This window comes from Sinohyriopsis cumingii, chromosome 15, assembly GCF_028554795.1.
Source record: "Sinohyriopsis cumingii isolate HCF-2022 chromosome 15, ASM2855479v2, whole genome shotgun sequence".
NCBI classification, from domain to species: Eukaryota; Metazoa; Mollusca; class Bivalvia; order Unionida; family Unionidae; genus Sinohyriopsis; species Sinohyriopsis cumingii.
This window is the reverse complement of record NC_142975.1, coordinates 17698156-17770244: the sequence shown is the minus strand read 5'-3', so window position 1 is coordinate 17770244 and position 72089 is coordinate 17698156. Positions and strand designations below refer to the sequence as shown.

The following is a 72089-nucleotide window of genomic DNA, read 5'->3' as shown; positions in this document are numbered from 1 at the left end:
ACCGTAAACTGCAACACCGCATAAATCGTAGCGATATAACTGATTTTTTTTATAAAGCTACGTTAAAAATCCAAATCACACACACACACACACACACACACACACACACACACTTAGTAGTACCTCAAAAATATCACACACACACCACAGACACACACACAAAATACTATGATGTTAAGAATATCACATAATAATCAATAATTAACCGAATGTTGATGTGCATTTAACCACCAACAAATCAGATTTCTAGATTTCAGAGCCTTCGGAATAAGTTAGCATGCATAAATAAACATGCTTTTATGAGGTTTGGCAAAGGCATAACTCTTGTAGCCTTGAGTTGAGAGGTCTGTCTGTGATTAGTGTGTGTGTGTGTGTGTGTGTGTGTGTGTGTGTGTGTGTGATTTTTAACGTAACTTTAACAATGTTTCAGTCATATCGCTACGATGTCTGCAGTGTGGCAGTTTATAGTGATGTCTAGCACAAGGACATGCAGCATGATGTCCCACCCAGTCACATTATCCTGACACCAGGCCGACCAGTCCTAACACTAACCTCTTAATGCTGAGCGCCTAGCGAGGCAACTGTTAGTACCATTTTTTTAAGTCTTTGGTATGACTCAGCCGGGGATCGAACCCACGACCTCCCGCTTCCGAGGCGGAAGCTCTAACCACTGTCTGTGATTAGGATTTTTAACGTAGCTCTAAGTAATTTCTTTTTTGGTCATATCGCTACGACGTCTGCAATATGGCAGTTTATAGTGATGTCTAGCACTGGGGCATCATGCCACAGACATTATCATGACGTCCCACCCAGTCACATTATCCTGACACCAGGTCGACCAGTTCTAACACTAACCTCTTAATGCTGAGCGCCTAGAGAGGCAGCTGTTAGTACCATTTTTGTAAGTCTTTGGTATGACTCGACCGGGGTTCGAACCCACGACCTCCCGCTTCGGGAGAGAAGGCCATAAGCTCTAGCTGAATGGGCAGTATTACGACTATATGGTGTTAAAGCAAGTAATAGAAAAGTTCAAAAGAGTGAAAACCAACAGGTTTTGTAAACTTCAACAAATAATTTCCCTCGAATACAAAGTGACAAATGTATAAATAACGTGCGGTATTGCGAAATAAATCCCAAATTATCATAGAATTGCTACCAATAATAATTAAAGTTATAAACGAACTTTAGTGGTATTCTAAAAGAAATTCAACGCTGGAAGTGTTGATGTGTCTGTGGTGGCCTCTGTCACAGTGATGTGCCAATAGTCTTTTACTAAATCACAATAATACAATCCAAGAATATAACCTGATTTGAAATTTTACTATTAATCAAAGTCTCCATTTCCAAGAATGTTATTTTTGTACACTTTCCATTTCCAGAGAAGGATCACTTGAATTAAATATTTTGAATAAATAAATTACCGCAAAATTGAAATACTGGACACAACAATAATGCAAATGATTCTGCTCAGACTTTACAGCACAAATAAATAAGTTTCCCAGTAACAAGATTATATAGCCCTCTACCTCACTTCAAGTCACAATTAGCTTTTTCTAACAAACAAACAAAAAAATAGTAACCTAATATAAGATTTTATTCTCAAAGGTTTCAAATGTTAACAAAATAAAATCATAGTTATAATTAAAAGGTCTGTTACTAAAATTATAGGGGGCCCCGAGTGGCCGAGTGGTCTAAAGCGATATCCGTTACGGATCACTGCCATCTCACCTTTGTCTGCGTGGGTTCGAGGCTAGGATTCGGCCAATGTGGGTATGTGAGAAAGCTTACCAGTAGCTTCTCGTGGGTCGGTAGTTCTCCCTGAGGTTTTCCCGGGTTCTCCCTCCACCATTAATACTGGCCGCCATTTAGCCTATCGTGTGCTGAAAAATGGCGTTAAACCCCACAACAAACAAACAAACAAAACTAAAATTATAATAAAGTGCATGGAAAACACAATGTCTTTGACTCAAACCAAGATAAATATGTTTACTTCTATTAATAACAAACCTACTTTCAAACCAATACTCGAAGAGAAAACATTCGCTATGTATCAGTTGTTTACAGAATTTGAAAAATCAACGATTCAGGTCATGTAGAGAATGAACTTGATTTTGGACAATGTCAAGTCGAAAATACAACTACCCAGAGCAAATAAAAATAAAATTTAAAAAAAAAACCAACAATGAAAATTAATTAAATAGACATAACAGTAAGTAGATAACTAAACCGTCTCTATTCTAAACGTTTGAGTTGTCCAAGGGAGTTTTCCTATCCCTAGCATTTATTTCAGTGGTTGAATGGAGCAAAACGTGCTTTTACATACATTTATCAAATAATTACCTTTTGAGTTTAAAAGTTCTACTGAGTGCGGCCACCACCATCACCAATTAAAATAGAATAAAGGAACAGGAAAACAAGAGCAAAGAAATAATACCAAGAAGAGGAAACGATTAGCAACCTGCCAAGCCGTGAACAAAGGAATTGCACAGAACAAAGGAACTCTCAAACAAAGGAACGACAGGAACACGTAACAGAAAACAAAGGAACAAAGGAGAGACTTCTAGCGGAGGAGCAGACTGGGTTAGGACAAAAACAAAAGATAAGTCATCATTCAATGCTATACGCAATTTAAGCAGAAGAATGCAAACTAGGTCCAAACAAATGGCTCTATTCAATCCAAACACGCAAACACACAAACCACCAAACAACCCTATCAATAAATCAGTAAAAATACTGGCTGTATCACAACTCCAAACAGCACCAATAAAGCATGTAAAACAAGCAAGATTAACGCAAGTCGTACCAACCACAGCAAACTCGAATTCAACCAACATCACACTGGGACCCCAAATTCTGGTCACAAACACAGACCAAACAAACCACAAACCAGCAGACATAACTAACACACCCCCACCCCACCAACAGAAACTACTAGAAATACAAAACTACACTCCAGGGAACAATATAAATACAATGCCAATTCTATCGCCAATCCTCTTCAAGGAAGCGGAAAAACCAAACACAAATGAAGATATAGACACCACTATTCCAAACCTAACAAATGCATTTGACAGTAACCTACATACCTTAAACTCCCCACAATTAGACCACATAACCATAACCAGCACCCCAAAATTCACCAAAAATGAAATAACCAATTCTAGAAACATGCAAACAAACCAACAACAGGAAATCAAGCAAACAACAATAAATCAAAACATTAGGAAAGAAACTATACACTCAAGCCAAACTCCTGGACCATCTGGGATAATAACAGCAAGGGAACCACCAACCTATGGGAACAAATCCAATGAATTAGACACTACAAAACTACCCAGAAGCATCACTAATATGGCAACCCAAAGACCCCAAACAACCCAAAACACCCAAAACACATACCTAGGTAATGGCAAGGGCCCGCTAAAACCCCAAAACAATCAAAAAACCCACAAGTAAGGTTAACTCAAAACAGGAAATAAAACAACAACATAACCCCCAAAACAAAATTTACAATTATCATTCCATCCAACACACCATATATATAAGCAGCAGGTGCAACAGAATTACTAGTCTAAGTACCAATAGTATTATGACAGCACTGGCCAAAATTCACACTGGACAATTCAAACTGATAAGACCAAGGCGAAACTACCTGATTGTCCAATGCAGCACAATTCAACAGGTGGAAAAATTCATCCAAATTGAAACTATAGGCCCAATAAAGATCAAAGAAGAGAGACAACATAGCACTCAGAGGAAAAAACGAGTCACTTCGAACTCCAAACACAGCGAAACCACAACTAATCTGGCTGAACCCACTAAAACCACTATCTTTAAAAAAGTAATAGCACTAAACGGATACAACAAGGACATAAGCAATGAACTCCTACTTCATAAACTCACAGCAAATGGAACACAGACCACCAAAGTATATCGTCTTAAAAATCACAAGGGACAAGGAACAAACAAAGCAGTTATAGAGGCTACCGAGCCAATACCCTCAATAATAAAACTCATAAGCTGGAAAACTACATAAATAGGCCAAGATTTTGCACCAAATGCCTGCACTGGGAACACTATGCCCTCAGATGTAGATTCAAACCAAGATGTAAGTACTGCGGAGGTCAACACAAAGGAGAATGCCACACAATTAAACAAAAATGTGCTAACTGTAAAGAAAACCATTATCCTAGATCGGCAGAATGCAGATTTGCAATAAAAGAGAAACAAATAGTGGACTTAATGAACGAAAAACACCTCACCTACCATTCTGCCAAAAACATTATTTGTAAAAACAACCCCAACACACCAAAATCTACCTCTGAAACAATCAATGAGCACCAAAACTCTTCACGCAGAATCAGAAGGGAAAACATTGCACCACAAAACATACCCTCGAATCAGGAAACAAAAGAACCAAAAACTACAACCCACATTGTAACAAACCATGACCACCCTGATAACACTCCAGATACAAACAAAACTGTCACCCCAAACATCCCTAAACCTAACACACACCCCAACACAGAATTAATACAGGAAGTAATGAACCTAACAACAGGAACCCTAATGCAAGATCTCAGTAGCATAATGAGAACCCTCAAAACCATTTTCACCATGCTAGCTGATTCGACCACAAGACTAACAGATAAAGACAACGTCAAAAATGAATAGTACAAAAAATAGTAAAATCACCATCTGGCAATGGAACTGCAGAGGAATCTTTAAAAACCTATCAGAACTGCAGAACAAACTGAATAATACGGCCGTAAAACCAGACGTAATCTGCCTACAGGAAACCTTCATAACACAAGAACACAAAAGCCTGCCCAAAATACAAGGCTATACCCAGGGAATCTTTAAAAACAGACCCATGGGGCAGAAAGGGGGTGGACTAGCAATTTTTTTAATAGATACACTAATCTACTATGAAGTAATAGCTGTACCCCCTAACCTAAACATCAATAATAGCATCGAAATAATGTCAGCAATGATAAATATAGGAACCACAAACATTCAAATAATAAATACATACGACCCAGGGGGTACCTTCTGCCCTACTAACCTAATCTCACTAAAGGCAATCACTAATAACAACAACAACGATCTAATGATCTGTGGTGACTTCAACGCACACAGTGAATTATGGGGAGGTAAAAAGAAAGATCAAAGAGGGAAAATGGTTGAAAAATGGATAACTGAGAACAATCTGGTCATCTTAAATGACGGGTCGAACACTAGATTAAACCCTGAGGATGGCACTCTCTCAGCCATAGACCTAACCATCACTACCCCAAAATTGGCTCAAATCACAAATTGGTGGGTGGATCAGGAAGATACGTTAGGAAGTGACCATTTTCCCATCACAATCAATATTCAAACAAAAACTCAACACATTCCAAACGAAACCCCACCTAAATGGAGGTACCAACAGGCAGACTGGGACCAATTCCAATTATTACTAGCTAGAGTAAACCCAGATAACTTAGAATGCCCAAGTATTGACATGTATTATGATAACATAACAGACACAATCATAGAAGCAGCTAACCGATGCATACCAAAGACAACTAATATCCAAAATAAAAACCCTGTACCATGGTGGACTAAACAGTGCACTATAGCACATAAAGACAAATAAGGGCGTTAAATAAATATAAACGCACCAAAAATTCTATCTACTTCCAGCAATATAAAGATAAAGAAAAAGCACTAAAACAAACTATAAAAACTGCTAAAATTAATCTATGGCAAACCTTTTGCTCTAAACTGAGTCTAAAATCAAACTCAAAACAAATATGGGACAAGATAAAAGCCATCAAAGGGAAAGCAACTACCTCAGCCCCAAAAATTAAAAATGCCATAACAAATAAAGATAAGGCAGACCTCCTAGCGAAGCATTTTTCGAACATGAGTACCAACAATAATCACACCAGAAACTTTCAAGAACACAAAAAACTAATGGAGGGAACCCAACCTCAAATGTTTCAAGACCAAGGAACAAAAGAATCTCACCTAAATAGCGACATCACAGTATATGAATGGAAGATAGCCCTACGATCCAAAAACCAAACATCCCCTGGTAAGGATCAGTTAGGTTACATTATCTACAAAAAACTACCTATCAATATAACAATAGCCATAATCAAACTCTTTAATAGGATATGGGATAAAGGCCAACTACCCACCAAATGGAAACAGGCCATAGTAATACCAATCCCTAAGCTAGGTAAAGATCCCAACAACATAAATTCGTACCGACCCATCTCCCTTACAAACAATATTTGCAAAATAATGGAGACAATAATCGCAAATAGGTTAAAACACCACCCAGAAACCAATAACCTACTCTCCATAAATCAATGTGGCTTTCGGAACAAACGGTATACCACTGACCAACTTCTCAGATTGGAAACAGACATCAAACTCGCTTTTAACGCACATAGGAAAACTGATCGCAACCTCATACCGGTTTTTTAGACCTAGAAAAAGCGTTCGACCTAGTATGGACCAATGGACTAATAGCCAAATTAAACCAATTTGGAATAACCGGACGCTTGTTCAACTAGATTAGCGATTTCCTCACAGGCCGGAAAATTACCACAAGAATAGGCAACACCCATTCGGAAGAATTTTCACTTGAAAATAAAACACCGCAAGGCAGTGTAATAAGTCCCTTACTATTTAACCTAATGGTAAACGACCTTGACCTCAGTGCAGCCTCCGCAAAAATAAACTTGTCACAATTTGCAGATGATAGTGACATATGGAGGAATGGAAATCCTGCCAATAACACAGTAGTTAAAGAAATCCAGCAGAGCCTAGACAACATAGGGAGATGGGCGGACAAATGGGGTTTCAAAATATCTCATGAAAAAACTGTGGCAATCATATTCACCCCCAAACGAAATAACAACCTAGTCTATCCAAACTTCTATATACAAAATCAATTGATCAAATACGTGACAGTAGTAAAATTCCTAGGAATGTTCTTTGACAACCACCTCACATGGAAATAGCACATTGAACAACTCAACCAGAATTGTAACAAAGATCTCAATTTACTCAGGAACATCACAGGGACTGACTGGGGTTCCAACCAGGAAACCCTCCTTACGATATATAAAAGCCTAATTAGATCAAAACTGGATTACAGTTGCCAAGCATAAAACTCGGCTAAGCAACCTGTACTACAAAAACTTGACAGTATTCGGAAAAAAGCCTTACTATTATGCACAGGAACACTCCCCTTGACATCATTAGAAGAACTACAAGCACTAACAGGAGAACTACCCTTAAAATTACGTAGGCAAGAACTGCTCCTCCGATACTCCATTCGATTAGATACCCACCCAGACAACCATCCCACCAAAATAGCTATAAATAAGTGTAAAGTTGTCTTCAAACCCAAAATCATACCCACCACACCAAGTGGCAAAGTAATCCTTGAACTAAGAGAAAAGATACCTTTACTAAAAAAACAGGTAACTAACAATACAGACCAGAACAAATCACCATGGTTACAAAAACCACCAAGGATTAACACTGAAGCTACCAAATTAGGCAATAAAGAAGGACAAGAAAACTTACTAAAACCTGTACTGGTAAACGAAATCAACCAAAAATACCCGGACTATGTTAAAATATATACCGATGGATCAAAAACAAACTACCCATCAAGAACAGCAGTAGCAATAGTCATCCCTGAATTCAATATACAAACGGGATCCAGATTACCTGACTATTGCTCCATTTACTCCACTGAATTCTGGGCTATACTTGAATCTCTACAATGGATCAATGACAACCAAATACCTAAAGCAGTCATTGTAAGCGATTCCCTAAGCGTTATCAAATCGATCCAAAATCGCAATACACACTCTAGGGAACAATTCCGGGACAGAGCATGCCAATTAATCGACGATATCACCACAGCACATCAATTAGTCGAGCTCATGTGGATACCGTCGCACATTGGAATCTCTGGCAACGAAACAGCAGACAAAGTTGCAAAAACCAAACTAGGAGATCAAAACTCTATCAAGCGTAAATATAGCTCTACAGAAGCAATAAGCTTCGCACAAACATATATAGACCAAACATGGCAAGATTTTTGGAACTCCTCCACAAAAGGTAAAAAGCACCATGAAACCCAAAAAAACGTAGATAGAAACATACAGCTACCTAAGGGTACCTATTTAAAACAGAAAACCATAAGCAGGATAATAACTGGAAAAACTAAACTAGCAAGCAGTTTTGGAAGGTTTGTAGGACCCAAACCAGCAACCATTAACTGATTTAACTGCCACACCACCGAAGATCTACACCACGTATTCAATATATGCCCAAAATATCAACCCGCTCAGAAAATATTTATCAAAAACCAAAGCGAGATTGGATCACCACACACATACCCAGAGTTACTGACTCTAATAAAAATAAACAATCAGCATATAAAAATATAAATCAATTCATAGACTCAGCAGGACTTAGGAACAAAATAAAATTACTATCCCCACAAAAAAAGACCCAGTAACTAGCCAAATAAATTTAGAAGCCACCACATAAAAACCCATAACATATCATTCAACTTTATAAAAGTATTAATAAATAATTCACTTACGAAGCACCTATAAAAAAAAACTAAGGAAACCGCAAAATCGGATGTCTTAGATGTCCTTAACGAACCGAGTAATCAGCTAGGATTCCGGTCCTAGATGTCCTTAACGAACCGTGTAATCGGCTAGGACTCCGGTCTCTTGTTAAAGAAAGTATAAATAACATTCAATCTCTAAAAACATTAATTAATAAATAACTTAAAGAGGTAATATCTAACAACTTATAAATAACATAACGTAGGAAACACACCCTAAACACCTCGACTAGTAATACCATAATAACCTTGAAAATCTCTCTTCATACATGATTTCTACTAAGAACCTCTATAAACAGCATAGAACATCCCCCCTCCTTTTAGAACATTTTGAAGAAAAAATTCAAAGAAAAAAAAATTCGAAAAAAAAAAAAAATCGCAAGTAACACCAGGCAAATGCAACAAGAAACCAGCGATGTAAAGCAAGCAGGACCGTTCCCGAGCTCTCCTTCCCACTAATGACAGCCAACCATTCAACTGTAGGGACCTTTATGGACCCACAGATTGAGGCCAAACTATCAGGGTTCTTTGAATCCATAAAAGCCAGGGGGAGGTGGCACCATCCCCTTCCCCAGGAACAACTAGCAGGCTGCGGTGCAGTCAGAAAAAAGTGGCACATGCACAATTGTGCGCACGCCACTATAATTAAACTCAACAACAACAACAACCTTTTGAGTTTCAGGCCCCTCCGTCATAAACGTTTAATCAATCCAACATATTCACCCTGTTCCTACCAGTTGCACTTGTCAGTTTTGATTAATGTTTCCATGTCTGTAGTAACATTCATTACTCGAAATGCTGAACAAAGCTAAGCCCCATATTGACGATACTCCTCAGCTTCATTTTTTAACCCAACAAAATCCAAAATATACACACTACAATACTACGGATTTGACAGTTGATGCTGAACTACAAAAGCATGTTGCTTGAAAAAAATTAGGTTATTTTGAGGATATTAAATTAATCTAAAACCCCAAAAACATCAACTTCCAAAACACAAAACAAAAACCCCCGAAAAAAACACAACAAAGAAACAAAAGTATAAGTTGAATGTGTAATCTAGTTGATGACTTTTGTGATTTTGAGGCCTGGTCTTTTACATACTATACACGACCCTGAATAGACCTGCAGTACGCACAACAGTGTGATTGGACTCTTAAGCGCTGAAGAAAAACAGCACTAAAATTACATTTCTAGCACTCTGTACCATCGCCACTAAGTATAGAGACTCTGCTATCCACTTCACAATGTTCGAATTCACGACACTTGATTTATTATTAACTTTCTTAATTGTTATATTTTTACTATCAAGCTCTTGTCCACTTACGTCCATCCGAGTGGTCTAAAGCGCTCTCCGTTACGGATCACTGCCATCTCATCTCTGTCTGCGGCGGTTCGAGTCTCTGATTCAGCCAGTGTGGGCATGTGAGAAAGCTTGTCAGTAGCTTCTCGTGGGTCGGTGGGTTCTTCCTCCATCATTAATACTGACCGCCATGTATAGCCTATCGTGTGCTGAAAAATGGCGTTAAACCCTACAACAACAACAACAACTCACGTCCACACGTCTTTGTAAACACTACCTATTAGCCACATAAAATTGTATATGGCCACCTAAATTTATAGCAAGTTTATTGTTTAAGTTTTAGTCGTTGTAAATAGCCTGGTCTACTGCACCACGTTTTCATGTTTTCTACCAAGATTTTAAACTAAAACCACTAGGGCCTCTTAAACACAATTGTGGTACTGTTGTAGTAATTAATTTTTTAATATATAATAATATTTGTCTGACCTTGAGCTACGCCATATATACACGTTTCAGGTATTCCCTGAATAGGTATTACTTTTCCGTCTTCATCTTTAATGCTTATACTCGGTTTGTTTGTAATACCACTTTTTATGGTACTCCGTGAAATAGTAGATTTTCCATCATATAATTTTGATAATTCAACCCAATTAATTAGCAATTATACTTTTTGACTCCAGCTACAAGTACTTCGCCGCCATAGAAACGGTCCTGTGAAAATTATTTAAACTTGTTTTCTCGTTAACATCATATCTGCTGCCAAATGCATTTGTGGAATATACTTCTTTCTCAAGTTGCTCGTCAGTGGAGTTTGCGACTGCAAAACATTCCATTTATGTTGCATAAAAATTGAATTAGATAACATTCAAACAACCAACAGAAACTGATGTGCGCTGAATAGCTTCGCCATTTATGTTGCAGACTTTGGCATGCTTCACACGACAGCAGTCTTCTCCAAAATTCTTTTTCAAGTGCCTCCTGTATTTTTTGAATATAAAAAACTTTAATATTTTGGTTGCAGTGTTAGCAACTTTCTTCTTGACTGCATTCTTTATCTCCTTGTGCCTGTTGTACATGGCAACTACCATATTAAATTCCTCGTTGATATTTCATTCTCGTGCATTAATTTGCACGCCACATCATCAATACCGTTTACTTTACTTATATTAGAGGTTGCAATCCCATCGTGTTTTATAACTTTACTGTATACTAGCTTATCTTTGAAATTTTTTGCAACAAACCCAAGTACCTTTGCGTCAAGCCTGATAAAAACTACCCTGCGACTCCTGAAATAGCAACAGTAACACCCATACCACCTGACGCAGTCGCCATGTTAGTCTCTACCCAGTAAAAGAAATACGAATTTAAAAATAATTTTAAAAAAAAGCTTCCATCCGGTTCTGTAAAAGAAAATTCTGAATATCGACCCCACTGATTACTATTACACCTGGTTGAATTCAACCCTCATTGAGTACCAGACAAAAAAGATTTTAGGATACTTCGGAAGCAATCCAATTTATAGATCACCTCTGTCTGCGTGGGTTCGAATCTAGGATTCGGCCAATGTGGGTATGTGAGAAAGCTTGCCAGTAGCTTTTCGTGGGTCGGTAGTTCGTCCCGGGTTCTTCCTCCACCATTAATACTGGCCGCCATTCATAGCCTATCGTGTGCTGGAAAATGGCGTTAAACCACGCTCATATAAATTCGTTTTCCCGTTCTCAAACACCTTCATACTGAGGTCTCACTGGATAGTTTCGTATCTTGACATCTCCCTAATTTTAAGGTAGAAGACATGAACCTAATTATGATAAGCCTAGCATTTAAAAATTCACACAGAGGCTAAATATGATATGTGGTTTATATTTACTTTGAGTTAGGCTTGAAAATCGGTTGACTTATTTGGTGACTGCCTGTCACAGTTAGACAAGTACTGGAGATCAAATGCGTAACTTGGGCTGCAAATGAACAGCCGATTTGGCTTACGTATTTCTGCTACAGAGGTAAATATCTAAAAATCGAGATGGTTGAGGGGTGATCAAAAGTATGCTAATTTGTTATCGTACTAGTGAACTTTATTAATGACCAAGGCACATACTGATTCTTTTAGCTGCATTGTCCTAGGAAAATAGTCAAAATAGCTCTTTGCTGTCAAAAATGAATGTAAAAAAGAGGGGTTGGTGGGAGTGTTGGTTCAGTAAAAAAAGCCACCAGTTGTAAAAGGAATTAACCTGATTGCCGCAGTCAAAGTCTCACATGCATGCTTTCTACAAAAATCATTAGTTTGTTTTTATTTGTATCTTCAGTGTAAAATTGTTCTCATTTTTCTGCAATAGGTCATTGTCGGATGAAAATTCACCAGATAAACTGTCCAGTGAAACCCGAAGAACGAGTTGATGCGAGATGAAAATGCGCCCCCCCCCCCCCCAATAAAAAAGAGAAAGAAATATTACTTCAGTCATCAGTGAGTCGCGATAGATAGATAGATAGCATCGCTTTAGAATCAATGCGCGCATATGTCAAACGCTTTCTGTCATGTCTAACGATTCACTTAACAGAGATGTATACTTTAGCGGTAATGACATTTAAAATAATGGCATAAAGCCTTTAATCATTACAATTTTTTAAATAAAAATTTGCAAAATCTTTCTGCTATTCATTTGTCAGTCCTGGTGTGAAGAATATACACCATTGAAAAATAACTATCCTTTAAAGTAGGTCCTGCTGTAAAGGTTATGTGGTAGTGGTGGTGGTGGTCTTTGAAAATGAAGACAACGTTATTTGTGGCCGAGTCAGGAATCATAATGTTTTAAAGAAATAAAAAAAATGTATCATTGGGGACAGTGTTCTTGTTTTGTTTTTTTGTAAATTTTGTCTCGTGGCGGGTATGGTGTTGACTTTTATTTTTAGAAATAACAATATGGCTATTTTTGGCTAAACTAGGAAGACAAAATTATCATGGACGGCAAGCGTTGGTCTTTGAAGGAAAGCAATTGCCTGGTGTGGGGTAAAGTGTTCGTGTTTAAAACTGAAAAGATTGTTGCGGCCTGATGCAGGATGAATCGTATCAGTAAGACTTTGAATTTCTCGTAACTCAATCGGCGATTGTTGGCCATCTGAGTCTCCCTTACAAAAACCACCTCATTCAATGCCATGAATAATATTTTTTCTCGCTAGGCGCAACATATTTGCGAAACAAAATTAAAATCACTATGCTTGAAGAATTTACATACGTGTGTTCAGCTTTGTCAATAGAACCCTTAATGAAGAATAAAGGTCGCATTTTCACTCACCTCAAACGAATAATACATTACCTTAAAATACCCGGATGTAAAAACGGTCCTGCAGAAAACGTACAATTTTTAGATCTTTTACTGTGTGCAGCACACGAAGTTGCAAGATCGTGTATGGTTATGGTTACGTAGCCCCCTCCGCCCCATTAGTACTCCATTACATTATTCCGTTTTGTTTGTTTGGGAGGTGTCATAAGAAAAGCCTGTGTCAATGCTAAATCAAATTTAGACAAATTAATCAATCCATATAGTATACATTTTCAGAACCCCAAAAATTATGCTATTAATAGTCAATTGGAAATTGATGGGAAAAAAATAACTACGAAATGCCTCTAGCCCTCCCCTCAATAAATTAATTTAGAAAAGGATCACTTAAATCGTGAGCAATTATGCTAACAAGGTTTTTAAAAAAAAGAACATAAACTGTCTAGAATGGTGTACAAAAACAAAAATTAAGTAAAAATAAGAATAAAAGTAAATATCTATTTCTGCATACTCGTGTTAGCTGTTTTTTATTTTTATTTTGTGTTAGTCCCTCCAAAAGGTCTAAAAATTAAGATATATAGTGGTTATTCGGTCAGACGGCGGACTGACACATCAAGGGGTGGTCCACAGCATTTATGTCCAAGTCACACGGCTTTCTAACCATCCAGCACTTCCGCGACTGACTCTGTTGGGGATACTGGGTACATGTTTGACTCCACTGAGTTAATGGCCAAACATTATCGCTACAATTTTATTATTTTTTATTAAAAAAATCTAAAATCGGTCAACTTACGATTTGTTTCTTTTATTTAAAAAAAAACGTAACTGCATTATATGTTAGGATAAAATCTTTTAAATATTTTCTTTTAGGTAAAAAATATTGCCTTCTAAAACTACCGTGATAGAAATACAAAAATTACATAAATCCCCTAACCACAGATTTGGTAGCTTCTGTGTATACTGTGTGCGTTGAAATTGTTTGGGCCTATCCAAATAAGGCCCCAATGACCATATGCGGGAGACTGATCCCTACGAGTCGCTCAAACATGGGGAGAATGCTCATCCCTACGAGTCACTCAAACATGGGGACAATGATAGCCAATGGGATCAGCAATGCCTATACATACATGTACTGAGGTTTTCAAAACCAAGAACATTTCCAGAGGTTGTTGTTGTTGTTTTAGGGTTTAACGCCATTTTTCAGCACAAGATAGGCTATACATGGCGGCCAGTATAACTGGTGGAGGAAGAACCCTGGAAAACCCAGGGAAGAACCACCGACCCACGAGAAGCTACTGGCAGGCTTTCCCACGTACCCAGGCTAGCCGAGCCTTGGACTCGAACCCACGCAGATAGAGGTGAGATGGCAGTGATCCGTAACGGTGAGCGCTTTAGACCACTCGGCCACTCGCCCCCACCCCCCTTTCCAGAGGTAAGAATGAGATTATATTCATTTAATTAATTAAATGTTCTATAAGAAATATTTCAATTAATTGTTATGTAATAATGATTTCAAATTTTAAATAAATATACTGGACCAAGATTAAAGGGTAATATCGCATAGAAAATATAGGTCTTACTTAAATGAAGGACAAATGGGGTACGATTATTGCATTATATATATATATATATATATATATATATATATATATATATATATATATATATATATATATATAGAGAGAGAGAGAGAGAGAGAGAGAGAGAGAGAGAGAGAGAGAGAGAAAGCAAGCGTCTCTTTCACTACCACCACCACCAGAAATAAAAAAAACAAAACAAATCCTAATCACATGTAAAACAAAGCTTCGACTACGTTCAGGCATTCAAACTTTCATTTCAATCACATTCTTTACGTGACAAAAACAAAACAATAGACACGAATTATGACTCATCATTATATTGTAAATTACATTACCCTGGAAACATATCTATGTAAACCCGATTATTCACACAGAAAAATTAACGGGTCTAACCCTATTTATCCAAGTCATTTTTGCATTTGAAATTTCTGCCGTCATTATTCGGCAAACGTCTCCAGTCAATCTAGGACATAACGACTTTAGGACTATTAGTTGGCACTTTATTATTAGTAGTAGCAGTTGTAGTGAAAGTTTTAACGCCAACTATACGTACACACGCAAAAGATGTGTTATGGAGAAAAAACAAAAGTACGCAACGTAGAAGATAGGACAATGAGTTGACGTCAAGTTGGTTACTTATTCCTTATTCCCGATTGAATAAGAAATAAGTAACCAGTTACCGATTGAATAAGGAATAAGTAACCAGTTACTTATTCCCGATTCAATTATTTATACATACATTTGGTTACTGATTCCTTATTCACATCCAGTTGGGTATTCATTATTTGTTTATAGTTCCATAAATAATTGGTTATAACTTCTTAAAGATTAAAAGCCCTTCAGGGCATGCATTGGTGTTATTCTAACCCAGTTACAGAAATAAGAGTGTTCTTTGGTACCAGCTATATATAGCTGACTAGAGGCAAATCACGGACTATGTGGAGGATGGGGTTAGGATATTGATAGGTATACATAATTACTAATTTGAAAAAGGATTTATATGTTGTGTTAGCTGTTTTGGTCGCGTCCTGTTTTGCATGGCGCGAAATATTAGTATTTGTATCCAAAAGCTTACTAATGGCTCAAGTAAACGTGAAACCACAAAAAACCAAACAAGTGTGAAACTGGAGATTTCTCTTATGTGGTCCTAATGTGGTTAGAGAAGAATTATTTCAAGTATCTTCGGGTTTCGGAAACCCTCAGTTGTCATCGAATGTTGTATTGAAGTCCTTGGAACTGGGTAAAGAAACATACGGGTAGGTGTATGAAACACGCTCAGTGTGAGGCAAATCTAATAATACTTAGTGCGAAGTAAACGCGTACCTAAACGATTTCGACTGCAACTTCTGATGAACAGTTTCTATTCAGGAATCTGTTCCAACATAAGCCAAAGTCTTTGAAAGAATTTGTTTAACCGATTTCCAGAACTTGTTGCTACTTAAAGGGGGTGGGTGGGTAAAGGATATGCGGCAAGCAGATAATATCTTAATTATACAAGTGGGCCAGTAGTCTCCTCTTTGCAGAGTTTTGACATGGACTTTTCACAGACATTTTATATCTAGGTGGTAGTGTCGAGAGTAGTAAAGTGGGGCACCCTAGCGACAATGGGAATTAGCATTACAGAGACCCCTGGGTCACTCTAGCGACAATGGAAATTTAACATGGAGAAAAATCGTGGGTCACTCTGGCGACAAGGGAAATTTAACATGGGGAATAGACTTTGGGCTTGTCTAGCGACAAGGGAAATTTAACATGGGATTTTTTGTTTGCTTTTTTTTTTTAAAAAATTTTTAAAAAATTTTTAAAAAAGGGGTAGGCAATTCAAAGGCTATCTCTTTTCGAGAAATATGGGGGCCCTGAAAAGGGCTTTTGGGTTTTCTTCTTCTTCTTCTAATTTCTTCTTTTTCTCCACCAAGTTCTTATTTTATCTCCTACACTCTTCTTCCCTTTCTTTTTTTTCTTCTCCTCCTCTTCTTTCTTCTTCTCTTCCTCCTCTTCTTTCTTCCTCTTTTCATTTTCTTCTTCTTTTTCAATTTTTTCGTTCCATTTGCGTATTCTTATTCTTTCCTCTTCATCCTCCTTCTCCTCCTTTATCTCTTTCATCACACCACTAATCTTGTCCTTTGCTTTTCTTAAGTTATTAATTTCCATCTTTACACGATGGGGACTATAGGAATAATGGTCTTCAACGAGTCTTATTAGCATCTGTTCCATTATTCCTAAGTTGTCTAAAACGTCTTGCAAGGTTTGTATTTTGTCCATTTGGTTTGACGCCATCTTCTTTTTATTCTTTGCAGAATGGTTTGAACAACGAACACTGTGGGTTCTTATAGTGAAAGCGCGGACGTGAAGGAAAACATCCCCCTAATAACATAAAATTGATCTTACCTAGATCATGACCGAACATCACGCGTACGTGAAGGAAAACATCCCCCTACTTTCTCATTTCATATAATATAACCACAACTATACTCTCTACATACGCTAAGAATCAATAAATAAACCCATAATCTACTATTCACACAAACTTACTTCATCATTTACAAACACAAACACACAAACTTACTTCAACATTTACAAACACATACACTTCCACTATTAATAAAGAGTTAGTGTTTATATTCACACTACTCTACCTACACACATTGGCAAATCGATCGTTATTTCTTTTCTAGAGTATTGGGTAGCCCTGAAAAGGGCTGTTTTTGAACTCCAGATGCACCTATCTAATGGTTGCACCTTCCTGGCCTGGCGCCACACACGCATCTTCTTCCCCAGTCTTCTTTCACCTTTCTTCTTGGAAGTGCAGAGGCAGGATATGTGGCTTCAGAATCCCAATTTTCGGTTTCTGGGATTCTGAAATTTCTTCTTCTCTCCTTTTCCTCCTCCTCCTCTTCTTTGTTTCTTCTCTCCTCCTCTTCTTTTCTTCTTCTTTCCTCCTCCTCTTTCATTCTTGCTTCTTCGACAATGGCCTCCGCGGCCAGTTCATTTAGTATGCGCCTGGCATATTCCAGGTGCATCTGGAGTTCTAACAGTTTCACTATTCTGGTGTTCATTCTTCTGGTGTTGATCAATCAACAAGGGTAGCTAGACTGCCGAACGAGTTTCAATTTATAGTGAAAGCGCGGACGTGATGGAAAACATCCCCCTAAAAACATAAAATTGATCTTACCTAGATCATGACCCAAAACAACAACGCGCGGACCTAAAAGAAACACTCACTTTTTTATGCTACCCATCACTATTTTAAAATTTTTATAAATCACTTCAATAGACTATCCACATACGCAAAGCAATCCTATCTAACCCCAAATATACACCTCTAACAGCCAAAAAAACAAACATCATTTTAATCTACTATCCATACCAACGTACGTGAGCACTTACAAACACAAACACACAAACACATACCCTCACATTTTTTTAAAAAAGAGTTAGTGTTTATTTTCACACTACTCTACCTACACACATTGGCAAATCGATCGTTATTTCTTTTCTAGAGTATTGGGTAGCCCTGAAAAGGGCTGTTTTTTGTTTGCTATGGCATTCTTTTTTTAGTTTCTAAGAATGCGATGTCCTCTGAGGATAGACTTTCTGGCGATAGGTCTGCTTCTTCGGAAAGAGAAGAAGAACTCTTTAGTGTCGATACGACAATCGACAAAACCTCTGTCAGCTTCAGGTTGCTGCTGCTGTTGTTGCTGCTGTTGCTGCTGTCTCTGAAGTCTGTACTTCTCTGTCCATTCTTCTTTTTCCCTGTTCATTTCTTCTCTGAAGAGCTCTTCTATCAGGTCTTCAGTGATTTTTAACATTCTCACATTCACTATTTCTTCTGGCTTCGGTATTAGACTGTGTCTGACCCTATGCAAATTCACGTAGGCTTCGTTGAGCTTAGCTAGTTTGGAGCACATCTTCGTAGGAGGATGAGTCGACAATGGATGGTTAGACTGGAAACAAACCGGTTCTTAAAGTCAAAGCGCGGACGTGAAGGAAAACATCCCCCACACGGTTTTCGAGCCGCAACGTTTAGTGAGTGTCATGAGAGGGATAGTAAGAAATGAAAGAGCATCAATCCAACATTCTTATAGCTAAACAAAAGACAAAGACATTTTTTTTCAAAACACAACATTTTTTATTCAAAAATCACTTAACACTAAACAACAACTCTAACATTTTTTAACAATAATCCAACACTATAACATCAAACAATTTTTTTTCAAATCACAAACATTTTTTTCTCATTAGACAATCTACTTTAAACAGGGCTGAGAACGTTGTGAATGAAATTGTGATTTCCACTGTTGGAAATCATTAGGCCATTGATGGACACTACGTTTCCTAGCTTGAGACAAAAGATAAGCATAATGGTCACAAAACCATCGATCTACTTTCACATCATTTCTAGCAGAAGAACGAGGATCGAAATGAGTCACTAAATGTTCTAAGGAATAGCCCAGGCTGCGATGATGCAGAAAATACACACAATATTGTCCGCACACCAAGGAATCTGTGCCTTGTAATTTCACATTATTGAATCGGGTGGTTTGAGCATTTCTTCTCATAAAGTCGATGATATCGTCTTCCAAAGGGGGCAATCCGTACGAATCGAAATATTCCACACATCCTTCTTGAGGAAAGTAAACGGCTACCCAGTGGGTTCCTGGGAGATGACTGTCGTCCGTGTTGATCACGTAAGCTTGATGGTCTTTAGGTTTGCGATGAGGGAGTTCATCTTTAGCACAGACGACAGGATTCCAAGAAGCCGTATACGAACTGTGGTTCAAAAGGTAATAAAGTTCCCAGGTATCCATTTGTGTGGTATTTTTCTTCACAGGTAATAATAAGTCGTCAATTCGATCCTGACTTTTTGCTTGAAAATGTCTGACGAATAAACGGTTATTCGTTCTGTTTCCTCACTCTGATTCAGGAGAGCTTCGACACGATGGATCTCTTGAGTGGTTAATGGTGGACAAGAATGTTCACGCAAGTCTTTATACCACTGGTGCAACACGTCTTTGTTCGAGATGAGACTCCAAGCTTCGTCCAGATACTCGTCCAATTTTTCTTCTTGACTCAACATCAGGCATTTATCGTGTTGAATTTGACTGGGATGATCGTTTTGACATCCATAACAATTTTTCTTGATCAATTCCGTCATTTTATCGACCAAGTGTTTGGCAAAACAGGAGACTAAATGCGCTTCTTGTTCTGGCCATCGGGACTTCATCATGATCACTTCTTCTTTTTCCACGGTCTCCTTACATTCCATGTCCAAAGTTTCTCCACTAGGTAAAGAGGGATAACAGTCTTCCATGGCTTCTAGTAATCTAGAATGACTTCTCTCAAACTATTGATTTCTATGGTATTATCAAATTCGGCATACAGGATGACGTTCACCGTTACATCAGGGTCTCGGTTTGCAAACTGAATTTCCACACGAATTTGGCCGGATTTTATAGGATGGAAATGTCCCTCGTCGCTGCCTTGGTCTGGAGTGAAATCGAAAGCCCACAAAGCATAACCTCCTGCGTAATCCTCGTACGTAATGCCGTGACTGGTGTTGGTTCCTAACTGGCCGGTGGCTTCGTACAGGGACAAGTACGATCTCAAGTAATTCTTCTTCTCAAAGTCAGGTTCGAAAGGTCGGGTACACAAGGTCTTGCCATCGCGACTGACTTCGATTTTGGACACGCCAAAGTGTTGAAAGTAGAAAGGATTTTTAGCCAAAGCTCCGTTGAAGGCTTCATTTTCGACGATACCAACGATCAAACGTTTGGGTAGCTGTCCTTGGAACAGATGATCTTCGATCATGGATCGCTGTCCCTTGGGAATGGTGAAGGTTTTCACTTCCACGCGTCGGATCGGATACTTGGCGGTCGTTCTGCTCAACGTCTGACTGATGTCGTTACCCACTTTAGGTAACACTTCTACGCGTCGTACGTAGAGCCTGGCTTCCTCGATGACAGTTTTGCAAGCAGTATTACCTATCAAATGGAAAGCGGCACTGCTACGATTCAGTCTCAGGCGGACATTCACCCCGTTCAGCAAATATTTCTCTTGCAACCACATGTCCAAATGCAAACGATCCATTAGTTCTAACCTTTGTCCGTTTTTGATTTTGTCTCTTCGTTCTACAAATCCGTCATTGTTTTCTTTCTTTTCATCAGTTTCGAAATTTTCAAACTTTTCAGCTTCGTCAGCTTCCCATACCACACAGGCATTGAGATGAGTGTTCTTGGCGTCTATTCCGTACGTCAAGAGATTTTCCAGGTACGCACGATAAGGGTAAGTATCCATGCTGCTGCTGACCAGTTTGTTGTTCAAGTACAAGTCCACTCCGCTAAACAAGGAATGCATGAAATTGTTGACGGGAGCTATTACCTCATCGCCATCTAGGGTTGAATTGTCCTCATCGACAACTTTGACTTTCAAGTACAAGTAACTGCTATTCAGATCGATGTAATCTTCGGGCTGTCCTTTGATTTCAAACTCGATGGGAGCTGAGGCTGTCAATGAGGAGACGGGGTGAAATTCCACCCATTGGGATTCTTGCATCGTCATCATGGTGGGGGGCATGGCAAACAGATCCAGTTCCGTCTTGGAGCAAGCGCAAGACTCTCGGTGCATCATTTTTTTTGTCTCTTTTCTCAATAATCGAAAACGTCTAAGTCTCGAACGGTTCTTCTTTTCTTGGCCTTTCTAGCTTGAAGTCTGGTGAAAGGGTGTTTTCTTCTTCGTCGTCTCTTTCTGCCTTGTCCTTGCTGAATGCCTGACTCGGTAGCGTGCAGGGCATTTATAGGTGTGTCTCGTCGGCCTAAAATGTCTTTGCCCGTTTGCAGCAAGACATTTTTGCCTGCCCTCATGAAGGCTTCTTTAGGGTTTTGTTTGTCGATGATGACATTTTGGAGAAATTCTTTGCCTTGCGTCAGTGCCGCATCTTTCAAGGCGTGCAATCCGCGTGTCACCATCGGTTTCAACACCGGGGCCACCGAACGAAAGGCCGATTTTAACATATCTCCTAAACCGTGTCCTCGCTGTCGAGCAACCCCTCGGTACACTGGATACATGACTTACTTACGAGTCGTGAGAGAACCGTTTTCGAAAATGGAGTTTCACCGTGACTTTTCCTTTGGTGAATGGAATATTTTGTCCCAAATCTCCTTTTATAGTAATGTTGACCGTGTCCAAATACGACTTGCTGACCGGCAAATAGTGAGGATGGACAAATTCGCGGTGGACGTGGTAAGTGTTTCCACCTTCCTCGTCAGCGTTCGCGGCAGAATCCACTTTGAAAGGAATGACACGCAGTAACGGTACAGAGGTGTGTCCCACCACGTTGTACTCCACCACATCGGAATACACGAACATCAAATTCAGTCCTTGATTCAGTTCTACTGGGGTACGAAAGAACATGCTAAAAGACTCGTTGTCGTAAATCACTGCTAGCTCACCTTTTTGCTCAAATTTCTTTCTCGTCTCCATGTCTCCGCCCAACATATCAAACAATTCAGGACAAAATAAGAAAGACATCATTCTACGCCCCTCAGGAAATTTCATCAGGAAGCGACGAGCTGTTTTGTGGTACTCCAGGGTGACGACACCTTTTTTGACATCCTCCAAAGCTTTCAGAAACACGCCATTAAACCTGGTGGCTATGGTGCTGACCAAATGTTGACCACTAAAATAATAGCCTGGGGGAATGAACAAGTGATAGGTGGTGTACTTTTGATTTTTTGTGCCAGGGGTTTTCTTGTCATATTTGCCATGGTTATCCATCCACTGTTGCAATTGTTCATCATGAACTTCCACATCAAATTTATTTTGATTGGGAAGGACATTGAGGACTTGGGTCGGGTGAATCATTTCTACTAAAGCCACTTCCCAATGGGCTTCGTGATCTAAGGGGATGCCCTGACGTAATTTGGCCGTGTAACAGCACAACGTATTGTTGGGAAACACTTCCATGGAACTGTCACTGGCTAAAGTTAAGTAAAATTGGTTTTCGTGACTCATAATTCCAGAGTTCTGTGGCTCTCCGAGGGGTTACTGGACGTCAGAGGCGTGTCTCCGTCTAAAATGGGGTTCTGATTGTGGTTGGACTGGTGACTGACACTGGCACTGGACACAAGGTTCCCGTGGTTCCCGTTCGAGGAGAATTTCAGGGAGGGATTGGGAAGCAGGTAACCGATGCAACTGCTCAATAAAATGGTCCACAATTGTTTTTCTCCTTGTTGCAAACTCAAATTCGCGATGGCTGCCCCGATGACACAATACACCACGAAGATTTGGCAGAAAAAGACGATTTGCGTTTTAGGCACACGTTCTCCACACCACACCCACAAGGGTTGTTTTTGTAAATCTTGCACAGAAGAACTGGGTGAAATAGGAGTGGTCGACGTAGCTGCGTCTGCTGTGTGAAAGGGCATGATGGTCACTTCTTTTTATAGTCGATGACTTGCGAAGCGTCGATCCAAGAATCGAAACTGGGTGGATATCCTTTCCAACGTACTTTGACTTCTTTGACACGTCGTTTGCCCACTTTACGGGTTCTGCGTTCGAGAATGCTTTCGATGTCGTACACGTCGTCTTCTTTTTTGGTGACACGTTGTAACTCGGGCAAATAAAACGTTCCTTTGAGTACTTCTCCGTTCATGTCTTCCAATTTATAGACGGCAGGATGACGGCCATGCACTCGTCCAGTGACGCGAAACAGTTCGGTCGTCCAGTTAGGTAAGTAACCTTTGTCGAAAGTGCGTTTGGTTTTGCCAATGCGCACCCAATCTCCTACGGCCAACTCTCCACTTTTCTTGGGGACAGCCCTCGTCGGGGACGTACCAAACAGGCGCTCAAACACAAGCACTTCGTTGTCGGGAGTCACGTCTTGCGGGGCACGTCCGATGCTTCGATGGTAAGATTGGTTGTACGCTTGCACCAGGTACGGTAAGATGTCGATGTACTTCAAAGTGTGGTGATGCGTAAAATATTTCCACATGCGTTCTTTCAAAGTGCGTTGAAAACGTTCCACGATGCTGGCTTTGGTTTCGGGATTCTCGGTGGTAAAAAAATGAATGTCACGTTTCTTTAATTCTTTTTGGAAAGCTTGGTTCAGAAATTCGGTGCCTTTGTCCGTTTGCCATCGAAGAGGGTGACGACCGCTTTGTTTCAACACCCGTTGCAGGGCTCGCACTAACTCGCTGCTGGATTTGGAAGTCAAGGGCACGACCCAGGCAAATTTGGAAAAGACGTCGATGACACAAAACAAATATTTGTAACCACGATTGTAGCTGGCCAAATGAGAGACATCGGCTAAATCGGCTTGCCATTGATGATCGATGCCTTCCACTCGGGTGCGACTTCTGGCAAACTTGCGTCGAATGGGTTTGTGTAAAGTGTAGGTAGCTTGTTCTTGTAACCATCGTTGCACTTGAGGTAAACGGAGACTTTTCAGTCGCGTTTTGGCAGCACGATACAATTTTTGAACTCCTGCGTAACCTGCAGGATGCGAGGGATCGTAGTAAATGCTGGCTAAGACTTTTTCCATTTTGTTGGTTTGTTAATAAGTCACCCACTCTTCGGTGATGCTACTTTAGGTGGGTCGAAAGGGTGGTTTGGAAACGGATTTACGTGTCCGATGGGCTACGGGAGTAGAAGTCGAAGGTAGTGGTGGTGGAGGTGGAGGTGGTAATGGAATGGCTTTGGTTTTCTTTTCTTTTTTCGCTTCTGGTTTCCCTTCTTTCTTTTTCACTTCTGTCGAAGGAGGCGTGGACATCATCTTTTTAACCCAAGCTTTCATTTCTTCTCGTTGGGGTGTGGGGGACGGGGTCAACAAGGATGCTGCAATCTTACTCGAAATGGGAGCTGCTGACGGTGTTTGAAACACTTCGCGCATCTCTTCTTCCTCAGGTCTTTGTGGGGTAGCATCTCTGGTGACCCTTGGGGATGGTAGTGGTGGTGGTGGTGGTGGTGGTAATGATGATGATGGTACTGGACTTTTCATCAAGGTCTTAAAATCTTTTAGAGTGGGTAAAGCTGTTTCGTCTAAAGCTTTCTGGTGAAAGAGTTGCAGTCTTTGCAAGAGTTGACTGTACTTTTGCGATTTTTCTGTTTCGGACAAATCTTGGCGATCCATCAAGGATTGCAATTCGTGTTGTAACTGGGACATCTCGCTCAAATTGGGATTGGGAGGTAAATGCGGGGTGCGTTGTTCTTGCCACCGATGGTATTCCATCCATCGTTTGTAAGGCACTAAAGCTAGTTTTCGTCCTTCCATGGGGTTGTCAGGGGTGAATTCTGAGATCTTGGGTCTTCCGAGGGCCTTTTTATCTCGCTCCCACCAGTCCTCCCAACATGGTTCCCAAGACTCCTTTCAGTATGGGGCCTAACAAGAGAGGTAAAATGCCTCCACGCTGGACCAACATCTTCTTTTTTTGACGAATGGGAATTTTCTTTTGAACCATTTTCCGAAGAACGTGACGATGTTTGCCTAAGCATTGTTTCTGGTGTTTGGACAAAGGGATCGTGCCTTTCAAAACGTTCAAACAACATTCGCACACGGTATCGATGACCTCTTTGGAGGCCGTTTGAATGAGTTTTTTTCGTAGGGGTGGAGAAGCTTTGGACAGGACAGATAACATGTCCCCATGTTTGGCTAAACGTGGTGGCAGTCCTTTCCTTTTCTTTCCTTGGGGTTTTCTGGAGGGTGACATCTTTGAGTCTTTAGGAGCACCTAAAAACACTGATACCCTACTCGGTCACAGGCCTTTTTTATACTGGAACGCGTCGCCATTGATTGTCTTTACGGCGTATCAGTTTGAGGACAGGCATGACACGTCGTGCAGGGGTACGCAACGGACTAAATCGAGCCAGTTCTTGCTTGGACAAATCCAGTAAACTTTGTAACATACCCGATCTTTCATGGACTTTGATTTTGGGAGAAGGTACTTTGTGAGCAGCAGCCACTGCCGCTAAATGGGAAGGTCCTGCCACTGGGGAAGTTCTTTTAGGGGTCATCAACGGAGAAGTTCTTGGTGTGATCAACGTCTCCAAGTACTCTTCAGTTCCTGGTGACATCAACGGAGAAGTGGACAAACGTGAGGCTGTCGGAGACGCAGTCACTGCCGTGGCAGGTCGTAGTTTGCGAGTGTAAGGTTGCGTCCTGGCCGAGGTGCCTCTCTTGCGACTAGTTTTCTTCTGTGGACTTTTCTTTTTCTGAGGACTTTTTCTCTGTTTCTTTTTCTGGGGGCTTCTTTTCTTTTTCCGGGGTGGTGGTGGTGTCTGGTGAGAGGAGGGTCCTGCCACTGGAGAAGTTATTCTTCTTGGGGACCTGGTCTTTTTCTTTTTCTTCTTGGGGCTTCGTTGGACTTTTGTCTTGGGTATAACTTTGGGGGCATTAGGATCCCATCTTAAGAGAGAGCGAATGATGACCCCTCCTAGAGTACCGCTCCCTCCAGGTTTCAAAATGATTTGTTTTTTGGTTTGAGTGTCGATGCGGGGATCGGCCAGTTGGACCAAAGCGACTTTGTTTCGATCGAAAAAGCGTTGGGTTTGATGAGGAATCTGAATGATTCCTTGGAGTAATTGACGTGCCGTCACCGTGAACCATCGTAAGACTTCTTTGAGACTAGCTTCTAAGACACGAGCTCGTGTTTGTGGATCTTTTTCTCGACTGATGCCATACAAGGCACGAATCAATTTGACGGGAAGATGCGACTGAAGGGACGTCATGTTCAAAATGTGTGTGAGACAGACGAAAAAGGGTCTGAGGTTTTTATAGATTTTTTCATGGGGAGTGAAATGAAGTCGAGGACGGAGACGTGTACAGGACAGGCCCTCCGTCTTGGCACCAGTGGTGAAACAAGTGGGTACGAAATCGCAAATCCTCGGGGGTCGTAGGTTTCAAATCGACGAGTAAATAGGCGTGTGGCGTTTGAGTGGCATCGTCGTACGCCTGAGTCAGCCAAGGCGTTCCTAACTGTTTGGCTAAGACTTGCACTTGCGATTTATCTCGAGGGCTTTTAAACAAGACCACGTAATGCGCATTGAGACTGATGGTGCGATGGGCTTTACTTTGTTGAAACAAATTTTGGGTGATGTAAATGACACTGGCATTACGGTGATGCCCTTTGCGCGTGAACCACAATTTAATTTCTTCTTCGTCTTCTCCTAACATGTCGTCGAAAATGACCAAATGGGTTTGACGGGAGTCAGAGACGATGCCGTCGTCTTCTTTAGGAATGCTTCCACAAACACGATGGAATCGCCTTGACTTTCTCGCAAGAGGCTGTACGCCGATTGCCACTCTTTGTAACACCACACGATCCGTTGAGGGGGCCGATCGATCAAATGATGTTTATGTTCGATCAAACGTTTGACGAATTCGGTTTTGCCAGAACCGCTAGGTCCAGCAATGAGCATGTTAAAGGGATGGCGAAGATACAAAGCCTCCCAACTGGCACGATCTAAGTGTTCGTCGATGACTTTGACAGTAGAGGAAGAGGGAGCAGAGACAGCAGAGGTAGCCATGGTGTGAGAAATGTCACTTGTGACACGAAAACAAACAAGACAAGAGTTTATATACTTTTTCAGAACACGTTTATTGAATTTTTTTTTTTTTCAAACATAAATACGAAAGACAAAAATACATAAAAGCCAAAGGCTTAAGTACAAGGATAAAAGGCACATGATAACGATGAACGTGGAATAAACACAAGTGTCTGTACAACATGTTTTGGGTAATGTTCTAACCAGTCCTATAGTAGGGGGTAAGGTCACACAAGTGTCCTCCCGAAAGGGTCTTTCAGGTCTGTCCACGACAGTCCTGTCCTGGGTGACGGGTTCTTCTGGCACCGTCACTAACACGGGTTGAAAAGTAACTTTTTTCCTTGAACAACTCTCGTGCATACTGGGCCACTTCTTGGGTCCAAGCCTCAAAACCCCATTCTTTCCAGGCACGGACATCTGTCCAATGGGGATGTAAGTCACAAGCTACACACACATCGTCATACACGTCTTGGGTAGCTAAAAGTTGACGAATCTTTTTTTCCTGTTGAGGTCGAGAAGTATCCAGATGAAAACGCAAGGCTTTGAGCAAAAGGAGTTTTTCGTGACCATTTAAGGCCATGGAGGTGGTAAGTACTGATCGTAAAGAGTCCACAAAGAATCGGCTGGTAAACGAAATCCCAAAAAACAAGTCACTAAGACACACACCACTTGTCGTCCCAAATTGAATGGATACAATTCTTGTAATAATTGATGGTAATGATCCACGGTTTGAATATGGTCATTGAGTTCCTTCCACGGAATCTGTTGGATGACATGTGACATAAACAGTGGCATGGCAGCCTGTTTTTATATTCTCTTTTTTTTGGATGCAATACACGTACTTTCTAGCCAGAGATCTCCGTTCTCCAGTAGGGAATCTAGATCTTGCATACTGTAACCGAAACGTCTGAGTTCGTTTAGAAGTTTCCTCTTCCGCTAAGTAGATTCCACGTAACAAATGTTGGTAATCCTTTACCTTGTCTTCCTCAATGTATTGCTGTAGGTGAATCTCGAAGTAACCATAATTATGAACATGTCGATCATTAGCGACCTCAAAGTGTTGAACAATGTCTGACCATTGAAAGAATTTCTGACGAATCAGTTCTCTTATACCATTCAGGTACCAGTGGTTAAAGATCTGGTGACGTAACGGATGCAATTGTTCTTTACGTTTCACTTGTATTTTGACCAGCTCTCGGTAAATCCTTTCTCTCAACTCCACAGGCAAAGCACGAATGTTCTCTTGTAAAGTATCCATAAGTATATACACTGTTTTTGGAATCGTTGGGTGGTGTCCAATAGCCTCGTTTACCTTTGTGCCTAATGTAATATCCACTCATAATCAGTCTTCTTGTACTTTGGAACAGAGCATAATTTAAAAACGGACGAATCACTTTGAGTTTGCGTTTCACTTGTATTTTGATCAGTTCTCGGTAAATGAGTTCTCTCAACTCCACAGGCAAAGCACGAATGTTCTCTAGCAAAGTATCCATGAATAGGTCATACTAAATCCTCTTTGGTCTGACACAAGAAATGTACTGTTTGCACAAACATGGTTTTACTTCAGTGTCGAATTTAAATTGTTGAGTCACTAATCTACACATTACAATTCGTTCAGAAGTTTCCTCTTTCACCAAGTTGACATTGTGTTCAAGATGTTGGTAATTCGTTAACTCTTCCTCTGGAATTCGATGCAGTACGTTTACAATGATGTAGGTAGAATCGTCCATACCAAACCAATCCTTTTTAAAACTAGAGGATCGTTCATCAATGTCTGTCCGATGGAACACTTTCAATTGAATCAATCCTTGTATAGCCTTCAGGTACCAGTGGTTCAAACACCGGTGACGTAACGGATGCAATTGTTCTTTACGTTTCACTTGTATTTTGACCAGCTCTCGGTAAATCCTTTCTCTCAACTCCACAGGCAAAGCACGAATGTTCTCTTGTAAAGTATCCATGAACAGATTATTATGGTAAGAAGTTACTTCAATGTCTCGGTCCCACTAAAGGTAAGTAATGACAATTCGGTGACCATCGAGCATGTTCTACGTAGGCCGAATCTTGCGGGTCCCAGTAGTGAAGTGACACACCGCAACTGAAGCACTTGACTTTATCTCCTTCGCCCAAGTAGAAAAATCCGGCTCTGGCTAATTCTTCGGGGGTCGGTCCTCCCAGATACTTTGGCCATTTTCCTTTGAACGATTGAAGACGATTTTCAAAGTCGCAGTATTCCGACAAACGTACAGGGAACGAATATTCGTCTTTCACAGGTTCGTTTCGATGAGGGTTGAGTGACATGGGCAGGAGTTTGCTCAGGGCTGGATGACATCCGTAGGGGGGTAGACGTGAAGGTGAACATTCCCCTTTAAAACGAAACCCAGTAAAATGTCCAAGAGGACGAGCGGCATCACTTTCGCATCCCACAGGTTTGACACGCACAGCATCACTTTCCATGATAGGGGTAGTGACACTAAAGTTCCCATGATGCTTTACGGCATCGCTCAGGTCACAACGTACAGCATCGGTCCCATCGCAAGGCTCACAATCGCACTCGTCTGCAAACTCCGTTACGCAATTACAATCGTAACCACATGGACAATCGCAGTTTCCTTCCGGACATTTTCCGTCGCAATGCATGGGTCTTATCCATCCAGTATTAGTCACACTAGAGGAAGATACAACTTTTTTACAATCCCCAAACTGGAACGATGTCTCTTTCAAAGTATTCATCTTGTTCGCTCGGTCTTGGTAGTCACAATGAACTATCGATCTTGCCTAGGGTTCCTTTTTTATATACAGACCAATACCGACGTGTCCATACGGTAAGGTGAAATGATTGGGAAGTCGCACTCGCTTCTGGTATACAATTTGATAGATTTTTTCCAAGGGTCGACTGACGATGTGGTGAGTGGGTAAACGTACAATCTTGTTCGGTTGATAGGTGATCACTTTAAAGTTTCCATCCTCTCCCGATTGCAAGGCTTCTTTTAATACCCCAAAGTTGACCACTCGACTGGTACGATGATTCAGAGTCAGTCCTTTCACTTTGCACGTCGTGTGCACTTCTCCTTGTTTGTCACGGTATTCGTAGCCGTAATTTTTGGGACCACCACTGACGAAACTTAGAATCTTGTCGTCGGGATGCTCGTCTGTCCAGGCTCCTAAACGGTCTCCTTCGATGTCAGGGTGATGTTGAATCGGGTGATGGATGTAAATGCAACTGTCCGTGTCAAAGTACAGGACGCGTTCCTCTAACAGTTCTAAAGCTTCGTACAATTTTAAGCGAGCATGAGCTGTCACGTAAGCCGCAATGATGACATTTCCAAAAGGGTCGTCTTGTACAAAGTCCAGATCTTCTTCGTAATTGACCAAGATCAAATCCTCGCGAACGACGTCCACGTGTTTCATGTATTTGGTTTTGTCGTGAATCATCTGGAAGTAGCGGGAAGGTTCTGTCAAATATTCCGTCTTGGGTAAACACGGTCGTTGTGCCATTTTACCCCACAAGCAATTTAACATCACTTTGGCAAACGATCGCCTGCCTTCGTTTTTCTCGATGTGGTCTAAAGAGATGCCTTCTTGTGCGTAGTATTTCTCTTTGAATTGTATTTGGTCTTCGGGAGTGTGACACCAGGAAGGATAGCCGCTAGCTTCTTGCTTCAGTTTCAAAAAGGCATCCACGTAGTCGGCGAAAATGCCTTTCTGAGTAGGGTCACCCTTGTGGTATTGTTGTGTCTTGGGAAAGTGGCAAATTTCGTACACTTCTAACAGTTGGTATCCCATGTCCAGAGCTTTGAACAATTCCACGCTGACCCAGGTTCCCGTCAAGGCCCGTTCTTCCTGGGTGTGATGGCAAGGTTGCACGTTTCGGCACAAGTACGGCACAATGGAAACATCAGTTTGCCTTGACAATGGTGAGGTAAGACGGGATGGTATAGGTTCGTGGGAGGCAAAACTTTACACTTGATCAAGCCTTCGTATTGTCGAATGTTTTTCAGGTCGATGTGTTCCGTCAGCAATTGCGGGTGCCCTACGGGAAAGCGACAATATTTGCACACGTAGGGATACAGCGAACACACGTCCAAGTATTTGATTTCTTCTCCGTTCTCTTCGTCGGCTTGGTACAGCAAACAGGTGGCATTGGTCCTTCCTCCGTACAAACTATCCCTCGGGTTCAGCGGGTCCATGAACTGGTAACTTTCCACGAGGCGTTTAAACTCGGGATCGGTTTTCATACGGTGATCGTACTCGTGTTCCCACATTTCCACCACTTGGTATCCTTCCTGTTCTAACTTTAGGCGACGCTGACAAGTGTCCTGGTACAAGTCTTCCATGGTCCGTGGTAAAAACTGATTTTTAGTGTCACGGTCAGGGTAGCAGACGGGACATCCGTGAAATAAGCAGCCGTTAAACTCGTACACGATCTTGGGGTTTTCTAAGTCCCAGCCATCGACCGAATACGTTCCGATGGTCTTTTCGCCTCCTCCGTTGCGGGCATGCTGAATCCATTTATCTTCCTTGTCGCACAAGTAATGTAACCAACGTAGGGCTTTGACCGAGTATTGACGCTTGACATAGTGGGTCGTTTGAGGACTGATGACAGCCACGGTGTTTTCAGGCATGAATCGTTGGCGGTACACTAAGGAACACGCTTTGGCAATGGTGCAAGCTTCTTTCAAAGGATCGACCCCTCCGTGTTCCATGAACAGTTCTCGAAATTTTCCACAGCAACGTCGTAAAATGTCCACGTCGGAACGACAATACTTTAACATTTCTTCCTGAAAGTCGAAAGGGTCCGAGGCGTGAGCCTGGTACCAAGCGTAGAAAGCTTCTCGTTGTTCGGTACGCATGTTGTCGGGGTCGTAATAGTGAGCCTCAGGCAAACGGGGTAGAACGGCGTGTTGATTGGCTTCCGTATTGAAAAAGTGTGGAAAGTACCCTTTAGCCATTTCTGTCATTCCAAACGTTTTAGGCATTCGACTCAAAGGCATGGCCAAATAGCTCATCGAATCTTTAAACTGTACTTGTCCCACTTGCATGAAAATGATTTTGGCTCCGTTCAAAGTCACTTTAGGACGTTCGGTGCCTTGTTCCGTATAGTATCTCAAAAGAAACTGTCCATCGTATCCGGAGAAATTGTGAGCCATCACTGTGGCATGACGATGACAATCTCCGTAACGTTCGATGTCCTCTTGGCTCCATGTCTTGTCGATGGGGTCTAAGACCCATTGGGCAAAATCGGCTAACGTGTTTGGTCCCCGAAAGATTTTTTCACGCCCTCCGGGAATCTTGCTGCAGTGAGGGCAATGACTGAAGATAGGTTCTTGAATGCACTTCTCGCACGCTCGATGAGCCACGCAGAAATTAGGAATGTGAATGCCGGTCTCTTGCATGCATTCGAAATCGAAAAAGATGAAATTGCCTTTCTTCTTGTGACCGTCCTCTTTCTCTGGTGGGGGTTGGTATTTTTGCACGTAGCATTGGTGTTCCAAGTCCACGATGTGGTGACAAATGTGACATTTTTTCTTTCCTCGACATACGTGTGCCTTGGCATTGTTGGTAAGTATGCCTTGTCCACAGGTAGGGCACAATCTCAGGAGTTGACAAGCACATTTCTTCTGTGAACCTTGTGTCTTCAGATGTTGTTGGTAACAGGTAGGGCTGACAAACGTGCGCAGACAAGTCGAACAAGGCACTGGTTCTTCGCTCAGACAGGGTGGAGAGGCCAAACATCCTGGGCATTTCCATCCACAATGTTTGTGTTGCTCTCGATTATTATAACCATAGTCACATTTCTCACAATAATAAACATATCGCAGGAATCCAGTGATACTGGTAATGGTATCAAAATGTTCATCGTGATGATAAAGGTGAATGTATTTTCCGTCCTTAAAATGTTGGCCTCGAAACAACAGAGGCCCGCGCATTTCTTGAGGGTGCACTTTCAAGGTGTAGCGTGGAGCTAGGGCATCTTGCAATTTTTGCATCTCAGGAATGCCACAGGGTGTGTCTTTGGACAGGCCAGCTTGTTGAAACAGGAGTTCTGCTTCGTTTCGTTGTTTGGCTCGATCGGATTGTTGAATAGTTTTCCAGGTTCTTTTCCATTCTACCGTGTCGTTCTTGTTGGCATAGGTTCGTCCCACCACGATGGCTCGGGCTAAACACATCTGGTCTTGAGGGTTGTTAATTCGGACGAGACTTGTTTTGGTGTTGCGAAGGTCGTCCACCAATAACATCTTTTTGCGTCCTGTCCCTTGAGGAAGAGAGACGTGGGCCATTTTCAGTGTGGCTTTACCATCAGTGATGTCAAACTGGTCATTAGATTGTTGTACGTGTTGAATCTTGTCCATGATTTTGGAAGGGGTTAGTTCTGCAGGTCTGCTAAACTCGATCCAAACAGGGGATTTCAAACCGTCGTGATCTATGGATAGTGTCAAGCGATCGTCATCTTTGGGTTGACATTGTCGCTTGGGTGCGGTGAGCAAAGAATCCCACATCTCGGTGATGAACCCTTCTGCTTTCTCCAAGGGTACGTCGGCCTTGAAATCTTTAAACTTCAGGTGTAAGCCGTGGTTCTAAATTTTCTAGAGGAGCGCTTTTCCGTCTCTCGAATGGAATAGTACTTTTCAGGGTTGACTAAGGGTGGTGAACTTGGTTTAGAGGTATCAAATTCTGGTTCACTCATGTCCTCTTCAAAATCACTGGCATGAATTTGTGCCAAGATTTCAGCTCTGGTACGAGGTGATAGATCACGTTTCTGCCTCTTGCTTTCTTCTTCTTCTTCTTTCTTCTCGAATGAATTAGATCGTTTCATCTTGAAAGCAAAAAGTCAAATGACTCAAGTTCAAACACCATGAGCTACTTTATAGTCATGGCAGACCAGCGTATATAAAAGGGTGTGTGTCTTGTCCTTTCACTATTCATTTCACTCTCAAGCCGAGCACAACGATGGAAGAGACTAACCAGATGGAACGTTTCGTCAGAGCTTTGCGAGGGGTCATTAGAAAATTCTTTTCAGACCAGCCTACGGACTACTCTCCTTCCTTTCGAGATAAAAGTCAAGATACTTGCTATATCTGTCAGAAGAAAGGGCATTGGTCTTCAGAGTGTCCAGACCGTCAAAAAAGAACAAAAACAGGGACTAAAAAAGACAAAAGTCAAGATACCTGTTATTATTGTAAAGAAAAAGGACATTGGTCTCCAGATTGCCCAAAAAAGAAACAAGAGGAGTCAGAAGAAAAGAGGGATTCTTCAGAAGAAGAGAGGAATTCTTCGGAAGAAGAGAGGAATTCTTCAGAGGAAGAAGAGGAAGAAAGAAGACAATTCTATTTACAAGAGGCAAAGAAACAGGAGAAGAAGAAAAGAAGAAGGGAAGATAATGAGGAAAAGACGGTGAAGAAATTTAAAAAACAGAAAGACTAAACAAGGAGAAAGAAGAAGTCAATGAACTTTTTATTAAAGTGTTGTGTTGTGAATTGTGAATTGGATTGTAAAAAATGGATAAAAGAATAAATGAATGATATAAGGTAAGTGTCTTTGAGTTTTGATTTTAAAATAAGAACGTACACTCACGCACTCATACACAGACACGTACTATAAGGGTAAAATGGGTGGGGTTTCTTTTGAGTTATTGGCAAATTGAAATTGTATTTCTTTTCGAGAAATGTGGGTGGCCCTGAAAAGGGCCTTTTTCTTCATGGTGAAGGGGTGAGTTTAAGCAATCAACTTTAACTGCCTTAAGCCTTTGCCACGGCCAAGGCCTACTTCTGGACTGCGTAATGTTGATGATGATGATAATGATTGGGTTGAAATCACTAAGGGTGGTACGGTAGGCTTAGTCACAGGGTTGACGTGTTTAGCTCGGGAAGGTCGTATTCTCTTCGGTCGTAATAAAGAAGTCTGATACATTTGTTTCAGACTTCTTAACTCCGCTAAAATGTCGAACAGTACCGTGACCGTTTGATTTTCACCCTCTTGTTTCTTTGCTGCTACTTCTTCTTGCTGTTGCTGCTGTTGTTTTTTTCTTACCTCTTCTTCTTGCTGTTGCTGTAGGAGAAAAGCTTGTTCCGCTTCCTTTTGTCGTTGTATAAATTTCTCCAATTCTTCTTTCTGTCTCTGTCTAAAATTCTCCACTTGCGGTAATGAAGAAGGTAACGCAGGTTCCGGAACAAATTCTTGCGAGGAGAGAAAATCCACAAAATCCCAATTCACCTCTTCTGAAAGTAAGTCCGGGTTCCCTTGGGTGGTCTCCCCTGTTGTTGCAGCCCAATGGATCGTTTTCTGAGTTTCCGTCATGTTGAATCACTGTCGCATAGATTGACTGCACACAAGCGCTAGCGAATCTATATACGCCACGTGACGTCACAGACTGCTCTCTTCGGATTGGATGCGGGCTGACTGAATTTTGTAACGCGTGTTAGGATTTGTGAATGAACTCAATCCGTTTCAATCCTTTCTGTCCCTATAAATAAGCGCACTTCACTGCATTGATTCACCTGTTCTCGGAGCCTCAAGATGTGGACCGACGTTCAATCTTCAACCCTTGTGTCAACAATGATGTTCAGGACGGACATGCTCATGTATGTCCGGTCCAAGTGGACTGTTGTTGATAGGACAGATACTAGTCTATGGATGAGGAGAGTTTATATAGAAAGACAAGGATGTCTCAAGAGGGTACTTGTGTATGGACCGGCAGTTAGAAGGAGTTTAAGAAGAAGAAGAAGATGTGACAGATGCCATCTATGTTAATATTAATATTAACATAAACCCAAAGGCCCTTTTCAGGGCCAGCCATATTTCTCGAAAAGAGATAGCCTTTCCATTGCCTACCCTTTTTTAAAAAAAATTTTTAAAATTTTTTTAAAAAAAAAAGCAAACAAAAAATCCCATGTTAAATTTCCCTTGTCGCTAGACAAGCCCAAAGTCTATTCCCCTTGTTAAATTTCCCTTGTCGCCAGAGTGACCCACGATTTTTCTCCATGTTAAATTTCCATTGTCGCTAGAGTGACCCAGGGGTCTCTGTAATGCTAATTCCCATTGTCGCTAGGGTGCCCCACTTTACTACTGTCGAGCCACGAAATAAGTCCTGATGAATCTCATCGAGAGGAATCAGCAAAAAAAAGCGGACAACCTATGGGCACCGGGTATGAAAAAGACGCACAATCTGGATCGATTGCAAAGATTGTTATTATTGAACCCCTAACTAGAATATATCGATTTCAACGCGTCTCGGAGAACATCTAGTTAAGGATCTCTTCCAACTGTATGAAAAGTTTAAAGAAAATTCGTCGACGCGATTTCTTGGAATCCGGAGACGAATATATGACAGCTGTAACAATGTCCATTGGCAGATTACCTCTTCAGTCCATATCTGGTTCCTACAGTTCACCACTAAAATTATATTGGCTTTTCATTATTGTATGATATTTTCTAAACAGATATATATATTTGACTCCCAAAAGCATTTTTGACGGCGTTTGTCTAATGCAAGCGGAAAACATACGAGGGTCTTTACGGATACCAGCATTATTTAAAACCGTTATAATCTATGAACAGATTGCAGCCAAAGATTCCGATGCTTTAACCCTTACTCGGAGAATTTTCATTTCAACCCCTGTTTGACATTCGGTAAAGAGTAACCAATCCCAAGAGTAGGAAACCTTAGAAGAGAAATAGTCGAGATGATTTCTAAGAATTTGCGGTTAAATAAAAGAGGTCGAGCACAGCACATGCGATCAGAATATTATACCTTAAGTAAACAGTTAGGCCTCTACGTCTCCTCTTTAGAGAGTTCTGACAATGGACCTTCCTTCATATTTTATCTCTGTGCGAAACCCGCGAAGGAAGTCCTGACGAATATCGTCTATAGGAAACAATAATGGGTACAGGGTATGAAAAACACTAAAATGTTCATAGATTGTATCAAACTAACTGAACCTCTTCTAATACGATTTTAATTACACCGCCTCTTCGACATTATCTAAATAACAGAAAGGAAAAGTGGAAGAAAACACACCGAACGAATTTCCAGAAATTCTCAGCTAGAGAAAGTTAGTTAAGCACAAAACATGACATAATATATTATAAATATTATAATAATTTTTACATTTGAGCTAATAAGTCTCCTCTTTATACAGTTTTTACACATACCCATCCATGATATTGTAATACATTGAATATCAGCCATTTGCATATAGCTCTCCATTTTAAGGATTTCATAGATTTAAGTGATCACCTGGTTGGTTTTGGGAAGTAGGCGTCCTCAACCCGACTAATTAGCCAATTGCTAAGGCAAAACCTCACAGATTGTAGTGCGGATGAGATTACAGGATGGATGCTTTAATTTTATTGTGAATTCAGGTTAGAGTACCATAAGTGTCCATGGAGATGAGTAGTCCCTATTAAAACCTAACTGTATGTAACGATTATGTGAGTGCATTTGCAGTATTCGTGATGGGTGAATAGTAAATTGTGCAATATAGTAATTTAGAAGGGACGGTTCCGTTCTCTGGAGACGGCAAGGATTGTTGTCATAATGAAAGATATGGTGGAAGGTTATAGGAGAAATGAGGCTCAAAAGAACAATTTGACTGGGCTCATGTAGCATTTAAAATAAAGCCAAATCTCTACATTTTACATGGTTAAGGAAGACTTAATATAAAACATTATGACATAAATTGTTACCACCACCCATCCTCTCAGAAAATAATAAGTTCATCTAGATAGGTCAAGGCAATCTTATTTATTTCATACAATCTTGTATCAGCTTTGTTAACATTTACAGTAATGGATTACTTCTAAATATCTTGTGCAATTTTGGAATCTGGGAACATATTTGTCATTGCTTCAGTTAACTTGTCAGCTGTGCTCAATGACGAATTCATATTTACAATCAACTCACAGAGAATCACCTCAGCATGTGTTATTTGCTTTTGAAATATGTGTTGACTTCCTATCCCTTCATCATTGACAAAACATTTCTATTTCTCTTCACTAATGATTCCAATTTTGCATGATTTTCTGATTCCACGTGCAGTGAACAGTCATTCCATCCACCAAGTGCACAGGAAAGGTCTAAGTTCTCTTTCAGACGATGGTTTAAGGCATGGCCACAGAGTATTATAGACCGGTAGAAAATGCTGCTATCTATTTTTAGACTTTCCATTTTCATGCTGAAACTTTCTTATCATCAACAATTTTCTTTGTTTAAACAACCGGATGCTGAGAATGTTAAAATCAATTATGTGGCACAGACTGCAGACACGGACACAGATTGAAGAGATCATACAACAAAACAAAACGGAATAAAAACCACTTACAAATTAATTTTAAAAAATTAATAAATAAATGCATCCTCAAATTGTATTTTCAGATCAATGACCATACTGATGGACTTTATTCTGTACAAATACGGTAAAATATGCAAGGGTAAACAGGTCTGCAGTTATTCAAATTTTGCAATAAATGCTTCAAGAAACATACACATCATCTCCATTTTCTTTCTGTAAGGAACATGTCTGCACAATTAATGGTTCAAAATAAAGTCTTTGTTAGTGAATTTCACAGGACAACCAGGACAGCAGAAAACCTACAATGAAAGAACAGTTTCAGCAGTTATAATGTTGCTGCAAAAGGAAAAGTATATACATGTTACCCATGCTGCATTTAAAAAAAAAAGCTTATTATTTATAATATTTCTAGAATAGTGATGGAAAAATTGATCAAATCTAAATATCAGATTTTACCTTCACTGGTCAACTGCAAAAGCAGTAGTTACAAACATGGTTCCCATGCTTTTCTAAAGATAAATTTTCAGGACATTTCCAGAGGTTTTCAAGGATGAAAATACTTTGTTCAGGGTTCACATATGACCATTACTGAATGGAATTAGAGAATATTCTGGATTATAAAACATGCATTTTCTAAATCTAAAGCTGTTTATCTTTCAAGACTCTCCAAAACACGTAAGTCAGAAAAGATGATCATGTGCAAACCATGAAATGTATCACACAAAACAAGTTTGACTATACTCATATAAACTGGCATGTAAAGTTATTTCAACGTACAGAATACAAATTCTAATTTTACCTTGCTGACCTGCATTATGTTGTTATGTGGAAAAAACACAATGAATATAAATTAGTTTCGCTTCCTTTCAAACCTTTAATTCTAAAGAATTCTATAGCAAAATATGCATGTTATACAATGTAAACATTTCCTATCACAGTAAGAAAATAAAAGAAACGCTAAGTATTAGAATCTTTTCTTGCAACGAAAACAGTTTAACTTTAAATTTATCTGTGCCAAAAACCCAAACAAAATTTTTCAAACAACCTAAACTCATTAAGATAATCTGGTTTAACATCAGTCATTTAAAAATATTTACAAAAAGGGTTGATTTAAATTTTGACAAAAATGCCTTCAAAATTATAACTGCTGCATAAACAACCACTGAATTTCTTTCAAATCAAATTGTCTTCTTGTAATTGATAAACCAGTCCCCAAGCATATACTGGTACAGGGGCTTGTTTTATTTTTGAATATATAATAAAAGAGATGACAATTTCCCATTTCTCCTGTGTTCTATTTAAGATCTGAAACCAATGCTTCAAGCTACATGTCACTGTGTAATAGTTTCACACCAAAGTTCAGCTATGCGATTCAACATTTTGGACAACAAATTTGGCTTAAAATGAATAGCAGTCCGTTTTCTAATCCGGATTTCCTAAGAATATACAAATCCTATTTTTCACATTTGGACTTCTAGGTTCAGGTGTGAAGTCAGAGCAATTGCATAACATTTTTTAGGAATTTGCTGCCACTGTGCGGTAGCGGCATATGGTAGTCACTTACCTACAGGCCTCGCAAATTTAAACTATTTTATATCAAATCAATAGGAAAATGATTTATTTTCTCAAAAATGGCAAATATGGCAAGTATTAAAATCATTATGTCTTTAATCCGCTGACAGGCTAGATAAAACTACACCATAGATGACATGACCCGGTACTAGCCATTTGTGTTACTAGTCAGATGAATTCAGCCATTTGTGTTACTTGTCAGATGACTTTACAACTCCAACAACGAGATCGGAAGTCCAATAGTCATCTGATATCAACAACAAACTCCATTTAAATGTTGTTGTACAAAATTTCAATAATATTAAATGAAAGACAGATACAGAAAGAACACATAATTCTCAACATATTTAATTCTAGAACAATGACAAGAAACCCGTCGGTTTCGCAGCAATCAGGGAGTCTTAGAAGTGTGAAAATTTGCATGAATTGCACAGACAAAATGTCTTACTTTAGTCTTTGCAGTTTCCACTTCAGGAGATTTGTCTCCAATGGTAATTGTTAACAGCATGAGGAAGCTAAAAAATATTCATGCACCGAAAGCATGGATCGTATGTGTACAGGAGAATGGTTGGGTTGATGAGATAATGCTGCAGTGGATTAAAATGTTTTATCTCAAGAACACACTTTATTACATTTTAAATTTGAGTGCATTTGCTGACATGTAATTTTTGAATGATTTAAAAGTTGTCCCACAACCTAAAACTCGTAAAAACATACAGTTCACTAAAACATTATTTTAAAAATTAATTTAAGCTGTCCCAATTTATACTGTAAATATGGTATATTCAATGTTTTTAAAAAGAATAAGAAAAGGAAATAAAACTATCATTTTAATAAAGTGAGATCTATCACCATTAAAATAAAATTGTTGTTGATAGGTTTTTCACTAACCTGCCATGACAGAACTTTAAATCCACTTGCAGATTCAGCACAATGGTGGACACTGTCAGCCCAGGGGATATTCTGCCAAAACAAACTGCCAGTGTTCAGCTAAATAAAAACAAATTGTAATACATGAACATCTTGATCATTAATGGAGAAAAAAGATACATAAATTGTCCATCTTATAGTTAAATCAATGTATGGCCACAATATTGATGCCATGACTGATATCTGGATACAAAGGAATGTAGAACTAATATTGTTATATTAAATATATTTATATTTATTCACCAAGGCTATTCACATAGTTCCTTTTCAAATTAATTGGAAAAGACAATTCACACCTCATTCAGAAAGTCTATTAAATTGGTCACTAAGTATATAATTTACGTAAAGCTATCTGTATGGCTACCACATACCTGATCTGCAAAATATACTAATTGCTGCAAATGATTACCTTTTACAGCTAGAGTTTTCCTTATCTGAGAAATCCCTTTTTATAATCATAATATCCAATAGTTCTGTTTCTGTCTCTAAATGTTTGCACAAAGACATACAGTAATGCAAGACACACACTTTGAAGTGGAACAGGAAACATGATTATTCTACCTACAATTAACATCTGTAAAAAAAATGTGCATTAAAATGGCCAATTGATTTGACAGAAAAGAGACCTCTGGTAAGACAATGCTGTTACACCTTGCTAATTGAAAAAGGCAGACTTAATAAGTAGTTTTTTAGCATGATTATTTCAGTAATGTGATTATCCAAATGCTAAATGCTAAATTTGGACCTATCTTAGCTTTCGCCCACTACATTTGGATGGTCGTGAAACCGGCTTAATTGCTTAAAAGCATATTAGTCTTTCAGGTTTCTGCAGGTCACTGTTGTTAAAACTTGCAAAATGTTACAGTCCTTTATCTCCTCCAGAAATAAACATTTTAAAACAGATATTGAGAAACTATAATGGGTGACAAAACCAATCAATGATCTTTTTCTGTTCTTCACTCAAAACAAACAAATCTTTCTAAGTTATGCTCAAACTAGTTGGCAAAAAAACTATTTGAAGTTTGAAAGTGGATTTCTTACATAATGTCACCTGTTTACTGTTTAGTTCCTGCAGTGTTTTGTGTACATCTGCACAGTATCATCGACTGTCTTAACTTTGCACCAGTCCTTGATTTGTGACCCATGTCTCTCGCAACCTTGCATACCTGTTTCAAAATCATTATGTCACCAACTGAATCAATACCTTTTTTTATATACTGATAGTAAGTGCTGATTAAGAAATATTTGACAAAATATAAATATGTATCACGATTACAATAATAGAAAACAAAAATGAAATGTTCAGCTTAACTAAGGCTATATTTGCAACAAGTTCGTTGCTCTGGAGCGAGTGTTGGCTGTTTAAGTCAGGACTTATGGTTGTGTTGGTTTTCTTTATCATTTTATTTGAAGAAGGCCATGATGGATATTGTTTTGAAGGCAAAGGCAAAGCAAAACTTGGTTAATATAACATAAACTTTTTATATCGTGTTATAGTATTCTTGCACCATCCCATTTGTTTCTACCACCTTTTAATTTTAAAAACAGAAGGCATCAAGAAGAAATAAATGCACAGAACGTAGTCATTTCATTCATTGATTTATAGTTTTTAACCTGATTGTCACTAGGGGTTCCCAAACAGTCAACTTATTGTCATTTTGAATCACCACTCCGGTGGCCTTGTGGTTAGAGCATCTGCCTCGGATGTAGGAGGTTGTGGGTTCGATCCCCGGCCAAGTCATATCAAAGACTTACAAAAATGGTACTAATAGTTACCTATCTTGGCGCTCAGCATTAACAGGGTAGTGTTAGGACTGGTCAGTCTGGTGTCAGGATAATGTGACTGGGTGGGACAGCATGCTACATGTTTGCGGCATGATGCCCCAGTGCTAGACATCACTATAAACTGTCACACTGCAGACATCGTAGCAATATGACTAACACTAACCTCTTAATGCTGAGCGCCAAGCTAGGCAGCTCTTAGCACAAGTTGTAGAAAACATTATAGTGGAGCAACATCTGAAAATTACAAGGCAGATAAATGTTATATTTGCCCCCCCCCCCTCCTCCCAACGGTGTCCAAAAACATACTGTAAATACAGTGTAACTACTAATCCACATGAATTTAGACAATCTGAGACAAAACTTTTAACTGCAGACTCAGTTAAGTAGCAGACCCGCTCATAACACGGGGTCAGTTGAAGAGCCCATTTTATTTTACTAGAAAGTACAAAAAATCTGACCCGTATTTGTTGAACATGAAGGAAATCATGATCAAAGTTGGTAATTGAAACCGTCATATATTGCTTGCTTTATCGTCAAAAACGGTTTATATGACCTGGAAATTTGAATCAACATTATCAAATTAATGACTTTTAATACGATGGCATGTGTTTTGTTCAAATTTCTTTCCAAACAAGATTCTTCGTACACCGTAAATAACCGTATGCAACAAAATTCTGATAATGAAAATGTCACTAATGCTAACTTGAGGCAGCACAATAAATAAAATAACAAAAATACATGTTTTAATTACATCTTTTAGTTCAGTTTAAGTGCAATGATCATAAATATTATGTGCACTGTTGTATTCAAACGTGAACTATGTCAATCTACCATAACAGCTATGTCCATGAGCGTTTCTGTGAGAACCTAATTAAATCTTCATGGTGTTTCAATGCCTAATTTGTGTAAGTATTTGCTGTATTGCCAAGTTAATTAGACATTTGTATCAAATAAAGGGGGTGGAATTAAAAAAAATATTAAAAGTTATGCAAATCCAACCTGTTAAGAGATAGCAGCCCCGGTTGTGTCAGATCAACTCATTTCAAGTGATGATCCAAACACTGTTATAATTTTTGGGGGTGAATGTAATCGAATTAAACTACCTTTAATTAGCATACTCATTCACAAATGTGACCAAAGAGAGAAAGACAACCAAGCAAATACCTGATGACATCAAATTGTTTTACAGATACATTTTATTAATGAGAAGCTAGTTTCAGAGTTGTAATTAATTTGTAATTATTGAATTGGCACTCTGAGATTTCCTTATGGATGAGAAGAAATTTCACTATTACTTGCAATGAAATGAATTCATGGCATCAATATTTTACTAACAGCAATAAAATAAGCGATTGTTGAAGATAATGACCGCTTCACGAACTAAATGTTCTGTTTTTTTTATATAATAAAAGGAATCTTGTTTGATTGTGAATTTTAACACAAACTAGTCTGGTTCAATGCTTAGTATTGCATTGCATTCCACTAGAGTAGAGAGTACAGCAGGGAATATATGGTTAACTTGGAACCAGCCTACTAAACAACGACATAAAGCAGTAATGTAACAAACGTTTTCACATACACATAACGGTTGTTTAAACCTGTTGGAATTGTTATCGATCTCTCAGTGGTTGGGCATCTTGAAAACAAAGGTCATTTTTACATAAAAGCAAATAACTTAATTAGAAAAAGCATTTTATTGATAGTTTTTGCCAACGAGATTTTAAAATGAGTATTCAGCCATTAAACAGACCAGCTAGCCCTACCCCACTTTGAGGCTTTCACAGTGTCAAGCAAGGATGGCATCATTTCATATAGTTATGGAGGTCCCTCGATAAATTACACCCTTGCCTATAGTGCAGTCTGTTTTTGGACCTGTGGTGCATGAGTTATCAAGGGAGTGGTGTATATCGCTCTTTTTATGTTCAGATTATTGCTTTTTTGCTGCTTATATAAGTAACAATTATGCTTATACCTTTATAGGGGGTTAGCACATGTGAACTCACAACAAAGCATGTCAGGTTCACATTTAATACAATTTTTATTTGATCGGGTACCCAGGTAACTGATTGTTAGGACTGACAGGTACCTGGTAGAAATTTCCCAAAATTTTGACATCTCTACATATGGGCGGATATGCAAATAGTTTAGGAATAATTAATCTAATTGAAAACTATACAGAATGAAATCTTTCATTTAAATAGTTTAATCTAAGGGGAAAAAATCTCTGTTGTAACATATAAAAAAATCTTTAAAAAAAATCGCTAAGTATTGTATTGTAATTTTTTGGGAATAATTTTTTTAATTATTACTTATAAGTGTATTATTGCAGATAATATGCGTTTGAAAGAAATAAAATATATTAAAGAGGCAAATATTAATAATACAGGGACATAAAAAACAATTCATTTATATACCCTGGACTAAATGTCGCATCTTATGTCATGTGGCATGTATTTGGCAAATGGAGAACTCACACATGGAGAACTCGCTTTGGGAAAACTAGCCCTAGGGTGGTTGGTGAATTCGCTTCAGGCTGACTGAAGAGAGAGAGTGATAGAGTTAGAGCGCTTCTCTGGAGAAGTGAGAGAGCTTACTTGTATATTGATTAAAACTGTCAAATTTATACCTTAAGTGTTCGCAAAGAAATCAATCAGTTATCATTAATAATAGAAATTCTCAAAGAAGATGAAATTGTCAATAAATACTGGCATAGTTATCACCAATTTGCTTCATGTACCAGTTGCATAAGCTCCAGCAGGTTGGGCTTAAAGTGTAGATAACATTGCATGTAGAAATAAAAAAGCGCTGGATTTTACACCTCAAAAAGCATCTTACATAGTTGATTGAGGGGGTTAGGGTGCTGATGCACATCTGTGAAGTTAGTGGACAAACAGACGGAGTGAAGGCTTCAGATAATCCCAGCATATATAAGTTATTCTAACACAGGTTTGTTTCTATTAGAAAGGGTATTTGGTGATATAATTTCGTTATTACATAAAATACGAGGCAAAAATTAAATTCCAATGAAAATAATTGGGATCATTTAAAATAAATAGTTAAATAGACAGTTACAATGTTTTTTGGGGATGGAGACAAAGCTTATGAGGTAAATTAGGAAACCTTAAAATAATCAGATATATGCTGAAATAAATGACGCTGCACTGAAGTTTTTACTATCTAGGATACCACAAAGATTATTTAATCATCTTGTTTTTTGGTAAGTTTCAAACAAACAAGTCTGAAATAATGATATAACACCACACAATGATGACATTACTATAGTACAAGTCACATGGGTCATGTATGCGCATTTACTCATTTTTAATTAAATATAAATTATTCTTTTAAAAATTAACACTAATTTTATTTAACCAAAGTCTATTCAATTCTGATTACTGAATGCTCTGCACCTTAACTGCCTCCATGAAACTTCCAAACAAATATCTATCGCTATGGACTTTTACAGTGGTGGCAATCTACTGAACTTGGGTCAAAATAAGAGCATATCCAGTGTAATCATCACAATCGAGGGTAGTACGAATTTGTTTATCAATATGTGTAGCTTTCATTGTGACATCACAGTGCACAGCATTCAATCCAGATTGTACTGGATCACACCTTTAGGTTCATTTTGTCAAAATATCTACGTACTTTAATATTGATTTTGCTGCTGGGACCTCTCGGGGCATCTAAATAATGACCTTCGAAAGGAATATGGATGTATAAGAATCCAAGTGAAGTGAATACTTGCTACTCAAAAGTATGTAGAATCAAATTATAAAAAATGACACCCATTAATGAAATAGTTGGTGCTGAATGCCTACATGTCCTGTGTGACTTGTATTTTAAACAGAATCAACAATAGCAAAAAGTTATTCTGCAATGACCGGCAATAATAGTCCAACATACACAGGGCATAAGTAAACACTTGCTATAGAAATTAACAGGTGGGGGGTATATCTGAATTTAAGCGTGATTAAGTCCTAAATGATGCATGTGTATGTGACATGTAGCATGATGCGTCTCAGTTACTCAGCAACTGAATAATTCAAGAGGCGATCATATAAAGCGGTATTCATCATTGAGCGACACCTCTAAATTAGTATCTATGATCTTCGGGGTGACTTTGTCCTGACACCTGGAATGATGATTTCTCCAAGGGACAGGTTCTCCATGGAGCTAGTCCTACATTAGACCAGCAAGTTGTTCTCCACCTTTTTTTTTTTTTTTTTTTTTTTGACTGCTGCCAGTCAAACAAAACAAAAAACAAAAAAGGTGGAGAACAACTTGCTGGTCTAGTCCTACATGTAAGACCATGACTCTGATATTTATGTTTTGGGTGTCAGGACTAGCACTAAAACAAAACCAACATGTGCTATGTCTTACATTGTAATTTGTAGGACTATTCATGGGGCGAATGATCCCAAGGTTAGGTCGGGAATCCAAGCACTTTTTCACATCCGGGCATTTTCAGTGCATAGTTACGACCGCCGAGGTGAAAACGACCGCCATTGTTCTAGTGACTTTAGGAACGTGTGGGTGACATCTATACAACATTTTAAAATATGCCTAAGATTTGCAATTATTGTTGTAAACGCAGTGTGGATAAATGTACATAGGTTGAAAAATACGCAACTTTTAGTACTTATTAATCAAGGTTTAATAGGACAAATAAAGAATAATAATTATGGAAAAATATAAATTAATGAGAACTTTCAAATAATAATTAGGATCACATTTACAAGCAATGCCGACTGAAAAGTTCAGATTTTGATATAGTTTAATTAAAGAAAAATAGGTTTGCAAAAAAGGTGTTCAATTACTTCAACAAAATATTTTGTTAAAAAACAAACTTACCAGGTGTATCTGTAAGATAGTTACAAACAACAGGCCAAGTCACTTCAGGCCATTTTGTTGGGTAATTTACCCAAATATTTGCTGGAAATTTATAAGGACAATCATTAATTTCCACAACTTTTAAGTTTCTGTAAATATCGTGCATTAGCATCGCTATCCTGGGTCTCTTTGTAAACGTAAGATATTGCAAAAATGGCCAACTGATCTTATGAACCTTGCATTTATATTCATTTTATAAATGAAAAGTGTACAATACACAAACTATATAACAGCCTTCAAACTGCCTTGTCACTAATTGGCGTATATTGTCGTGTACACATGTACGTGACACGTACCACAGGAGTCTGACATTTTATCAATAAAGTACGGTAAATCTCTGACAACATGAAATCACCTTATCGGTAATATATTCTCCTTTCCTATTGCTTTTTTCCCCCTTCTTCTCTCAATCATTTTCATCATCATCATAATAAATAGTACATCTCTCATATAAGTATCATATTTTCTTCTCCAATATTATTTTCTGTTATGAAAAAAATATCAGTAGAAACAACAGATAATCTTACCAGGTGGCAAACTCTAGAAAATCAATCAAGCACATTGGTAGAATGGGCTACTTCCGTCTGGTGGATTCTGACAGAAAGGGTTTGTGATCGTAATGGTCAAAATAAAGGTTAATTCGGTGGATTGGATTCATGACATGATCGTCCGAGAGTTATGCGTACGTCACTGTATTTTGAATGTATATGTGTAGTTTTTCAGTCTTCTTGCGATTCTGAAGCGATAAAAGACGCGTGAGAAAAGTCGAATCGAGGTGAGGGCTGTGGTCACAGGGGCTCGTTACAAAGAAAATCAAGATTGGGGTTCTAACCTACAGGTTAGAACCCCAATCTTGATTTTCTTTGTAACGAGCCCCTGTGGTTGTGGTCACGCTTGTGTTCATTTATATTACCGATAAGGTGATTTCATGTTGTCCGAGATTTCGCCGTACTTTATTGATAAAACGTCAGACTCCTGTGCACGTACACACCTAGACCAGCAAGTTGTTCTCCGCCTTTTTTTTTTTTTTTTTTGACTGGCGGCGGAGACCAACGTTGTTCTGCACCAGTCGTGCTGAGACGTCCGATCTATGTCACCTCGGATGATCGGACCGCGCGCTATTAATTAATAAATTTACTTAGACTAACCTTTGTATCCAGACGGTAAGTATAATCCCTCTTCTAATGATCCACAGCGTTAAATCCTTTAGAACACACACTTTTTTAGTATAAATCCCTATCAGAACAGAACACCTGTGTATTCATCGGCTGTTGACCTCAGATTTGAATTACCCACGCATGCGTGTAAAGCAGCATCACCACGAGGTAAGAGTAACGCGTGAAAACCGTCTAGCGAGGCGTAGATCACTAGGAATTTACTGATGCTTGGGTGGGAACAGTGTCGTTACGGCAGAAATTTAGGAGATAGACAGAGAGAGACTTCATGTCAGAAATGTGAGATAGAGTGAATGATAAATAAATTGTAAAACGACCACAGACTGTATTCAGATGTGAAAATATGCTACACAATAATAATAATAATAATAATAATAATAATTTATTATTATTACTAGTGGTAGTATCTTCAATCATAGTTAATAACATTTACAATGGTATAAATGGATTTTATGACATACATACATATCTACATATTAATACTTTACATTACTTATAAGAAGAACGTGATTATTATGATGAATATTATTAATAACATTTGCAATGGTATTTATGAATACATACATACATACATACATACATACATACATTACTTATAACATGATTAGCATGATGAACTTTATTAATAACATTTACAATGGTATTTAAGAATACAAACATACATGCATACATACATATATACGTCTGTTATAATTTTACACCATAACTTATAACATATGGATAATGTTATATTTTAATCAAAAACAATAGTTTCTTCTTCCCTTCTGACCACTGCATTGACAAGTGTTGCAACAATTTACACAACAGTTACATTTGCCGCAAGAGCATATATTGCAACTTCCCGCGGAACATTCTTTTAAGCCAGCGGGAAGTTTATCCATTTCGGGGATCCACAATGCCTCAAGAATTTTTCTTCTTAAACAGACTTGATGATTTTTCGCAACTTCTATCATGTTTTCATCTGTTGTTGTCTTCATCATGCTTGTCATTTAAGGTAGGAGACAAGCATAACATTTTCTCCCATCTCTGGCACATATCCCATCTCTTGCCAATAGCTCAGAATGCTCTTTGGGCATCCCAAAAGAATAACGATATCTACATCGCTGATTTGGATCCCCATTCCGAATGCTACCGTAGCAACAAGACAGCGAATTATGCTTTCGGGTCTTCGAAATTCCTTGATAATTCTGTCCCGTGTCTCTTTATCCGTGGAAGAATGATACATTTCAATACTGACTATAAATCATAGTACAGTGAATCACGGACATATATTAAACACAGCATTTAATTAGTTTCTTAAATTTCACACCATAAATAGGCTATACTATTTGCTGGAACAATGTTGGCCGACAGTTAAAGGCAAGGCATCATACTAGGAACCATGGCAACAAGTACATAATTTGGGCTTTAGCATATATAGCAAAGAACAGAGTGAACACCATAATGTACAAGGAGGCCTCTGATGTGAGAAGAGCTGTAGATCTACCAATGTCCACTTATTTTCCTTCTCGAGAGGAGATACAAGCGACCAGGGATAGAATGGAAGCTGTGGTGTCTCGAATCCTGACTGAAAATGTCCCATGCCTCTATCCACTGGCGGACCTTGTTTGTCATCATATTGATCACAAACATTGGTACAAATCAAGGCGGAAAAGTGAAGTAGTATGTACTTGCCTGATATTTATACTAAATGCCATTCTTCTATCACGATAATAACAATAATCTCATTCAAACGATGTACTGTTCGTTGTATTGATGTATGTTCAACATTATTATGCTAGTGCCTACGATTTGTCCGTGTTTTGGATTAAAAGTTTACATGAAGCAGTTTAAACAAATGTACATTTACGATCTGAGGAGATATGTGTGCACTTAGTTTTAGATTTGCAATTGTTTTTCTTTTCTTACTCTAATAGGTTGAAAGTAAGAGAATGTGCGTATTTATTTTGTGGCAAAAATACAACAATATCAAGTGGAGAAAATTATTTTTTGTCTCGAACGCTTTAACTGCATACTCTGTTATAAAGGCTTGGTATAAGTACAGTAATTAAACTGTGTTCCATTTCACAGTTTAATATTGGTGTGATCCCAGAAAATCCTTCAACAACCGCATGTGTTATTAGGATACTGGAGCGGCTGCATGATTATGTTCCAAGAAGAGATGATAATCATGTGTATCCCATAGTGTGCTGGTGGGATGGCCTGTCTTGTGAAAGACACATAGATGCTCAAAATGCAAGATCCAATGCTGGGAATCCTGTACAAAGATTGGAGGGCTTGGTGCCTGGAGAATTTCACAAAAGAATACTGCTGCTTCAGGTAAAATAATATAATCTATAGCTTGTTTTGTACAGCTTTATGATGGAAATTCTACTGTTTCAAAATTATCCGTATTCTATGTTTTTTGCACAAGTGATAAACATCAGTACCAATGTGCTTCACTTAGTCAAAATCAGTATCAATGTACATCATTGTTAAACTAATAACAGTTTTGGTCTTATCGAATACAAAGATATCTCCCGACAAACTCAAATTATTTCCAGATCTGGGAGAACTGGGAGAAGATGAACCGATGATACAATGCCTGAATAGATCCTGCCCTAGAGGCTCCTTTTTCCATCTATGTTGTTTTAGCCTAGAGGAAGACAATCTGCCAGATGAGTGAGTGTGCGGTGACACGTGCAGGAAAACTGTAGATGAGAAGATTTATTGTGTGTGCCAGTCGATCAAAGAAGAACCAATGGTCGAATGTTCCAATCAGCAATGTGACCATCAGTGGTTTTGTGTTTCATGCAAAGGGATTAAAGAGCTTCCAGACAGTGGTAATAATATAATGTATCTCTTTATTATTGTTCATCTCATGGAACTTTATCAATAGAAAGGATATGGAATTATCTAAAATCATACCCCAACTGTTACTTTATAATATTGGTCATATTGACGTACTTAGAATTTTTTTCATATTCTCATTTTTATGTAAGATACATGTGTTTTCATTTCCAGACGAAGAATGGTTTTGCTCTGAAAATTGCAAAAAGATATCAAGAAGGAAATCTAAGAAAAGGAAGAGCAAGAAAGACTCTGTAAGTGAAAAGGCTGTTGACCGTAAATTCGAGTATACAAAGACAATTTTCATCGAGGGATGGAAGATAAAGTAAGAAGAGATGCTGTCAGAGAAAATGATGGCCCATCAATGATGTCCTTTTGGAAGCAAGACATGGTCAAATTCCACAACAATAACCACAGAAGATACTTTATCCTGGGGCACAATCTAATTACAAGTAAGCTATGTTATATTTGTTTCAGAGCATTAATGTATTTATATGTTAACTAGGTCAAGCTAACTCCATCTAACATCTATGAAGGAACAACCTATATTGAAGACTTTTATTACTGTAATTATTCTATATTAGTTCATTATCCCAGCGACTATAAAGAACAAAATGGTTATCCATGATAAAACACATACAAGAAAAATCCACTAAATGCTTACTTGTTCATAAAGTAATTTTTAAAAAAATTCCTGCTTTATATTTTTGGGGTCCTTTTTTGCCGTACTTAGTGTTTGCTTTAGGGTTACTGTACAAAAAATATTAAAATGTCATGTGAAAATAAATTATAAAAGTTATGACAAGTGTTTAATTGGACGTTACAAAAGTTCCACAGTAAAGATTCTATTGGTTCATTTATTTAAAAACAAGTCACCTATATTTAATATAATTTTGGAACATCAAGGAAGTGACAGCTGAATACCCATTAGGACCAGGGCGGGCGCCAAACCCAACCAGACTATCTGGCGCCCTAGGCAAGGTTAGATTCTGGCGCCGCCACCCACCCCACCCACCCCCCCGAAAATATCAATTTCAACATTTATAAACAATTATAAAAATAAAAAAATGCGCCCCCTGAAATCAGTGCCCTAGGCGGCTGCTTAGTTTGCCTATATGGTAGCGCCGGCCCTGATTAGGACTATATCAGAATCATCAGATGCATATATCAAATATTCTGAAGAAAATAGTTTTAATTTAGTGTGATCATTCTGCGGTAGTATATAACATCTTTATTTCATTTGTGGGTCAGTAACAGTAAATTTGTATAAGAATCAGTTAAACAATGAGAAAACAGTCCCAAGTAACAAAGCAATTTAAATTCTTGCAGACTTATCTGGGTGCGTATCAGAGAGAATGCAGCAAGACTTGATGTGGAACAGAACAGTTAATCTTCGAGGAGGTGCCAGAAACAATGATGAGGTTGATCTAGTCAATGAATATTTGAACAAGGAGTTCAAAGGTAAATCATTTGATAACGGAATTATAATTAATCGTTTTAAATTGGAAGAATTTTGTTTTATAAATATATGAAGTCTTAGTATATGCAATATTTTGTAATTCATGGAAATACGACTTTAACATGATTTCTTGGTGTCTAATATATTATGTGTTCATTAATTTGAAAACTACCACATAATGTTAATTTTGGAGGTTAAAATATTAATGCTGACTTTTTATTATCTTTATAGAAAGCTTACGATCGGCCAGTCATCAGCTGAGTCACGCCACTTTGGACAGGCATAGCATGTTGGCTGGTAGGGTTGGCCATGCTCTAGATAAAATATACTCTACAACAGTCTCCGAATTGGAAAGTTTCCAGACAGGAAAATCGAAGTTTTCACGAAGAAAGGAAATTGAGACTTTTGTCAGAGTACTGAAGGACGAGGAACTCTTAAGAGAAATCCCTGGAAGATATCACAGAGCTTATCAGAATTTCCGCTCATTAGCAAGAATAAAGAACCCAGACATATACATCTCGCACATAAACAAATTATCACGCAAATTTAACTCACATGTCAATTTATGTATGTATGTATGTATGTATGTATGTATGTATGTATAAAGTTCATCATACTAATCATGTTATAAGTAACGATTTGTTGCACGAGGGATTAAAGTAAGAAGGAGAAAGTTTATCTGTGCAGTCAAAACAGGAAATGGGGAAGTGAGTCGGATGTACATGTTCTGATACCAGCAGTGCGGGGGAATATTTCATATGAAAAGGATCGTTATTATTATTATTATTATTATTTTATTTCAGAACATACAGTGCTGTATTTAATGTTTGGTCATGGTTGGTTGAAGAAATGGGAGACCAAGTATACCGAGGCGAAAAATCAGCAAAGACACGCTTGATTGAAAAGTATCATTCCTCCACGGATCAAGAGACATAGGACAGAATTATCAAGGAATTTTAAAGACCAGTGGTCAGAAGGGAAGAAGAAACTATTGTTTTTGATTAAAATATAACATTATCCATATGTTATAAGTTATGGTGTAAAATTATAACAGACGTATATATGTATGTATGCATGTATGTTTGTATTCTTAAATACCATTGTAAATGTTATTAATAAAGTTCATCATGCTAATCATGTTATAAGTAATGTATGTATGTATGTATGTATGTATGTATGTATTCATAAATACCATTGCAAAAGTTATTAATAATATTCATCATAATAATCATGTTCTTCTTATAAGTAATGTAAAGTATTAATATGTAAATATGCATGTATGCCATAAAATCCATTTATACCATTGTAAATGTTATTAAATATGATTGAAGATACTACCACTAGTAATAATAATAAATTATTATTATTATTATTATTATTGTGTAGCATATTTTCACATCTGAATACAGTCTGTGGTCGTTTTACAATTTATTTATCATTCACTCTATCTCACATTTCTGACATGAAGTCTCTCTCTGTCTATCTCCTAAATTTCTGCCGTAACGACACAGTTCCCACCCAAGCATCAGTAAATTCCTAGAGATCTACGCCTCGCTAGACGGTTTTCACGCGTTACTCTTACCTCGTGGTGATGCTGCTTTACGCGCATGCGTGGGTAATTCAAATCTGAGGTCAACAGCCGATGAATACACAGGTGTTCTGTTCTGACAGGGATTTATACTAAAAAAGTGTGTGTTCTAAAGGATTTAACGCTGTGGATCATTAGAAGAGGGATTATACTTACCGTCTGGATACAAAGGTTAGTCTAAGTAAATTTATTAATTAATAGCGCGCGGTCCGATCATCCGAGGTGACATAGATCGGACGTCTCAGCACGACTGGTGCAGAACAACGTTGGTCTCCGCCGCCAGTCAAAGAAAAAAAAAAAAAAGGTGGAGAACAACTTGCTGGTCTAGTACACACCACTATCACCCTTATCAACCTAAAATATATTACGTCTATAACAATATTCAACAGACACATTCGTGGTTTTATATCCTACTTTTACAGAAGACTATGCAGCACTTCTGAACAGAAAATAGAAATAATAAACAAAATACAGGTAAACTAAAATGGTTTGCATATCGAACATAACTAACGCTACTGTACTGTTACTAAGCAATTGTTTTCACCTCCGCAATATGGCGGAAAGTAGGTCGCTAAGCTTGTGACGTCATGCCGACCCAACCTACACCTGACTGCGTAGTACATATCCTGCTAAGGCTGTTTGCCATTGTAAACAAAACGGCCTTGAGACGCCGCAGTCTCCAATTGAGGCCGAAAAATATATGATAAAACAATAATTTAAGGCTATTTCTATATTTACAAATGCCATCAGTTTTCGTATGTAGAATATATATATATATATATATATATATATATATATATATATATATATAGATATATATATATATATTACGTTGTATTGGTTGTCGTTATCTAGTGGATGATCGACCATAATGTTATTGCCCTTATCGATCGAGTAAACAATAAATAAAATATAAAATTCATGGCTGGAGTAAACACTGATAGAGCAGAAACATAGAACAACAAGCCCCCCCCCCCCAATACTATAACATTTTAATCAATTATATAAACAAAATGAAACTGAAAATGACATTTGAAGGATACACTTGTCTCAGAAATAAATACTAAGTTTTAAAAAAATGCAATTAGCCGTTCTGTTTAAACTGATAAGACAAATTTCATAATGAAATTGAGTGAGCGAAAGAGAGATTTAACTCAATTGTCCAGCATTCCTACATAATCTGGCTGCTTGCCGGTCACTCTAAATATAACGTTGGTGACAGGTGAGAGTAGTCGTATTCCTTTTCCTCTTCTCTCTCCCTCCAGCCTCTTTCAGGTCATCAACAAAAATTTGGTTATCTTCTCTCTTTTCCCACTATGGATACGTATATGGAGCTATTTCCCTTTTACAAATAACTAAATATTCAACCTAAATATTTGTCAAGCTTTTACTTGTGAGATCGAACATTATCCCATCTCTCATTACGTTAGATATCGTCATAGTGATATTCAACAGAAACAAAGGCTAACATGGGTCAATTTGCAGTCTGACAGATGATATGCAAACACTAGTTCAGAAAATTAATGTTTCTTTCTAATGGGTTATTTAGTATCCTTAATTTAACTATAACATTATTCAAACCTAATAATAAATCATTACGCACTGCTGTGGACTATAAATCACTAATTGGACTAAATGTCGACCGGCAGACGTTCGATTTCTCCGTTACAAGAATTCACCTCTTAATTATACAAATGAATTAACGAGATTAAATTCGTGTCTTAACTACAATATTTTCGAAGTAACAGTTCATTGGCATAACATGTTCAGCACAGTAATATAAATTCCTTGCCTCTATGATTCGCATTACATACAAAAGAATAAATTCGAACAATTCTCTCACGATTTTTATCAAGGAAATAATGTATGAAATTCTTAGTCATTTAATATTCAAGACAACTGAATGCAAAAAATTATCTTCCAAACTGATACCAAAGGAAAATTAATGTATGAATTTAAAGCAAATAAATTCAACAAACAGTTACAACTGGTATCAAACAACAAAATGTATGAGATTAAGAAAAATACTTTGTGCTTTCAACACTCCCCGGCTGTAGAATGTCCATCATATTCCATGAAAAACGATGGAAAACGCTGGAAAATTCTAGCATGGAAAACGCTGGAGTATTTGGACTAATATTCCAGCCTCTGTCCAGGGTAGGCTGGAAAACCCTGAACAATTCTTGCATGGAAAACGCTGGACAATTCTAGCATGGAAAACGCTGGAGTATTTGGACTATTATTCCAGGCTATGTCCAGGGTAGGCTGGAAAACCCTGGACAATTCTAGCATGGAAAACGCTGGAAAATTCTAGCATGGAAAACGCTGGAGTATTTGGACTAATATTCCAGCCTATGTCCAGGGTAGGCTGGAAAACCCTTGACAATTCTAGCATGGAAAACGCTGGAAAATTCTAGCATGGAAAACGCTGGAGTATTTGGACTAATATTCCAGCCTATGTCCAGGGTAGGCTGGAAAACCCTGGACAATTCTAGCATAGAAAACGCTGGAAAATTCTAGCATGGAAAACGCTGGAGTATTTGGACTAATATTCCAGCCTCTGTCCAGGGTAGGCTGGAAAACCCTGGACAATTCTAGCATGGAAAATGCTGGAAAATTCTAGCATGGAAAACGCTGGAGTATTTGGACTAATATTCCAGCCTCTGTCCAGGGTAGGCTGGAAAACCCTGGACAATTCTTGCATGGAAAACGCTGGAAAATTCTAGCATGGAAAACGCTGGAGTATTTGGACTATATTCCAGGCTATGTCCAGGGTAGGCTGGAAAACCCTGGACAATTCTAGCATGGAAAACGATGGAAAACCCTGGACAATTCTAGCATGGAAAATGCTGGAGCATTTGGACTAATATTCCAGTCTTTATCCAGGGTAGGCTGGAAAACCCTGGACAACACTAAAATTTAGCTGAAAATTGTTGAAATATTTTATGAAAACGAGATTTTTAACAGTGATGCAACTTTTATTTGATGATAATTTCATGAAGAACATGATCCAAATTACCCCAACCAACTCCTTGTATTGACTGTGATGTTTAGTAACTTTTAAACAAGGAAACAAAAATTAAAAACTATACTTGTCACTCGTAGCTTAATAGGTTGTGCACTAGTATTCAGTAGACAACATGGCTTAAGTTGTCATAAATATCGCTACACTTCTACTGGTGTGTCATAAAATCCAGATTACTGGCTCCTTAACATCATCCAAGTTTCTAAAAATATGTTTTCTTACTCTAGTTATAGTTTGAATTTATTCTGAAGCAATCTTAACAACAAAATAACAGAAATTCACGTTAATTTCTATCTCAATTTTAATTAAAAAAATTTTAAATATTTTTTTTTACACGTGTTGTTTCATAGTTCATTCACCACATTTCTTATTTTTCTGTTGTCACCACTGGAGTCTGTGGAAGTGATGGTACTCTTGATGGTTTAACCAAATCGCAAAGCTTCTATCTCACCATCACCTCCCCAATGTTATACTTCTCCTTCATGATTTCTGAAATACAAATCATTGTATATTAATGAATAGAATCAAGCAAGATTTCAAATTTATTTCAATCCCATATATATATATATATATATAGAGAGAGAGAGGGAGAGAGAGAGAGAGAGAGAGGGGAGTGAGAGAATGAGAGTTATGCCTGAAACATTTCATGCAATTACAGTACTTTTACAATATCTGAGGTTGGTAATTGTAATGAGGCACTTGGCTTGATGACTAACTTGATAGGCTTAAAAACTGTGGTTTCCATCACAAATTAAACTGGCTACCTAACTGCTCCTGTGGCCTAAGTCTAAGTGGTTAGAGCGCCTGCTATGGGTGTGAGGTCACAGGTTTGAACCCTTAACCGAGTCATACCAAAGACTTATTAAAAAAATGGTACTATTAGCTGCCTTGCCTGGTGCTCAGCATTAACCCTTTACCTCATGCAAGCGTCTTTTGACGCCTCTACTCCATTCACGTGGAAGCGCCTTTTGACGCCTGCTGTAAACATCAGCCATTTTAAGCTGGTTTTCATAGCGCCACCTTCGGGGAAAACCCCCATTTAGATACTACATTCATTTCTCTGAATGACAATTACATCGGATCACGTGGTCACTGTTTATGCCCTGGTCGATATCTGCTATTTAAAGTAACTGGGTCATAATCTCCACTCTCCAAAATGGAGGTCGCGGATTTCATTCAGTACTTAGGAAGTTTTCACGATTAGAATCAGAACTACGAAAGATTCAATAACTTAGGTAAAGGCTCTGATATTGATGCAGGCAGCAATTAGTTTTCATAAATTATCAAATTCAGATGACTTAGTGATGTAGATGCAGACGACAAATTGTAAATTTCAAGTATGAGAAATGGCAGCTACGATTGGTCACGCGGCCTCACTGACATGACGGTGAATGAGTCCTCTCAAGATTTTAAAGCACGTAAAAAATTCTTCAGTGAAAAATATTAACGCAGCTATAACAATCAGACTTTTAATCTTAAATTTTTCCACACATAATAGATGTGTACCAAAAATGTAAAATGGTTACAATTGCTGTTTAATATAAAATACACTACAATGCTTAACAGTTAACAGGCAGGCCTATGCGTATGGAGTCGTATAGGTAACAGGTGCTCTATTTATAGCATGCTGCACTTTGTAATTATGCTCTATAAGGTAAACGGTTAAAAGGTTAGTGTTAGGACTGGTCAACCTGGTGTCAAGATAATGTGACTGGGTAGAAGACATTATGCTACACGTCTGTGGCATGATATCCCAGTGCTAGACATCACTATAAATTGCCACACTGCAGACATCGTAGCGATGTGACTAAACATTTGTTAAAGCTACGTTACTAAACATCTGAATCACGCACACACAAACTGGCTACCATATACATGCAGTTGTGATTATACCATTTAAACTGAAAGTAGATTTACATTGTCCATTTGAATATTGCCTGTCTACACTATAATGTTTCAAGTAGTAGTTGTGGATACGTTTAAATTTCATAATAATGTTCCAGCCTTAGTTCATAAAAAAATTTTGTTACAATTTGGCATATATTTTGTCATAGGTTAACAAAGTTTAAAATGCATGGTTAATAATTTAAAATATACCATAAATTATTTGAATTCTGGACTGGTCTTGGAGAGGTGGCCTTGTGTGTGCTTATTATTGGCTCTTGCCCCAGTTAGTGTCTTGCCAATATATTCAACAGAGCTGTACAGCATTCTGAATATTTATCTAGCAGCTTTGTTAAAATCCAAAATCTGACATATTTCTGCCTCATGCTGGGTGTGAAAAAAAATTTAATCCAAATTTTCACCATGATGATTCATATGCACTAAGTTTCTGATATATTTACTTATCTATATACACAACTCCAGGTTACAGCTAATGTTCTAGACATTTGAATTTGAAACAAATGTGGTATTACCTCTCGCTTGCTTAATTCAAAATTAAAAGATCGAAGAATTTCAATGAAGCTGTCGCCATCAAGTTGTTTACATAACTGTGCCTTGCCACTTTTTTCTGAAATTAAAGGACACAAACTAAACAAGTATTTTTGGTGAGGAAAATTGATAATCATTTCCAACAGTTTACAACTGTACATTCTTATTAATTATACAATAAGTTACTATTAAATATTACTGAAATGGCTGAATATAAATTGGATAGACAGAAACAAGCCATAATCTGAATTGAAGATTAATTGGAAAAGAGATCTACCGGTATATTTCCAAGTCACAGTCTAAAATTAATTAAAACAAATATAACTTATTGCTACAAATAGCACACTGTCTGGAAAATAATAACGAAAATGTAAAAAATACAAATACCAGTCAGATCATTAATAATATCAAGGGTGAATAAAATTTAAAGTGAAATTTACAATTTGGAAATATATATTCGCAAGGCCGGCACGTACCAACTTTTCTGAAAGACAGACACGAGATGACTGTTCATTGTGCATTAGGATAAGTAAAAAATGTTGCCAGTTATGTAAACAAAGCTTAAAACATAACACATACCTTTCAATATCCTTACAAGTTTGACGTTTAATTTATCAGTCTTCAAACAGCATAAAAAAAAGAAATTGTTCCATAGGATATATTTCGTAATAGCTTTCCGTAAATTTACGTCACATGAAGACTTTCGCAGCTAAGGTACTTGGCGGCCGTGCAAATAATTTTGCTACAACTGGACTGAGTAATGACTTACCTGCTAATACACTCATGGTATCCCTTGAATCCACGACAAACCGCCATCACTTTCTCTCCCGTGCGATATTCCTTCATTTCTTTTCGTGTACATCAGCCATACAGATTATGCCTCATTCACCCATATAACCAGTGATATTTCTGGTTCAGTGGTCATCTTAAAATCCTGGGATATTTTATATTTTACAATTTCAATGACACTCCAATCGAAAATTGCGCCCAAATTCTAGACTGGTTATCCAAAGCGTTTTACGGTGCCAAATTTGGAACCAAACTTTACAGAAACGGTTTTTATTTTTTTTTTTTTTTTTCTATTTACATAAAATTTGGTTCTAACGCATGAAATCGAAATATGCCGGCTTTTTCAATGTAGTAATTGGTTAAAAAAAATAAGTACATAATTTTATATCCCATCATAGTCAGCTTCATCAGCCATCATCATACGGAATAACCTCGGCTATTTCTGCGTGACAAAAACGTGACTCCGATCCGTGAAGGCGAATACTTGACAGAAAAATCAGACATTTTGTTCTCTTTTGATTTATGATTTATCTAAAGAGTTAATATCTATACATCGGATACCAACGCCGTGATTTGGATATGTTGGGGAATGATTGGTTTACAGTAAAGTGGTTTTAGAAGACAAAGTTTACGACCAAGAGGCAATATCGTGTCGAGGTGTGGAACACAAATGGAAAGACGACACAAATTGGACACCCAATTATTATAGGTGAGTATGAAATAAACGGAGTCTCGACTTTATCTCGTTTGCCCAAGTATAAACTGACTATATGATTAACCGCCCAACACTATATATGTATGACTGATAATTAAATTGTAAGCAAGTATTTAAATAAATGTGAAAAGATATACAAGGTCAAAAACAAGTTTCCTTTTGCACCAGTTTTAAAATTAGAGTAGGTATTTTTGTTTTTCAATATATATGTATATATAACTTTCAAAGCAACCTAATTTGTGGAATTTTATTTTAACAGCCATAACCTTGTAATTGTCAGTCTTGGAAATGTTAACTCCAGTGATACATGTAAGCCCAAACAGGGACTGCTCTGGTATTATGATAAAGTCGTGAATTTCTTGAGTATTTATAGATCTAGTCCAAAAAGGTCTTTAGGTTACTGCTAAATTTTCAGACTGCTACATATATAAGTAAAATCATAACTTAAGTAACTTAAGTCCTGGAAAAAAATTTTGAAAATTTTCACATTAATCTTGGCAAGATTAAAATGTACACAAGTTTTACCATGAAGATGATTTTTGAACGATATGTTAATGTTTTAATCAGTCTGACTGTACAGTCTGTAAGCATTTTAATGCTGTTTGTGTATTACAGGTACTGGTGTTCAGGACAAAATATATAAGCAGCTTGAAGTTAATTCCACAAAGTCCATTCCTAAAAGCACCATGTACTGGAGGAAGAGAAAACAATGGTAATTCCAGGAGTAATAGAGAGTTTTTTTTACATTTTAAATAATGTCTGCAGCTGTCTCCCACAACAATGTTTATTTGTATGAAGATAAGCATTATTCTTTATACATTTGTTCTTACCTAGTACATCACAGCTTAACATGGCTCATATCTTAAACACAGTTTCACTACCATATCAATAATTTAAGGAATAAACAAATTTCACTGTACAACACTAAGTGGAATTTTCAGAGTTCAACAAATTCTGAGTATATGGTGAAATCATTCAGTATTTACAAACAGAATATTCAATGTACGTGTTTGAACAGAACATTCACTCTGTATGGGTTATCCAACACACCATACACAATATATGCACAATGTACACCATATTTAACCAAATCAGCCAATTACAGAAATTCCAGGAAATATCTGATCAGTATTAATTCTTGCAGAACAAGATATAATAATTTATTGTTATGCATTGTCATACTTCAGTTTTTAATTATTTAAAATGTTAAATATAATTTTTACTTTCATTTTTCTTATAATGCCCTAAAACGTTATGAAACTTGAGTTGTTTTTCTGAAAACATCACATACATTTATGAAGTGTATGTTGTATCACATGTACTTTGTATGATTGAGTATATTATTGTGTATAAATTACTTGTCATTTACATGCATTCATTGTGTATCATATTTGCATTACCCATGTTTAAATGATGCATGCATTAACATTGGATTTGTCAAACTAAACTACTGTAACAGTGTAATATTAACTGTACATATTCAATTCCCACAACAAAACAATAATGTTTGAATGTTAAGATTTTAATATGAATTATACATGTTCACTAAAATTTGTATTTCTCATTACAGTGTTGTTGATCTAGGTGAATCCAGTTCTGTTGGTCTTGGATATTATGAAATTGGTGACAGTACGTAATACTAATCTTCAAATATAATGAGAATATCAACAGATGAACCAACTAGATATGGTGACAGTGACATGAGTTTTTCATCTGACTCAGAAGAAGGTATAGAGTTTTAATCAAGTTCAGACGATGAACAGTATCATCAGGTGAATGAAGCAACTCAGTCTTACCCATCCCATGTCACAGATCCCCCACTTTATGTCATAGCCCCATAACAAGATATATATTGTAGTGAAATCACAAAGTCTGAACATGTTATTGTCCTTGGGGCTTTGCCAACAAGACATAATTTGTCAGATGCTAAATATGTGACTTTTTGGACTTAATTCAGTTGCATCTTCCTTCAGCAAACACAGGATTGTCAATTGTCAAAGATTTGAAGGAAAAATGTGAATTCAGTAAGGAGTATCTCAAATACAATTTTTATTGTGAGATCTGCAAAAAAATGTACTCCGATAAAGAAGAAATGTGTGAAACTGGGGGCTGTACAGGTGTACATAACTAATAATTATGAGCAAACATCTCTTTGGATTGAAGTTGGCTCTGACAAGAAAGAAGACTTCCTTTCATCATCAAAAATAGGATCAAGTGTCTTCGAGAACCTATTATTGTTGTTGAAATTAGAAATGCCATTTATGGTACTGTTCTCCCCAATCATCATGAAAAGGACTAAAATGGCTTTCACCACTGCACAGCAGAATTTCATACTTATACACTGTAGTGTCAAGCTCATGTGGTGAACAGATTTGGACATATTTATGATTTTATATGCACCAGATATTTTCTGGTCAGGATTTAACAAATTTTTCAGGATATCTTTTCATACATGTATAGTTTGTGTTACACCAACATTTTTGTATAGTGATGTTCTTTTGATAATGAACATTTAATTACATATGTGGTACATACAATAAATGATGTACTACTTCAACACTTGTAGTTTGTTTTTTTAAAGCAGGGGTCAAGTGTGTGTGTGTGTATGGTTTAGTTAGTTTATTTGACTTGTGTCCTCTATTTCTCAGTATATATTTATCATAGGTTTGAAATAATAGTTTAGTTTCAAGTTCAAAAATCTGTGTTACAGCGCAGTTTAGTCATGATTGCTCTTTCTTTTGGTAATTCAAAATAATTCTCTGTACCAATCTTGAAAATTGACTAAGTTCTTTTCCAGGGTTTTCCATGCTGAAATTTATCCCAAAAATTCTAAGTCCAAACTGTCCATCCTTTTCCAGGGTTTTCCATGCTGAAATTTATCCAAAAAATTCTAAGTCTAAACTGTCCATGCTTTTCCAGATTTTTCCATGCTGAAAAAAATTCAGAGTCCAAAATGTCCATCATTTTCCAGGGTTTTCCATGCTGAAAAAAATCAAAGTCCAAAATGTCCATCGTTTTCCAGGGTTTTCCATGCTGAAAAATTTCAAAGTCCAAAATGTTCAGCATTTTCCAGGCATGTCCAGCATTTTCCATGCACAATGTCCAGGCTTTCCATGCTAAATTCTGCAGAATATTTCATTTTTCCATCGTTTTCCAGTGTTTTCCATGTTTTTCCATCGTATTCCATCCTTTTCCAGAGTATACGATGGAAAAAGTACAGCTGGGCCGCTCGCTCAATTCTATCGTAGCAGACTCTCTCTGAATCTTTAAGGTTCCGTGTCTTTCACAATTCCAGATACCCGTCCCTTGGACAATTGTAACGAGAGAATGCATGCTACTCTCCCGGAACTATGAACGTCTTGCCCAATAAATAAATAATAAATTTCCATCATACTCTTGCAAAAGCACAGCCCCTTGACCTCTGTCAGAAGTGTCAGTACGAAAGACATTCTTCGGAGCCTTTTTCCCCAAATTAAGTTGCTCAGTTGGCTACCAATAGCACTGTAGAAACCACATACCTACGATAATACTCTGCCAGTCCCAATATAGATCGAACTCCTGTTAGTGGTCGCTTATACCGTGTCCCCAAGCTGCTCAACTTTAGAGTTATCTGGGGTTAACTTGTCTTCGCTGAAGGATTGACCTAGGCAGGTTAGTTTCCTAAACCCAACATGGCATTTAGATGGTCGTGTGTTAAGTCCCGTTTGCCTAAGTCACTCCAGAACTCTTCTCAGCAAAATGATATGATCGTCCCAAGTAGCTGTCGAAACACAATTTCCTCTTAACGTTTCGAGTAATTCCTCATCCGTCGGGTGAAAACAGTTTGCGCATTCTGGGCCTCAAATGGCATGACTACCAATTGGTTCATCCCATCTGGAGTTGCAACGGCAAGTCTTCCTATGTCTTCACTTCGGACTGGAATTTGTTCATACCCCTTTGACAGATAAATTTTCGAAGAATATTTCGTGTTGGTCACTCCGGCATATACACTTAGAAATAATCTTTTCACTGAATATTGTACTATGTACTAAGAATACTAAATTAAAATTGTATACTAAAACATGAAATTTGGATCCGTATAATCAATACAATATCATACGTCTATATTTTGCTAACAAGGTAGAGCTCGTAATATTTATAATAAAGATAATGAAAATGTAACGATAATGGTGATGTTATCTATTTTTAAAGATGAAATATATATTACTACAGTATTCCCACTCTCCCATTTGTTTATATCACTCCGATTTTCAAAATGAAAAGCATCAAAGATATTTTTTTAAAAATGCACAAAACTTAGTAACTTCATTCATCAATTTATAATTTCTAAACTGATTGTTGCCAGAAGGTCCCAAACACTGTCAACTTATTTGCGTTTCAAAAACTAAACGAAAGCCCTCAGTGTAAACGAGCAATCTACTCATGTCACTGGAGATCTAATTTGAATCAGACTGGCAAGCAGACAGACTGCTCAGTGTCCTTAGCTGTTTTCTATAATAGTCTATTTCAGTAAAAATTGTGTCGCCTGCGTCCAATATTACAATGTCTAGTTTTAACATATCAAAACAAATTCAACAAATTATAACAGAAAATCTTGTAAACATGTGTTCAAAGAGAAGCAACTCCTAACTATACGGAATTATTGAGAGTATTATAGACAGTGAAATACATCACATCTGTTCTCGAAAACATAGTTCCGCCCATGGGCGCCCGCACATAGGGGCAAGAGGGTGGGGTACTTGCCACTACAAGCTTCCCCCCTTCCATAATTCTGCGGGCGCCCCTGGACCTGTCCATGCAATTATGGAGACGTCTTTGTAAAGAAACTTTCGTTTGATTCGAAATGCCATCAAGTTGACAGTGTTTGGGACCATGGCGACAGTCTGGTTAGAAACCAGTGGCGTTACTAGGATTGGCGTCACCCAGTGCGGTAACTAATAGTGTCACCCCATGGACCTCCTTCCGTAAGAGACCATACAAAACTTTTATAGTCATTTTAGTGTCACCCCTCTGATGGTGTCACCCGGTGCGGTCCGCCACTGTTAGAAATTATAAAGTGAAGAATGAAATTACTAAATTGTGTGCATTTTTTTTTATATCCTTGATGCTGTATATATTTTTTTTTTTCATCGGTAGGGGGTACAAACGGGAACGAATGAGAATACTATAATCCTTCTTTTAAAACAGCATCTTAGTTTTCTCCCCATAATTCCTAATGTATCATTTAATTTATGCAAATTACTAAAACTAAATTGACTGATGCTGCTATAATTAAACATAACATTATCACTGTATGTTTATTACTTTGCTTGATCAGTACGCCCTTAATTTAATTGCAAACAATATAGGTGACATCATCTGACCATCAGTTAGCTACACTGAATACGATTCTGGAACAAAATCTAATGCTGACTTTATATAGTAGATATTGGAATTAGTCCCTGGTTATACAGTTAGTTTCCCATACATCGCTGCTGTCATTCTAAGCAGCTGACTTTTTACAGATCCTCTGTGCTGTATTCGTCCCATATTCTCTTCGGCCCATTAAAATTTCTTACGCTATAGGTGGCAGGGTCCAGTTTCGTAAATTGGCCCCTGGCAAATTTCTTAACTTAAGGCTATGGTGTGACTTTTTCAGCTATTATTGTTTACTATTTATAGATATGGATATATTTATGAACTAGGTGTTTTGGGCTTGTGTTGTTCTTGAAATTGATGTCAGGCATGTACACCTTCCATAGGGGGCAGGGTCCAGTTTTTATGTACAAATTTAATGCCGCAATCAGTGACCTAGTATAAAAAATCAAATACACAAGTGAGGTCAAAAAAGGTCCATATTTTTAGATACCTATATTAAAACAAAGCATAATAATAGTATTCACTTGACCATAGAAGTCAATGGCAGTTCACGGCAGAAGAGGATCATGCACCCCAACCCCTATTTTACACCTGCATTTTTCACATCCAAATGCCATTTTTGACAGCATGTGGTGCTCACAGTGCAAATGCAAGCCCTTTCCCTGGATGAAAATTTTGAAAAACATTGTCTACTAAATAGTTGGATGCAATTCAGAACAGTTGTCATCCAAGCCGTTTTTGAGATACTCTAGTTGCCTTGAACCCACGTGTTTACTGCTATGGGAGGCTAGCTCTTCTTCCTAGCCAACTATTGGTATTTCACTATCAACATACTGCAGAGCAACTATGGAAGGTGTACATGACAGACATCAATTTCAAGAACAACACCAGCCCAAAACACCTAGTTCACAAATATATCCATATCTATCAATACTAAACAATAATAGCTGAAAAAGTCACACCATAGCCTTAAGTTAAGAAATTTGCCAGGGGCCAATTTACGAAACTGGACCCTGCCACCTTAAGGATTTGGCTGAAAATGGTTCATGTCAAAAGTTGTGTTTATATCACATATTTAGACATTATCTAGTACAGTGGCATAAAGGAAAACTTTCTGTGCACAAAACTGAAATGGTATTATGCTTTTAAAAAAGTTACCTCTTTGCGGCAAAAAGCACTGCATTATTTACATTGTGAATTATGACTGACTGCATTTCTTGAAAGATTTCAAATTGTTTGCAACCTACAATGCTCTTGGTCTTTGTTTACCACCATAGCATCAGTACAAAATCAAAATTCCTTTACAATGTTTCATAAATGTCAAGAAGAGATCTGGAAGTTATAAATTTTAGGAGGGAATAACAGAAATGCTATGTTAGGTGTCAGTGACAGAAGTGAAAAGTTTCTCTAAACTCTTCTAGCAAACTTAAAGAAATCACACATTTAAGCAAATCATGTGCTTTAGAAGTACTCTTAGACTGATATAAAAGAAGTGGTTCCTAACTTTTCATTATCATTCTGGAGATGCTAATAGCGACATCAGTGTTGTGTCAGTGAATATTGGGGTGGGGGGGTAATCGCAACACAAGTCTAGCTAGTCTGGAAAAGTCAAAGTTTAATCAATTAACATTAGACAATGCTGGAATATTGATATACTGATGTGTAGGACCCTAAAACTTACAAAGAGTGACATATCAAATAAATTCATTGATACATAGCCAATGAAATTGACCATACATATACAAATTACTCAATCCAGTTTAACAGAGAAATTTCTTCTCAGACACCAATTTACTTACAACTGACTTTAATGTTTTCTGGAGTTTACAAAATCATAGTAAATAATAAGATAAGGTATAGAACAAATATTAATAGTGGAAAATCCAGTTCAAGATATAAAGCATATCACCGGCTTGGCTTTTGATAAGCATGTACCATAAAACAACTCCTGCAGAAGCTAAGTCTGTCTGTCAAAGTCACTCTCTTGTGCACTTAGATCAGAATGACTATCTGGATGAGATTGAAGCTATTGTTTCTTTCAGCATGACTAACCGATTAATCCTAATCTCTTACTATGCAAACTGACACCTGCAAAAAGAAAAGAAACAAGTGATACTGATGTACTTTTAACATTCAGTGAAAACATAAGACTTTCTGAGGAGAAACTGTATGTGCATTGTCAAACCCATGAAGCTGCCACTTAATTTTAAGCTTTTCCCCCTTTGTTAACTGAACCTAGAAATTTCAAGATATATACATAACACTGAAACATTTTCTATTATCACCCAAGTGTGAGATATGAATCTCTTATGTCAGCTTCAGAGTGGGGTCATGAAGGTAGAAACTATGTCGGTGTGCTAAAACTTTCATTCTTCTCACCAAAATATAGCAAGTAATATGCCATATGCATCATTATTTCTAAGACCGTTCCACTGGTGACATTCAATATTCACAACAGGATGTTTATGTATGATTCCTCTGAATTCTATCTGCTCCTGTGGAGTTAAATTACTTTAAAGAATACATGTTGACATGCTATGCAATTGTTTAGGTGTGTCTGTATTGAAATGTGAATATTATTCATAAAAATAGAGGTGCAAAACCTTGACAGCTACAGAAAGTGGAAGACAACACATTATGGTTACCATTTTGTTCCCATATTTAGAAAGTTATATCCAAAATATGCTACTTTGTCATGATGTAAACAGTTCTCACATGGAGGTACAAAACACAGTTACCTCCCTCTCCAAAGAACATGACATACAACACTAAGTAATATATGGAAAAAGGAAGGAGATATAATAAAACTAATGCATAAAAATTATTTAAATATACACAAAGAAACAGAAAAGTATAATAGATGTGGCTGGCCGCACCATCAAAAAATGATCAATTTTCCTTAAGGGGGCAGGGTCCAGTTTTTATGTACAAATTTAATGCCGCAATCAGTGACCTAGTATAAAAAATCAAATACACAAGTGAGGTCAAAAAAGGTCCATATTTTTAGATACCTATATTAAAACAAAGCATAATAATAGTATTCACTTGACCATAGAAGTCAATGGCAGTTCACGGCAGAAGAGGATCATGCACCCCAACCCCTATTTTACACCTGCATTTTTCACATCCAAATGCCATTTTTGACAGCATGTGGTGCTCACAGTGCAAACGCAAGCCCTTTTCCTGGATGAAAATTTTGAAAAGCATTGTCTACTAAATAGTTGGATGCAATTCAGAACAGTTGTCATCCAAGCCGTTTTTGAGATACTCTAGTTGCCTTGAACCCACGTGTTTACTGCTATGGGAGGCTAGCTCTTCTTCCTAGCCAACTATTGGTATTTCACTATCAACATACTGCAGAGCAACTATGGAAGGTGTACATGACAGACATCAATTTCAAGAACAACACCAGCCCAAAACACCTAGTTCACAAATATATCCATATCTATCAATACTAAACAATAATAGCTGAAAAAGTCACACCATAGCCTTAAGTTAAGAAATTTGCCAGGGGCCAATTTACGAAACTGGACCCTGCCACCATAGTTGCTCTGCAGTGTGTTGATAGAGAAATACCAATAGTTGGCTAGGAAGAAGAGCTAGCCTCCCATAGCAGTAGACACGTGGGTTCAAGGCAAGCCGAGTATCTCAAAAACGGCTTGGATGACAACTATTCTGAATTGCATCAAACTATTTAGTAGACAATGTTTTTCAAAATTTTCATCCAGGGAAAGGGCTTGCGTTTGTACTGTGAGCACTACATGCTGTCAAAAATGGTATTTGGATGTGAAAAATGCAGGTATAAAATAGGGGTTGGGGTGCATAAACCTCTTCTGCTATGAACTGCCATTGACTTCTCTGGTCAAGTGAATACTATTCTTATGCTTTGTTTTAATATAGGTATCTAAAAATATGGACCTTTTTGACCTCACTTGTGTATTTGATTTTTTATGATTTTTTATACTAGGTCGCTGATTGCGGCATTAAATTTGTACATAAAAACTGGACCCTGCCCCCTATATGCAGTGCCGGTGTAGTGTTAAATTTTGACCCTCGTTGAATTCTGACCCGCCGGGTCATTTTTCAACGACCGTGATCAAAATTTCACGTTAAAATCTGACCCTTTTGTCCTGTTAAATAACGACCCAGATATAGTATCACATTTTGACCCTCGTTGAATTCTGATCCGGTCGGTAATTTTTCAATGTGATCAATATATATATATATATATATATATATATATATATATATATATATATATATATATATATATATATATTTATTTAAGTTGGTTCCCTATCTTTAAATCTGGGTAGTCTCTATCTATTTATCCTGATTCCTATTTATGTTGTTTATTATTATGATGTTTTTATTTTTAGGTATTAATATGTGTTTTCCCTATTTGTGGTTAATTGGTCAGATTACTTTTAGTCCCAGATAGTTATCCTTGTCGATTACTCGAACCTCCTAAGAGGGATCAAGGACATCTGATCTGGCTGGTCCCTATTGCATTTTCTTTATTTTATTTTGTATTGTTATGTCAATGGATATTAATAGTTATTTTTAAAAAATTATAGTATTTTTATAGTATTTTTGTATGATAAAATTGTTTTTCTTTATTTAAAAAAAATTAATAGGTTTTGATATATAGTTTAATTGTGACCTATGGGAAGTTAATTGATCAGAATCATTTTAGTCCCAGATAGATATCTTTGTCGATTACTCGAACCTTCTAAGAGGGTTCAAGGACATCTAATCTGGTTGGTCCCTATTGAGTTTTCCTTATTTTACTAGTTATTGATATATCGATGATTGGCTATTATATTTTTTTTTTTATCTAAACCTGTTTTACGTAAGTAGGTTATTATATTTGTATAGGTACTGTTCAGGTTAGGG

General features: G+C 37.9%; 3 long non-coding RNA genes across 4 annotated transcripts; 1 reads left to right on the top strand and 2 right to left on the bottom strand.

Moving 5' to 3' along the window:
- Nucleotides 1–38804: 38804 nt before the first annotated feature.
- Nucleotides 38805–70392, bottom strand: LOC149781350 (uncharacterized). Of its 2 annotated transcripts, XR_016414686.1 has the most exons (4): nt 70306–70392; nt 69129–69281; nt 41103–41201; nt 38805–38938 (listed from the first exon to the last, which is right to left on the bottom strand). It is a non-coding gene; the product is annotated as an uncharacterized LOC149781350 (long non-coding RNA). The 2 variants fall into 2 exon arrangements; XR_016414687.1 differs by lacking the exons at nt 69129–69281; nt 70306–70392 and adding an exon at nt 48971–49150.
- On the bottom strand, nt 57552–61346 carry LOC149781352 (uncharacterized). The gene is made up of 3 exons (XR_016414684.1): nt 61101–61346; nt 60316–60410; nt 57552–58387 (listed from the first exon to the last, which is right to left on the bottom strand). It is a non-coding gene; the product is annotated as an uncharacterized LOC149781352 (long non-coding RNA).
- On the top strand, nt 61692–64392 carry LOC149781351 (uncharacterized). The gene is made up of 3 exons (XR_016414685.1): nt 61692–61829; nt 62451–62547; nt 63406–64392. It is a non-coding gene; the product is annotated as an uncharacterized LOC149781351 (long non-coding RNA).
- Nucleotides 70393–72089: the final 1697 nt, after the last annotated feature.